We start from the raw sequence: 56,822 nt of genomic DNA on the forward strand, positions 1-56,822 counted from the left end.
GGCGCGTCGAACCGTGGAAAATGCGTTTTGGCATACTATCACAGGTGTTCCGAGTGTTCCTGAAACCGATAGAGTTGGAACCGCCCGTAGCAGAAAAGGTCGTCTTAGCAGCTGTTTACCTGCACAACTTTAGACGACGACAAACGCTATACAATTTTTCCGATGCACTTCTGCCACCCAGTACAAGTCAGCCTTCCTCATCGATGATAATAGAAGAACTGGATGATGTAGCAACACCAGCTTCAATGCTTCCGATCCCTGCTATACCCATTAGGCCAACCAGAGCATTGCAAAACATGCGAACACATGTAGCCCATCATCTTAAGTGGAATGACCCACTTTCTTATCCTCTACCACAACCCCGAAGAGCTGCACAATAATAGTAACATGATCACCAGCATTATCATCAGGTCAGGATGGGATTTGATCCCCGGTCCTGCCGTAAAAACCGTTGCTGGTATCCATGTTGGCAATCGAACCGCCCCGTATATAAATATGTGTGGCAGCGCTAGGAAGTATCGACAATCACTTATATAGATTACTTACGGAATTCAAAGTTGGCCGCGGTACCGTCGTGTCCTGCAGGAACGCCATATGCTCATAAGCATACCAACTGTGTTCTACAATGTCATCCGTCCCTGCAATCACGTTATACTTTGTTAGATACAAATAAATAAATAAAAATCCAAATTATTTACCTGCTTCCAGTCACCATACTACGCGAAATGTCCTTGCGAATCCGTCTATAGGTGTTTGAGAGGTTTTTTCCACTTTGCGTGGACAACCTCGTGCGAACGCCCCATAACGTTCGCAATTTCCTTCCATGCCTGGTGGCGGATCTCGGCATTTTTGTACATGCGATCCGTGTCCTTCCACAGGCATGTGTATGATTTTACCAACTCTATTAGTTGGAGAACTTCCTCCACCTCTTGAATTGGCTGGAATAAGAAATTAGGAAACAAATTGTTAGTTATATAGCTACAGATTAAGTCCCTTGAAGGCCCTATATACAATATAAGTGTGGTATCTGTACCACCTCGAACATTGTCCACCGGGGGAGCGTTCCCCTAAGCGGAAACTACTAAGAGGGAAACCTCTAAACAGATTGAAAACTGGGGGTCCTTGCTTCTACTGGTCGGACAGGAGGGGAGTGCATTGTGAGTTTCACCAAACCACCCCCCCCCCCCACTCCGCGGCCACTCAGTCCATTGAATCTGCTGTTCAGCCAAAAAGGGGTCGAGGGGGGATCGATCTTTTGAGGATCCTTTATAAGCTCCTTAATGATCTAAGTTGAATCCGCCGCTGCTGCTGTTACCTTTTAACCTTTTTAACTTCATAAATTTCGTGATACTTACATTTTTTACTTGCTTCTGACCCGATTTCTCCATATTTTAAGCAATGAAAATTTTTAAGTAGCAACACTGCACAGCCAAACCGACAGACTAACTTGCGTTTCTGGGAAAGCGTTAACGATCACTAAGGAAAAAGCATGGTAGGTGAAGTCAAAATGGTAAAAAAAAATTTTCCCAATTTTTATTATTCCGGAAATTGCTGTTCAACAAATCAAAAGCAATGAATTTAGCAATTAATGAATAGCAAACAATTTTACCAAAACCAATCCATTTCCGTTTATGTAAAGTATCAGCTGGTACATTTTATTTTATTTTGACCCTACCGCTAATGCTGTAGTTTCCACTGTGTGCGGCTTTAAAATCGATAAATTTAAAAAATAACAATTTTCCATTCGTTTCATAAATCATTTCTTTATTTACATCATAATATACAAAAACAATATTGAACAGTATAAGAACATTGTATTTGTGATCGGTTGTTTATCGGAAACATTTGTAAAAATGTTGATATAATTACCAATTTCGCGGGTTGGGTAAATTAGCAGGAAAATAGATAATATCACAGCTTTCCTATAAATCATTCCATAATATCAATTAAGTGAGGAGAAATTTCTTCAAATATAGTATTGACGAAAAGCGCTACAATTCTTAACCATTTAGAAACATATATATTCATTTCCGGAATCATAACGGTGAATTTTTAAATTTATGTGTTGACTGTTCGTCGCACGACAGTTCAACTCCCCAACCTACCAGTGCTAACCACCACATCCCCGATCCGTCATCCAAGTCGCCGGCGTGTTTCCCGCATACATCGGGTTTACAAGCCGGCGACTTGAGAACAATAGGTCGCTGGAGCTGTCAAAAGTCGCCTGTCAAAAGTATGTCCCGTCTACGCGAAGCTTTAGGCGATAATAAACACCTCAATGCTAAAAGGTTTATAAATTACCGACTTTATAACCCGATCTTCGTGATGACACACCTTTCTTTCGCGATTGTACAAACCGTGGCTTCACGTCCATCTTCTGTCAGTTGCCTCGTGTGTGTGTGCGTTTGTTTGTTTGTTTATTTGCTTGCTTGCTGTTTGTTACTTTCGCTATATTCTGTATTCGACTCTTGCCGTGCGGTTTTCTACTAAGCTGATACATCTAAGACTGCTAATTTGTGTGCGGGTCTAACGTAAGTTCCACTGCTCGTTTGTACCGTGGCTTGCCTAACTTGACCGTCCTTTCCAGGTATTATTGAGACAATTCGTCCTTTTGGCGTGTTATTCGTGTTATAGGGTCGGCCAGTCCGTCGTTCAGGGGCACGTAGGTAAGTGGTCTCGAATTAAGGGTGAGTTCGATCTCCGTGAACGTTGACAGCATTACTTCATCCGTAGGGCGCTTGGGGAACACGAACTGATTCAGTACCTTCTTCACGGAACGTACCAAACGCTCCCAGCAGCCGCCAAAGTGAGGCGCCAGTATGCATGACGCTGTGTTGAGGGACGCCGCTATCTCGAGATGTACAGCTCTCGACGTGAAGCAGAGAAAACGGGCCGAAGTATCGATCCCTGTGAAGGAAAAGGCACGTTAATAAAATGCGGTTCTTTGTTGTGGTAAATTACCCATTAGCGGTGGCTCCGGTCGCGCGTTGTTCACTTTGCACCACTGACAATCTCTCCTAACCGCGTCGATATTCCCCCAGCAGTTTAGGGATGTGGTACCGCATCCTTAATTCGCTCAAAACCGTGTTGTGGTTGCCGTGTTTGTACCTTTCGTGGTGCTCCCGAATAATGAGATCGGTTCCGTAGTCTCGCCGAGGAAGGATGATCGGGTTCCGTGAGAAATTGTTGATGCCTACGCATTCCGTCAAACGTCCCCCCACTCTCAGGATCCTGTGGTCGTTCAGAATAGGCGAGAGCTTATAGATGCTGCTTTTCTTCTCGACCCCCCTTTTCCACGGGTGCTTTTGCGGGGTCTGTTTGCGCAAGCTGACGATTTCGCTGTTGTAGGCCCTTCCTGCATTGAATCAACCACTTTGCGTGAATTGGACGCCCAATTCCGTATCTCGAAGCCCCCTTTCGCGTGAATATAGCGAACCGTTTTAGCTTGCTCAGCAGCTTCCTCTTCCGTTTCCACGTTGACAAGCATGTCATCGACATAATGTTCCTCTTCGATGCATTCCACCGCTCGCGGGAAATCCTGCCGGAAACGTGATGCATTTCGGTTTTTCACGAACTGTGCGCTAGTGGGCGAGCATGCTGCACCAAACGTCATAACGGTAACCACGTAAACAGCAGGTTCGCCTCGAAGGTCGTCCCAGAATATCATTTGGCTGCGTTGGTCGTCCTTCTTCATTCTTACTCGATGAAACATCTCGCGAATATCACCGACGCTACAGCGGCGCTGGTCTTCACATGGCATGGCCGGGATTCAAATCCCCATGAGCAGTCATACAGCTTTTTGATGAAACTTTCGTTTTGTTTTTTTTTTATGTGGAGTTTCTGTTTTCCAGTCGTTTTAGCATAATTTGTGGCCGACCTTTTACCCGACGTGTAATGCGTTCGCGCATTTTCGCCTCGAGGACGCGTTTATTTAGACCAACGACGACGGTTTTGAGACGATAAGTGTCATCGTTTTTTTTTTAAACTATGTCGTCGCCTATGAACATGCACATTGTAATATTATTGTACCGGCACCAGTGATGGCACCGACGTACGCGTTGTACAAACAACCAGATCACTCCCATTGGCACTCCTTTTGCCCCCGGCCCCGTCGTTTTTAGTCCCCCGTGGGGGTAGTTGTGAAAAAATCACGAATTTTCAACACTGCCGCATAGACGCACGCCCATACAAACCTGGCCGCGTTGATCGGGCCCTTCTCAGGCGGCGTGCAGTACTGGCAGCTGTGCGCGCTGTACAAGCCATCATTCCCACTGGCGCACCTTTTCCCAGCATCGCGAATCACCGGCGTCGTTGTTAGTTTCGCCTCACAGTAGTGCGCCAAACACGCGCGCACCCAGCACTGCACTATAAACGCACCGCATTCATACTGGCCCGGCAACGCGGTCGCTTCTCGCACAATGTTTGAATATCGAACGGTGCAAGGTAATGAATTGTATGGGTGTAAATAAACAAATGATGTGTGTGCGTGTGTGTGTGTGTGTGTGTGTGTGTGTGTGTGCGTCATGTGTAAGTTGTGTTCGTTGCGCAGTGCTGTCTGCCCAGCACTGTGTATTGCCCAGGTGCCCATATACTGCTACGGGTAAAACCCAGTCAAGGAACCCTCTTCTGGGTGGTGGTGGTTGATGAAGTTTGTGAAGCAATTTTATTCGATCCTTCGATACAATCTCAAAACTGTGTACAATTATCAGACCAAACCATGTGTGTTGTGTTGTTCACGGGCAAAGCTGGTCCCTGAAATGCGGAATGGGAATGCGAATGGGAAGAAAACAAAAGTAAGCTTTAGATAGAAATAAAACTACATTTCTATGTAATTGAAACAGTGGCCGTGCAGTGGCTATTTATTGTTTATTTTAAATGCGTAATGGTCTAACGTAATGGTAAAGTAATCCTCCTTGGCCACCTCGTTCTCGTTGGTCGTTGGTCGTTGGCTATTCATGTGCCGAGCGCATGCGTCGTACCGTGGTCCAAAATCTAGCCGGATCTAGCACATTGAGCGGGTGCTGCGCTCGGTGGTATACCGGCGCGCTCTTCGGTCCTAGCATTTCGTCATCGTCCAAAAGCAAATGTGGAGCCAGCACCAAAAACAGCTGTTCAGCCCACCCTGGCAGGCGACAGCTGGCAAAGGCTAACTGCCAACATGGTAGCCCGAGATGCTCGATGCTCATGTGTAAGTATGTCGTAAAGGAGTCCGCCAACAGTGTCCACTTCCACGATCCCACTTCCAACAAATAAATTTCCGGACGGGTTGTAACATTTGTCTTGTACACGAGCAAAACGAAACCCCTGTCACCTATGCGCTCGAGCTCGAAAACAGTTCCCGGTCCTTTCAGTTCGAGGTTCTGGATGTGCGTCAATTTAGGTATGTAGAGATGGCCTACACGTAATTTTGCGCGCTTCGAATAGTTGTACGTCCAGCTCGTGTGCATCCCATCGGTCGACATGTAAAAACGCTTCATGTCGTCCGGCATAAAAACGAAGTTCTTGTATTCCCAAACCCTTAAATCTGCCGCTGTGCATGGTCCGTTGTCATCTGATGTCACGTTACTCACTCGTGGCAGCTCGTTCAGTTTTTTCTTCAATTCAAACGTCAGTTTCTCCAGGTGCAACGTATCGTTGCGACGGTTTCCGATCTTACGGCTGGCCATTTTCGATAAAATATGTTGCTGATATGAGACACAGTGGAAAAAGCGTCTGTTACACACGTCAGCTTGCTAAATAATGGTTTCAACGCATGCCTGACTTTTACTTATTAATTATTCCTATGGATGGTAGCAATGTGTGCTGAGATGTGTTTTCAATTCACACTGTTATTATCTAATGTTGTCTAGTAGGCATACAGCGATTTGCCGTGTTTCTCATGTTTTCAATTTAGTGTTTCGTGTTCCTTGTGCCGGCCTCGCATTCGCCCGTTACACACAGTGTTTGAAAGTGTATACTCGACGTTAATTCGACGTCTTTGCGTTGAAAACACCACAGGCGGGCGGCCTGCCCCCCGGACAGAATTCGGAGGCTTCCTGTTACCTCCGCTCGATCCAGTTACCAAATACACGAAAGAAAGCTCGCGCGAGTGATTTGTGTTTGCTGTGCACATCCTGCCAGGCTTACCAATGCGCGTGTGCTGAGTCTCTCCAGCATCCAGGACTGCCTGAGATGCGTGCAAGTGGCCATCGCGTGATGGAGAGTGTTTCGTGCGCGTGGATGTCTGCCGGTCTGCCGGGGGGCAGTGTGTTGTAATTGTTGTTTCACACGCTCTTCTGCTAGACGATACTTCTGGATGCTGAATGCGCGGTACGTCCAGTGCATACGTTGGGTGAGTAGTTTCGCATTCCGGTAACGATGACGGTAACATCAACCACCGTGTTCCGGACACCAACGGATGTGCTTGATTATACTCACGGTGATGTTTTTTTTTTTTTTTTTGCTCCGTCGCAGGAACGCACAGGAACGGAACATCTAGCCGTCGTTTGACGATGTACGAAACAAGGATTTGGGCATCGGGTAAGAGCGCACATACCGTTCACTTTCGCAAATTCAGCCAAATACTGTCACACGTTCTTAACCACTGTCCGTTTGTTGCAGCTCCCGATTGCAGCCCCGCCACGCGTCCAGGAAGTGGTCCGAGAATCAATATAGTGCTGGAACGCTCTCCTGAAGACACCGGTGTTGAAACGCGGTTGAATTTTTTAGAAATCTTTAATGCAGAGAGAAATCAAAAAATTAGTAAAAAATTAGTTCGTCGTTTCAACCTCGTTTCCAGACTGCTCTTGCTCATTCCCGTCGGGTAGACGCGAGCTCCCTTTTTCCGATCTTTCCTCTTCTTTCTTGTGTTCCTTTGCTTTCCAACATTGTCCCCCCAAGTGCGCCACGGTTAAATATATTTGTTAGGCGATAATAAACACCTCAATGCTAAAAGGTTTATAAATTACCGACTTTATAAACCCGATCTTCGTGATGACACACCTTTCTTTCGCGATTGTACAAACCGTGGCTTCACGTCCCATCTTCTGTCAGTTGCCTCGTGTGTGTGTGCGTTTGTTTGTTTGTTTATTTGCTTGCTTGCTGTTTGTTACTTTCGCTATATTCTGTATTCGACTCTTGCCGTGCGGTTTTCTACTAAGCTGATACATCTAAGACTGCTAATTTGTGTGCGGGTCTAACGTAAGTTCCACTGCTCGTTTGTACCGTGGCTTGCCTAACTTGACCGTCCTTTCCAGGTATTATTGAGACAATTCGTCCTTTTGGCGTGTTATTCGTGTTATAGGGTCGGCCAGTCCGTCGTTCAGGGGCACGTAGGTAAGTGGTCTCGAATTAAGGGTGAGTTCGATCTCCGTGAACGTTGACAGCATTACTTCATCCGTAGGGCGCTTGGGGAACACGAACTGATTCAGTACCTTCTTCACGGAACGTACCAAACGCTCCCAGCAGCCGCCAAAGTGAGGCGCCAGTATGCATGACGCTGTGTTGAGGGACGCCGCTATCTCGAGATGTACAGCTCTCGACGTGAAGCAGAGAAAACGGGCCGAAGTAGTCGATCCCTGTGAAGGAAAAGGCACGTTAATAAAATGCGGTTCTTTGTTGTGGTAAATTACCCATTAGCGGTGGCTCCGGTCGCGCGTTGTTCACTTTGCACCACTGACAATCTCTCCTAACGCGTCGATATTCCCCCAGCAGTTTAGGGATGTGGTACCGCATCCTTAATTCGCTCAAAACCGTGTTGTGGTTGCCGTGTTTGTACCTTTCGTGGTGCTCCCGAATAATGAGATCGGTTCCGTAGTCTCGCCGAGGAAGGATGATCGGGTTCCGTGAGAAATTGTTGATGCCTACGCATTCCGTCAAACGTCCCCCCACTCTCAGGATCCTGTGGTCGTTCAGAATAGGCGAGAGCTTATAGATGCTGCTTTTCTTCTCGACCCCCCTTTTCCACGGGTGCTTTTGCGGGGTCTGTTTGCGCAAGCTGACGATTTCGCTGTTGTAGGCCCTTCCTGCATTGAATCAACCACCTTGCGTGAATTGGACGCCCAATTCCGTATCTCGAAGCCCCCTTTCGCGTGAATATAGCGAACCGTTTTAGCTTGCTCAGCAGCTTCCTCTTCCGTTTCCACGTTGACAAGCATGTCATCGACATAATGTTCCTCTTCGATGCATTCCACCGCTCGCGGGAAATCCTGCCGGAAACGTGATGCATTTCGGTTTTTCACGAACTGTGCGCTAGTGGGCGAGCATGCTGCACCAAACGTCATAACGGTAACCACGTAAACAGCAGGTTCGCCTCGAAGGTCGTCCCAGAATATCATTTGGCTGCGTTGGTCGTCCTTCTTCATTCCTACTCGATGGAACATCTCGCGAATATCACCGACGCTACAGCGGCGCTGGTCTTCACATGGCATGGCCGGGATTCAAATCCCCATGAGCAGTCATACAGCTTTTTGATGAAACTTTCGTTTTGTTTTTTTTTTTTATGTGGAGTTTCTGTTTTCCAGTCGTTTTAGCATAATTTGTGGCCGACCTTTTACCCGACGTTTAATGCGTTCGCGCATTTTCGCCTCGAGGACGCGTTTATTTAGACCAACGACGACGGTTTTGAGACGATAAGTGTCATCGTTTTTTTTTTAAACTATGTCGTCGCCTATGAACATGCACATTGTAATATTATTGTACCGGCACCAGTGATGGCACCGACGTACGCGTTGTACAAACAACCAGATCACTCCCATTGGCACTCCTTTTGCCCCCGGCCCCGTCGTTTTTAGTCCCCCGTGGGGGTAGTTGTGAAAAAATCACGAATTTTCAACACTGCCGCATAGACGCACGCCCATACAAACCTGGCCGCGTTGATCGGGCCCTTCTCAGGCGGCGTGCAGTACTGGCAGCTGTGCGCGCTGTACAAGCCATCATTCCCACTGGCGCACCTTTTCCCAGCATCGCGAATCACCGGCGTCGTTGTTAGTTTCGCCTCACAGTAGTGCGCCAAACACGCGCGCACCCAGCACTGCACTATAAACGCACCGCATTCATACTGGCCCGGCAACGCGGTCGCTTCTCGCACAATGTTTGAATATCGAACGGTGCAAGGTAATGAATTGTATGGGTGTAAATAAACAAATGATGTGTGTGCGTGTGTGTGTGTGTGTGTGTGTGTGTGTGTGTGTGCGTCATGTGTAAGTTGTGTTCGTTGCGCAGTGCTGTCTGCCCAGCACTGTGTATTGCCCAGGTGCCCATATACTGCTACGGGTAAAACCCAGTCAAGGAACCCTCTTCTGGGTGGTGGTGGTTGATGAAGTTTGTGAAGCAATTTTATTCGATCCTTCGATACAATCTCAAAACTGTGTACAATTATCAGACCAAACCATGTGTGTTGTGTTGTTCACGGGCAAAGCTGGTCCCTGAAATGCGGAATGGGAATGCGAATGGGAAGAAAACAAAAGTAAGCTTTAGATAGAAATAAAACTACATTTCTATGTAATTGAAACAGTGGCCGTGCAGTGGCTATTTATTGTTTATTTTAAATGCGTAATGGTCTAACGTAATGGTAAAGTAATCCTCCTTGGCCACCTCGTTCTCGTTGGTCGTTGGTCGTTGGCTATTCATGTGCCGAGCGCATGCGTCGTACCGTGGTCCAAAATCTAGCCGGATCTAGCACATTGAGCGGGTGCTGCGCTCGGTGGTATACCGGCGCGCTCTTCGGTCCTAGCATTTCGTCATCGTCCAAAAGCAAATGTGGAGCCAGCACCAAAAACAGCTGTTCAGCCCACCCTGGCAGGCGACAGCTGGCAAAGGCTAACTGCCAACATGGTAGCCCGAGATGCTCGATGCTCATGTGTAAGTATGTCGTAAAGGAGTCCGCCAACAGTGTCCACTTCCACGATCCCACTTCCAACAAATAAATTTCCGGACGGGTTGTAACATTTGTCTTGTACACGAGCAAAACGAAACCCCTGTCACCTATGCGCTCGAGCTCGAAAACAGTTCCCGGTCCTTTCAGTTCGAGGTTCTGGATGTGCGTCAATTTAGGTATGTAGAGATGGCCTACACGTAATTTTGCGCGCTTCGAATAGTTGTACGTCCAGCTCGTGTGCATCCCATCGGTCGACATGTAAAAACGCTTCATGTCGTCCGGCATAAAAACGAAGTTCTTGTATTCCCAAACCCTTAAATCTGCCGCTGTGCATGGTCCGTTGTCATCTGATGTCACGTTGCTCACTCGTGGCAGCTCGTTCAGTTTTTTCTTCAATTCAAACGTCAGTTTCTCCAGGTGCAACGTATCGTTGCGACGGTTTCCGATCTTACGGCTGGCCATTTTCGATAAAATATGTTGCTGATATGAGACACAGTGGAAAAAGCGTCTGTTACACACGTCAGCTTGCTAAATAATGGTTTCAACGCATGCCTGACTTTTACTTATTAATTATTCCTATGGATGGTAGCAATGTGTGCTGAGATGTGTTTTCAATTCACACTGTTATTATCTAATGTTGTCTAGTAGGCATACAGCGATTTGCCGTGTTTCTCATGTTTTCAATTTAGTGTTTCGTGTTCCTTGTGCCGGCCTCGCATTCGCCCGTTACACACAGTGTTTGAAAGTGTATACTCGACGTTAATTCGACGTCTTTGCGTTGAAAACACCACAGGCGGGCGGCCTGCCCCCCGGACAGAATTCGGAGGCTTCCTGTTACCTCCGCTCGATCCAGTTACCAAATACACGAAAGAAAGCTCGCGCGAGTGATTTGTGTTTGCTGTGCACATCCTGCCAGGCTTACCAATGCGCGTGTGCTGAGTCTCTCCAGCATCCAGGACTGCCTGAGATGCGTGCAAGTGGCCATCGCGTGATGGAGAGTGTTTCGTGCGCGTGGATGTCTGCCGGTCTGCCGGGGGGCAGTGTGTTGTAATTGTTGTTTCACACGCTCTTCTGCTAGACGATACTTCTGGATGCTGAATGCGCGGTACGTCCAGTGCATACGTTGGGTGAGTAGTTTCGCATTCCGGTAACGATGACGGTAACATCAACCACCGTGTTCCGGACACCAACGGATGTGCTTGATTATACTCACGGTGATGTTTTTTTTTTTTTTTTGCTCCGTCGCAGGAACGCACAGGAACGGAACATCTAGCCGTCGTTTGACGATGTACGAAACAAGGATTTGGGCATCGGGTAAGAGCGCACATACCGTTCACTTTCGCAAATTCAGCCAAATACTGTCACACGTTCTTAACCACTGTCCGTTTGTTGCAGCTCCCGATTGCAGCCCCGCCACGCGTCCAGGAAGTGGTCCGAGAATCAATATAGTGCTGGAACGCTCTCCTGAAGACACCGGTGTTGAAACGCGGTTGAATTTTTTAGAAATCTTTAATGCAGAGAGAAATCAAAAAATTAGTAAAAAATTAGTTCGTCGTTTCAACCTCGTTTCCAGACTGCTCTTGCTCATTCCCGTCGGGTAGACGCGAGCTCCCTTTTTCCGATCTTTCCTCTTCTTTCTTGTGTTCCTTTGCTTTCCAACATTGTCCCCCCAAGTGCGCCACGGTTAAATATATTTGTTAGGCGATAATAAACACCTCAATGCTAAAAGGTTTATAAATTACCGACTTTATAAACCCGATCTTCGTGATGACACACCTTTCTTTCGCGATTGTACAAACCGTGGCTTCACGTCCCATCTTCTGTCAGTTGCCTCGTGTGTGTGTGCGTTTGTTTGTTTGTTTATTTGCTTGCTTGCTGTTTGTTACTTTCGCTATATTCTGTATTCGACTCTTGCCGTGCGGTTTTCTACTAAGCTGATACATCTAAGACTGCTAATTTGTGTGCGGGTCTAACGTAAGTTCCACTGCTCGTTTGTACCGTGGCTTGCCTAACTTGACCGTCCTTTCCAGGTATTATTGAGACAATTCGTCCTTTTGGCGTGTTATTCGTGTTATAGGGTCGGCCAGTCCGTCGTTCAGGGGCACGTAGGTAAGTGGTCTCGAATTAAGGGTGAGTTCGATCTCCGTGAACGTTGACAGCATTACTTCATCCGTAGGGCGCTTGGGGAACACGAACTGATTCAGTACCTTCTTCACGGAACGTACCAAACGCTCCCAGCAGCCGCCAAAGTGAGGCGCCAGTATGCATGACGCTGTGTTGAGGGACGCCGCTATCTCGAGATGTACAGCTCTCGACGTGAAGCAGAGAAAACGGGCCGAAGTAGTCGATCCCTGTGAAGGAAAAGGCACGTTAATAAAATGCGGTTCTTTGTTGTGGTAAATTACCCATTAGCGGTGGCTCCGGTCGCGCGTTGTTCACTTTGCACCACTGACAATCTCTCCTAACGCGTCGATATTCCCCCAGCAGTTTAGGGATGTGGTACCGCATCCTTAATTCGCTCAAAACCGTGTTGTGGTTGCCGTGTTTGTACCTTTCGTGGTGCTCCCGAATAATGAGATCGGTTCCGTAGTCTCGCCGAGGAAGGATGATCGGGTTCCGTGAGAAATTGTTGATGCCTACGCATTCCGTCAAACGTCCCCCCACTCTCAGGATCCTGTGGTCGTTCAGAATAGGCGAGAGCTTATAGATGCTGCTTTTCTTCTCGACCCCCCTTTTCCACGGGTGCTTTTGCGGGGTCTGTTTGCGCAAGCTGACGATTTCGCTGTTGTAGGCCCTTCCTGCATTGAATCAACCACCTTGCGTGAATTGGACGCCCAATTCCGTATCTCGAAGCCCCCTTTCGCGTGAATATAGCGAACCGTTTTAGCTTGCTCAGCAGCTTCCTCTTCCGTTTCCACGTTGACAAGCATGTCATCGACATAATGTTCCTCTTCGATGCATTCCACCGCTCGCGGGAAATCCTGCCGGAAACGTGATGCATTTCGGTTTTTCACGAACTGTGCGCTAGTGGGCGAGCATGCTGCACCAAACGTCATAACGGTAACCACGTAAACAGCAGGTTCGCCTCGAAGGTCGTCCCAGAATATCATTTGGCTGCGTTGGTCGTCCTTCTTCATTCCTACTCGATGGAACATCTCGCGAATATCACCGACGCTACAGCGGCGCTGGTCTTCACATGGCATGGCCGGGATTCAAATCCCCATGAGCAGTCATGCAGCTTTTTGATGAAACTTTCGTTTTGTTTTTTTTTTTTTTATGTGGAGTTTCTGTTTTCCAGTCGTTTTAGCATAATTTGTGGCCGACCTTTTACCCGACGTTTAATGCGTTCGCGCATTTTCGCCTCGAGGACGCGTTTATTTAGACCAACGACGACGGTTTTGAGACGATAAGTGTCATCGTTTTTTTTTTAAACTATGTCGTCGCCTATGAACATGCACATTGTAATATTATTGTACCGGCACCAGTGATGGCACCGACGTACGCGTTGTACAAACAACCAGATCACTCCCATTGGCACTCCTTTTGCCCCCGGCCCCGTCGTTTTTAGTCCCCCGTGGGGGTAGTTGTGAAAAAATCACGAATTTTCAACACTGCCGCATAGACGCACGCCCATACAAACCTGGCCGCGTTGATCGGGCCCTTCTCAGGCGGCGTGCAGTACTGGCAGCTGTGCGCGCTGTACAAGCCATCATTCCCACTGGCGCACCTTTTCCCAGCATCGCGAATCACCGGCGTCGTTGTTAGTTTCGCCTCACAGTAGTGCGCCAAACACGCGCGCACCCAGCACTGCACTATAAACGCACCGCATTCATACTGGCCCGGCAACGCGGTCGCTTCTCGCACAATGTTTGAATATCGAACGGTGCAAGGTAATGAATTGTATGGGTGTAAATAAACAAATGATGTGTGTGCGTGTGTGTGTGTGTGTGTGTGTGTGTGTGTGTGCGTCATGTACAAGTTGTGTTCGTTGCGCAGTGCTGTCTGCCCAGCACTGTGTATTGCCCAGGTGCCCATATACTGCTACGGGTAAAACCCAGTCAAGGAACCCTCTTCTGGGTGGTGGTGGTTGATGAAGTTTGTGAAGCAATTTTATTCGATCCTTCGATACAATCTCAAAACTGTGTACAATTATCAGACCAAACCATGTGTGTTGTGTTGTTCACGGGCAAAGCTGGTCCCTGGAATGCGGAATGGGAATGCGAATGGGAAGAAAACAAAAGTAAGCTTTAGATAGAAATAAAACTACATTTCTGTGTAATTGAAACAGTGGCCGTGCAGTGACTATTTATTGTTTATTTTAAATGCGTAATGGTCTAACGTAATGGTAAAGTAATCCTCCTTGGCCACCTCGTTCTCGTTCTCGTTGGTCGTTGGCTATTCATGTGCCGAGTGCATGCGTCGTACCGTGGTCCAAAATCTAGCCGGATCTAGCACATTGAGCGGGTGCTGCGCTCGGTGGTATACCGGCGCGCTCTTCGGTCCTAGCATTTCGTCATTGTCCAAAAGCAAATGTGGAGCCAGCACCAAAAACAGCTGTTCAGCCCACCCTGGCAGGCGACAGCTGGCAAAGGCTAACTGCCAACATGGTAGCCCGAGATGCTCGATGCTCATGCGTAAGTATGTCGTAAAGGAGTCCGCCAACAGTGTCCACTTCCACGATCCCACTTCCAACAAATAAATTTCCGGACGGGTTGTAACATTTGTCTTGTACACGAGCAAAACGAAACCCCTGTCACCTATGCGCTCGAGCTCGAAAACAGTTCCCGGTCCTTTCAGTTCGAGGTTCTGGATGTGCGTCAATTTAGGTATGTAGAGGTGGCCTACACGTAATTTTGCGCGCTTCGAATAGTTGTACGTCCAGCTCGTGTGCATCCCATCGGTCGACATGTAAAAACGCTTCATGTCGTCCGGCATAAAAACGAAGTTCTTGTATTCCCAAACCCTTAAATCTGCCGCTGTGCATGGTCCGTTGTCATCTGATGTCACGTTGCTCACTCGTGGCAGCTCGTTCAGTTTTTTCTTCAGTTCAAACGTCAGTTTCTCCAGGTGCAACGTATCGTTGCGACGGTTTCCGATCTTACGGCTGGCCATTTTCGATAAAAAATGTTGCTGATATGAGACACAGTGGAAAAAGCGTCTGTTGCACACGTCAGCTTGCTAAATAATGGTTTCAACGCATGCCTGACTTTTACTTATTAATTATTCCTATGGATGGTTTCCAATGTGTGCTGAGATGTGTTTTCAATTCACACTGTTATTATCTAATGTTGTCTAGTAGGCATACAGAGATTTGCCGTGTTTCTCATGTTTTCAATTAGTGTTTCGTGTTCCGTGTGCCGGCCTCGCATTCGCCCGTTACACACAGTGTTTGAAAGTGTATGCTCGACGTTAATTCGACGTCTTTGCGTTGAAAACACCACAGGCGGGCGGCCTGCCCCCCGGACAGAATTCGGAGGCTTCCTGTTACCTCCGCTCGATCCAGTTACCAAATACACGAAAGAAAGCTCGCGCGAGTGATTTGTGTTTGCTGTGCACATCCTGCCAGGCTTACCAATGCGCGTGTGCTGAGTCTCTCCAGCATCCAGGACTGCCTGAGATGCGTGCAAGTGGCCATCGCGTGATGGAGAGTGTTTCGTGCGCGTGGATGTCTGCCGGTCTGCCGGGGGGCAGTGTGTTGTAATTGTTGTTTCACACGCTCTTCTGCTAGACGATACTTCTGGATGCTGAATGCGCGGTACGTCCAGTGCATACGTTGGGTGAGTAGTTTCGCATTCCGGTAACGATGACGGTAACATCAACCACCGTGTTCCGGACACCAACGGATGTGCTTGATTATACTCACGGTGATGTTTTTTTTTTTTTTTTTGCTCCGTCGCAGGAACGCACAGGAACGGAACATCTAGCCGTCGTTTGACGATGTACGAAACAAGGATTTGGGCATCGGGTAAGAGCGCACATACCGTTCACTTTCGCAAATTCAGCCAAATACTGTCACACGTTCTTAACCACTGTCCGTTTGTTGCAGCTCCCGATTGCAGCCCCGCCACGCGTCCAGGAAGTGGTCCGAGAATCAATATAGTGCTGGAACGCTCTCCTGAAGACACCGGTGTTGAAACGCGGTTGAATTTTTTAGAAATCTTTAATGCAGAGAGAAATCAAAAAATTAGTAAAAAATTAGTTCGTCGTTTCAACCTCGTTTCCAGACTGCTCTTGCTCATTCCCGTCGGGTAGACGCGAGCTCCCTTTTTCCGATCTTTCCTCTTCTTTCTTGTGTTCCTTTGCTTTCCAACATTGTCCCCCCAAGTGCGCCACGGTTAAATATATTTGTTAGGCGATAATAAACACCTCAATGCTAAAAGGTTTATAAATTACCGACTTTATAAACCCGATCTTCGTGATGACACACCTTTCTTTCGCGATTGTACAAACCGTGGCTTCACGTCCCATCTTCTGTCAGTTGCCTCGTGTGTGTGTGCGTTTGTTTGTTTGTTTATTTGCTTGCTTGCTGTTTGTTACTTTCGCTATATTCTGTATTCGACTCTTGCCGTGCGGTTTTCTACTAAGCTGATACATCTAAGACTGCTAATTTGTGTGCGGGTCTAACGTAAGTTCCACTGCTCGTTTGTACCGTGGCTTGCCTAACTTGACCGTCCTTTCCAGGTATTATTGAGACAATTCGTCCTTTTGGCGTGTTATTCGTGTTATAGGGTCGGCCAGTCCGTCGTTCAGGGGCACGTAGGTAAGTGGTCTCGAATTAAGGATGAGTTCGATCTCCGTGAACGTTGACAGCATTACTTCATCCGTAGGGCGCTTGGGGAACACGAACTGATGCAGTACCTTCTTCACGGAACGTACCAAACGCTCCCAGCAGCCGCCAAAGTGAGGCGCCAGTATGCATGACGCTGTGTTGAGGGACGCCGCTATCTCGAGATGTACAGCTCTCGACGTGAAGCAGAGAAAACGGGCCGAAGTAGTCGATCCCTGTGAAGGAAAAGGCACGTTAATAAAATGCGGTTCTTTGTTGTGGTAAATTACCCATTAGCGGTGGCTCCGGTCGCGCGTTGTTCACTTTGCACCACTGACAATCTCTCCTAACGCGTCGATATTCCCCCAGCAGTTTAGGGATGTGGTACCGCATCCTTAATTCGCTCAAAACCGTGTTGTGGTTGCCGTGTTTGTACCTTTCGTGGTGCTCCCGAATAATGAGATCGGTTCCGTAGTCTCGCCGAGGAAGGATGATCGGGTTCCGTGAGGAATTGTTGATGCCTACGCATTCCGTCAAACGTCCCCCCACTCTCAGGATCCCGTGGTCGTTCAGAATAGGCGTAGGCCCTTCCTGCATTGAATCAACCACCTTGCGTGAATTGGACGCCCAATTCCGTATCTCGAAGCCCCCTTTCGCGTGAATATAGCGAACCGTTTTAGCTTGCTCAGTAGCTTCCTCTTCCGTTTCCACGTTGACAAGCATGTCATCGACATAATGTTCCTCTTCGATGCATTCCACCGCTCGCGGGAAATCCTGCCGGAAACGTGATGCATTTCGGTTTTTCACGAACTGTGCGCTAGTGGGCGAGCATGCTGCACCAAACGTCATAACGGTAACCACGTAAACAGCAGGTTCGCCTCGAAGGTCGTCCCAGAATATCATTTGGCTGCGTTGGTCGTCCTTCTTCATTCCTACTCGATGGAACATCTCGCGAATATCACCGACGCTACAGCGGCGCTGGTCTACACATGGCATGGCCGGGATTCAAATCCCCATGAGCAGTCATGCAGCTTTTTGATGAAACTTTCGTTTTGTTTTTTTTTTTTTTATGTGGAGTTTCTGTTTTCCAGTCGTTTTAGCATAATTTGTGGCCGACCTTTTACCCGACGTTTAATGCGTTCGCGCATTTTCGCCTCGAGGACGCGTTTATTTAGACCAACGACGACGGTTTTGAGACGATAAGTGTCATCGTTTTTTTTTTAAACTATGTCGTCGCCTATGAACATGCACATTGTAATATTATTGTACCGGCACCAGTGATGGCACCGACGTACGCGTTGTACAAACAACCAGATCACTCCCATTGGCACTCCTTTTGCCCCCGGCCCCGTCGTTTTTAGTCCCCCGTGGGGGTAGTTGCGAAAAAATCACGAATTTTCAGCACTGCCGCATAGACGCACGCCCATACAAAGCTGGCCGCGTTGATCGGGCCCTTCTCAGGCGGCGAGCAGTACTGGCAGCTGTGCGCGCTGTACAAGCCATCATTTCCACTGGCGCACCTTTTCCCAGCATCGCGAATCACCGGCGTCGTTGTTAGTTTCGCCTCACAGTAGTGCGCCAAACACGCGCGCACCCAGCACTGCACTATAAACGCACGGCATTCATACTGGCCCGGCAATGCGGTCGCTTCTCGCACAATGTTTGAATATCGTACGGTGCAAGGTAATGAATTGTATGGGTGTAAATAAACAAATGATATGTGTGTGTGTGTGTGTGTGCGTGCGTGCGTGCGTGCGTGATGTACAAGTTGTGTTCGTTGCGCAGTGCTGTCTGCCCAGCACTGTGTATTGCCCAGGTGCCCATATACTGCTACGGGTAAAACCCAGTCAAGGAACCCTCTTCTGGGTGGTGGTGGTTGATGAAGTTTGTGAAGCAATTTTATTCGATCCTTCGATACAATCTCAAAACTGTGTACAATTATCAGACCAAACCATGTGTGTTGTGTTGTTCACGGGCAAAGCTGGTCCCTGGAATGCGGAATGGGAATGCGAATGGGAAGAAAACAAAAGTAAGCTTTAGATAGAAATAAAACTACATTTCTGTGTAATTGAAACAGTGGCCGTGCAGTGACTATTTATTGTTTATTTTAAATGCGTAATGGTCTAACGTAATGGTAAAGTAATCCTCCTTGGCCACCTCGTTCTCGTTCTCGTTGGTCGTTGGCTATTCATGTGCCGAGTGCATGCGTCGTACCGTGGTCCAAAATCTAGCCGGATCTAGCACATTGAGCGGGTGCTGCGCTCGGTGGTATACCGGCGCGCTCTTCGGTCCTAGCATTTCGTCATTGTCCAAAAGCAAATGTGGAGCCAGCACCAAAAACAGCTGTTCAGCCCACCCTGGCAGGCGACAGCTGGCAAAGGCTAACTGCCAACATGGTAGCCCGAGATGCTCGATGCTCATGCGTAAGTATGTCGTAAAGGAGTCCGCCAACAGTGTCCACTTCCACGATCCCACTTCCAACAAATAAATTTCCGGACGGGTTGTAACATTTGTCTTGTACACGAGCAAAACGAAACCCCTGTCACCTATGCGCTCGAGCTCGAAAACAGTTCCCGGTCCTTTCAGTTCGAGGTTCTGGATGTGCGTCAATTTAGGTATGTAGAGGTGGCCTACACGTAATTTTGCGCGCTTCGAATAGTTGTACGTCCAGCTCGTGTGCATCCCATCGGTCGACATGTAAAAACGCTTCATGTCGTCCGGCATAAAAACGAAGTTCTTGTATTCCCAAACCCTTAAATCTGCCGCTGTGCATGGTCCGTTGTCATCTGATGTCACGTTGCTCACTCGTGGCAGCTCGTTCAGTTTTTTCTTCAGTTCAAACGTGAGTTTCTCCAGGTGCAACGTATCGTTGCGACGGTTTCCGATCTTACGGCTGGCCATTTTCGATAAAAAATGTTGCTGATATGAGACACAGTGGAAAAAGCGTCTGTTGCACACGTCAGCTTGCTAAATAATGGTTTCAACGCATGCCTGACTTTTACTTATTAATTATTCCTATGGATGGTTTCCAATGTGTGCTGAGATGTGTTTTCAATTCACACTGTTATTATTTAATGTTGTCTAGTAGGCATACAGAGATTTGCCGTGTTTCTCATGTTTTCAATTAAGTGTTTCGTGTTCCGTGTGCCGGCCTCGCATTCGCCCGTTACACACAGTGTTTGAAAGTGTATGCTCGACGTTAATTCGACGTCTTTGCGTTGAAAACACCACAGGCGGGCGGCCTGCCCCCCGGACAGAATTCGGAGGCTTCCTGTTACCTCCGCTCGATCCAGTTACCAAATACACGAAAGAAAGCTCGCGCGAGTGATTTGTGTTTGCTGTGCACATCCTGCCAGGCTTACCAATGCGCGTGTGCTGAGTCTCTCCAGCATCCAGGACTGCCTGAGATGCGTGCAAGTGGCCATCGCGTGATGGAGAGTGTTTCGTGCGCGTGGATGTCTGCCGGTCTGCCGGGGGGCAGTGTGTTGTAATTGTTGTTTCACACGCTCTTCTGCTAGACGATACTTCTGGATGCTGAATGCGCGGTACGTCCAGTGCATACGTTGGGTGAGTAGTTTCGCATTCCGGTAACGATGACGGTAACATCAACCACCGTGTTCCGGACACCAACGGATGTGCTTGATTATACTCACGGTGATGTTTTTTTTTTTTTTTTTTGCTCCGTCGCAGGAACGCACAGGAACGGAACATCTAGCCGTCGTTTGACGATGTACGAAACAAGGATTTGGGCATCGGGTAAGAGCGCACATACCGTTCACTTTCGCAAATTCAGCCAAATACTGTCACACGTTCTTAACCACTGTCCGTTTGTTGCAGCTCCCGATTGCAGCCCCGCCACGCGTCCAGGAAGTGGTCCGAGAATCAATATAGTGCTGGAACGCTCTCCTGAAGACACCGGTGTTGAAACGCGGTTGAATTTTTTAGAAATCTTTAATGCAGAGAGAAATCAAAAAATTAGTAAAAAATTAGTTCGTCGTTTCAACCTCGTTTCCAGACTGCTCTTGCTCATTCCCGTCGGGTAGACGCGAGCTCCCTTTTTCCGATCTTTCCTCTTCTTTCTTGTGTTCCTTTGCTTTCCAACATTGTCCCCCCAAGTGCGCCACGGTTAAATATATTTGTTAGGCGATAATAAACACCTCAATGCTAAAAGGTTTATAAATTACCGACTTTATAAACCCGATCTTCGTGATGACACACCTTTCTTTCGCGATTGTACAAACCGTGGCTTCACGTCCCATCTTCTGTCAGTTGCCTCGTGTGTGTGTGCGTTTGTTTGTTTGTTTATTTGCTTGCTTGCTGTTTGTTACTTTCGCTATATTCTGTATTCGACTCTTGCCGTGCGGTTTTCTACTAAGCTGATACATCTAAGACTGCTAATTTGTGTGCGGGTCTAACGTAAGTTCCACTGCTCGTTTGTACCGTGGCTTGCCTAACTTGACCGTCCTTTCCAGGTATTATTGAGACAATTCGTCCTTTTGGCGTGTTATTCGTGTTATAGGGTCGGCCAGTCCGTCGTTCAGGGGCACGTAGGTAAGTGGTCTCGAATTAAGGATGAGTTCGATCTCCGTGAACGTTGACAGCATTACTTCATCCGTAGGGCGCTTGGGGAACACGAACTGATGCAGTACCTTCTTCACGGAACGTACCAAACGCTCCCAGCAGCCGCCAAAGTGAGGCGCCAGTATGCATGACGCTGTGTTGAGGGACGCCGCTATCTCGAGATGTACAGCTCTCGACGTGAAGCAGAGAAAACGGGCCGAAGTAGTCGATCCCTGTGAAGGAAAAGGCACGTTAATAAAATGCGGTTCTTTGTTGTGGTAAATTACCCATTAGCGGTGGCTCCGGTCGCGCGTTGTTCACTTTGCACCACTGACAATCTCTCCTAACGCGTCGATATTCCCCCAGCAGTTTAGGGATGTGGTACCGCATCCTTAATTCGCTCAAAACCGTGTTGTGGTTGCCGTGTTTGTACCTTTCGTGGTGCTCCCGAATAATGAGATCGGTTCCGTAGTCTCGCCGAGGAAGGATGATCGGGTTCCGTGAGGAATTGTTGATGCCTACGCATTCCGTCAAACGTCCCCCCACTCTCAGGATCCCGTGGTCGTTCAGAATAGGCGTAGGCCCTTCCTGCATTGAATCAACCACCTTGCGTGAATTGGACGCCCAATTCCGTATCTCGAAGCCCCCTTTCGCGTGAATATAGCGAACCGTTTTAGCTTGCTCAGTAGCTTCCTCTTCCGTTTCCACGTTGACAAGCATGTCATCGACATAATGTTCCTCTTCGATGCATTCCACCGCTCGCGGGAAATCCTGCCGGAAACGTGATGCATTTCGGTTTTTCACGAACTGTGCGCTAGTGGGCGAGCATGCTGCACCAAACGTCATAACGGTAACCACGTAAACAGCAGGTTCGCCTCGAAGGTCGTCCCAGAATATCATTTGGCTGCGTTGGTCGTCCTTCTTCATTCCTACTCGATGGAACATCTCGCGAATATCACCGACGCTACAGCGGCGCTGGTCTACACATGGCATGGCCGGGATTCAAATCCCCATGAGCAGTCATGCAGCTTTTTGATGAAACTTTCGTTTTGTTTTTTTTTTTTTTATGTGGAGTTTCTGTTTTCCAGTCGTTTTAGCATAATTTGTGGCCGACCTTTTACCCGACGTTTAATGCGTTCGCGCATTTTCGCCTCGAGGACGCGTTTATTTAGACCAACGACGACGGTTTTGAGACGATAAGTGTCATCGTTTTTTTTTTAAACTATGTCGTCGCCTATGAACATGCACATTGTAATATTATTGTACCGGCACCAGTGATGGCACCGACGTACGCGTTGTACAAACAACCAGATCACTCCCATTGGCACTCCTTTTGCCCCCGGCCCCGTCGTTTTTAGTCCCCCGTGGGGGTAGTTGCGAAAAAATCACGAATTTTCAGCACTGCCGCATAGACGCACGCCCATACAAAGCTGGCCGCGTTGATCGGGCCCTTCTCAGGCGGCGAGCAGTACTGGCAGCTGTGCGCGCTGTACAAGCCATCATTTCCACTGGCGCACCTTTTCCCAGCATCGCGAATCACCGGCGTCGTTGTTAGTTTCGCCTCACAGTAGTGCGCCAAACACGCGCGCACCCAGCACTGCACTATAAACGCACGGCATTCATACTGGCCCGGCAATGCGGTCGCTTCTCGCACAATGTTTGAATATCGTACGGTGCAAGGTAATGAATTGTATGGGTGTAAATAAACAAATGATATGTGTGTGTGTGTGTGTGTGCGTGCGTGCGTGCGTGCGTGATGTACAAGTTGTGTTCGTTGCGCAGTGCTGTCTGCCCAGCACTGTGTATTGCCCAGGTGCCCATATACTGCTACGGGTAAAACCCAGTCAAGGAACCCTCTTCTGGGTGGTGGTGGTTGATGAAGTTTGTGAAGCAATTTTATTCGATCCTTCGATACAATCTCAAAACTGTGTACAATTATCAGACCAAACCATGTGTGTTGTGTTGTTCACGGGCAAAGCTGGTCCCTGGAATGCGGAATGGGAATGCGAATGGGAAGAAAACAAAAGTAAGCTTTAGATAGAAATAAAACTACATTTCTGTGTAATTGAAACAGTGGCCGTGCAGTGACTATTTATTGTTTATTTTAAATGCGTAATGGTCTAACGTAATGGTAAAGTAATCCTCCTTGGCCACCTCGTTCTCGTTCTCGTTGGTCGTTGGCTATTCATGTGCCGAGTGCATGCGTCGTACCGTGGTCCAAAATCTAGCCGGATCTAGCACATTGAGCGGGTGCTGCGCTCGGTGGTATACCGGCGCGCTCTTCGGTCCTAGCATTTCGTCATTGTCCAAAAGCAAATGTGGAGCCAGCACCAAAAACAGCTGTTCAGCCCACCCTGGCAGGCGACAGCTGGCAAAGGCTAACTGCCAACATGGTAGCCCGAGATGCTCGATGCTCATGCGTAAGTATGTCGTAAAGGAGTCCGCCAACAGTGTCCACTTCCACGATCCCACTTCCAACAAATAAATTTCCGGACGGGTTGTAACATTTGTCTTGTACACGAGCAAAACGAAACCCCTGTCACCTATGCGCTCGAGCTCGAAAACAGTTCCCGGTCCTTTCAGTTCGAGGTTCTGGATGTGCGTCAATTTAGGTATGTAGAGGTGGCCTACACGTAATTTTGCGCGCTTCGAATAGTTGTACGTCCAGCTCGTGTGCATCCCATCGGTCGACATGTAAAAACGCTTCATGTCGTCCGGCATAAAAACGAAGTTCTTGTATTCCCAAACCCTTAAATCTGCCGCTGTGCATGGTCCGTTGTCATCTGATGTCACGTTGCTCACTCGTGGCAGCTCGTTCAGTTTTTTCTTCAGTTCAAACGTGAGTTTCTCCAGGTGCAACGTATCGTTGCGACGGTTTCCGATCTTACGGCTGGCCATTTTCGATAAAAAATGTTGCTGATATGAGACACAGTGGAAAAAGCGTCTGTTGCACACGTCAGCTTGCTAAATAATGGTTTCAACGCATGCCTGACTTTTACTTATTAATTATTCCTATGGATGGTTTCCAATGTGTGCTGAGATGTGTTTTCAATTCACACTGTTATTATTTAATGTTGTCTAGTAGGCATACAGAGATTTGCCGTGTTTCTCATGTTTTCAATTAAGTGTTTCGTGTTCCGTGTGCCGGCCTCGCATTCGCCCGTTACACACAGTGTTTGAAAGTGTATGCTCGACGTTAATTCGACGTCTTTGCGTTGAAAACACCACAGGCGGGCGGCCTGCCCCCCGGACAGAATTCGGAGGCTTCCTGTTACCTCCGCTCGATCCAGTTACCAAATACACGAAAGAAAGCTCGCGCGAGTGATTTGTGTTTGCTGTGCACATCCTGCCAGGCTTACCAATGCGCGTGTGCTGAGTCTCTCCAGCATCCAGGACTGCCTGAGATGCGTGCAAGTGGCCATCGCGTGATGGAGAGTGTTTCGTGCGCGTGGATGTCTGCCGGTCTGCCGGGGGGCAGTGTGTTGTAATTGTTGTTTCACACGCTCTTCTGCTAGACGATACTTCTGGATGCTGAATGCGCGGTACGTCCAGTGCATACGTTGGGTGAGTAGTTTCGCATTCCGGTAACGATGACGGTAACATCAACCACCGTGTTCCGGACACCAACGGATGTGCTTGATTATACTCACGGTGATGTTTTTTTTTTTTTTTTTTGCTCCGTCGCAGGAACGCACAGGAACGGAACATCTAGCCGTCGTTTGACGATGTACGAAACAAGGATTTGGGCATCGGGTAAGAGCGCACATACCGTTCACTTTCGCAAATTCAGCCAAATACTGTCACACGTTCTTAACCACTGTCCGTTTGTTGCAGCTCCCGATTGCAGCCCCGCCACGCGTCCAGGAAGTGGTCCGAGAATCAATATAGTGCTGGAACGCTCTCCTGAAGACACCGGTGTTGAAACGCGGTTGAATTTTTTAGAAATCTTTAATGCAGAGAGAAATCAAAAAATTAGTAAAAAATTAGTTCGTCGTTTCAACCTCGTTTCCAGACTGCTCTTGCTCATTCCCGTCGGGTAGACGCGAGCTCCCTTTTTCCGATCTTTCCTCTTCTTTCTTGTGTTCCTTTGCTTTCCAACATTGTCCCCCCAAGTGCGCCACGGTTAAATATATTTGTTAGGCGATAATAAACACCTCAATGCTAAAAGGTTTATAAATTACCGACTTTATAAACCCGATCTTCGTGATGACACACCTTTCTTTCGCGATTGTACAAACCGTGGCTTCACGTCCCATCTTCTGTCAGTTGCCTCGTGTGTGTGTGCGTTTGTTTGTTTGTTTATTTGCTTGCTTGCTGTTTGTTACTTTCGCTATATTCTGTATTCGACTCTTGCCGTGCGGTTTTCTACTAAGCTGATACATCTAAGACTGCTAATTTGTGTGCGGGTCTAACGTAAGTTCCACTGCTCGTTTGTACCGTGGCTTGCCTAACTTGACCGTCCTTTCCAGGTATTATTGAGACAATTCGTCCTTTTGGCGTGTTATTCGTGTTATAGGGTCGGCCAGTCCGTCGTTCAGGGGCACGTAGGTAAGTGGTCTCGAATTAAGGATGAGTTCGATCTCCGTGAACGTTGACAGCATTACTTCATCCGTAGGGCGCTTGGGGAACACGAACTGATGCAGTACCTTCTTCACGGAACGTACCAAACGCTCCCAGCAGCCGCCAAAGTGAGGCGCCAGTATGCATGACGCTGTGTTGAGGGACGCCGCTATCTCGAGATGTACAGCTCTCGACGTGAAGCAGAGAAAACGGGCCGAAGTAGTCGATCCCTGTGAAGGAAAAGGCACGTTAATAAAATGCGGTTCTTTGTTGTGGTAAATTACCCATTAGCGGTGGCTCCGGTCGCGCGTTGTTCACTTTGCACCACTGACAATCTCTCCTAACGCGTCGATATTCCCCCAGCAGTTTAGGGATGTGGTACCGCATCCTTAATTCGCTCAAAACCGTGTTGTGGTTGCCGTGTTTGTACCTTTCGTGGTGCTCCCGAATAATGAGATCGGTTCCGTAGTCTCGCCGAGGAAGGATGATCGGGTTCCGTGAGGAATTGTTGATGCCTACGCATTCCGTCAAACGTCCCCCCACTCTCAGGATCCCGTGGTCGTTCAGAATAGGCGTAGGCCCTTCCTGCATTGAATCAACCACCTTGCGTGAATTGGACGCCCAATTCCGTATCTCGAAGCCCCCTTTCGCGTGAATATAGCGAACCGTTTTAGCTTGCTCAGTAGCTTCCTCTTCCGTTTCCACGTTGACAAGCATGTCATCGACATAATGTTCCTCTTCGATGCATTCCACCGCTCGCGGGAAATCCTGCCGGAAACGTGATGCATTTCGGTTTTTCACGAACTGTGCGCTAGTGGGCGAGCATGCTGCACCAAACGTCATAACGGTAACCACGTAAACAGCAGGTTCGCCTCGAAGGTCGTCCCAGAATATCATTTGGCTGCGTTGGTCGTCCTTCTTCATTCCTACTCGATGGAACATCTCGCGAATATCACCGACGCTACAGCGGCGCTGGTCTTCACATGGCATGGCCGGGATTCAAATCCCCATGAGCAGTCATGCAGCTTTTTGATGAAACTTTCGTTTTGTTTTTTTTTTTTTATGTGGAGTTTCTGTTTTCCAGTCGTTTTAGCATAATTTGTGGCCGACCTTTTACCCGACGTTTAATGCGTTCGCGCATTTTCGCCTCGAGGACGCGTTTATTTAGACCAACGACGACGGTTTTGAGACGATAAGTGTCATCGTTTTTTTTTTAAACTATGTCGTCGCCTATGAACATGCACATTGTAATATTATTGTACCGGCACCAGTGATGGCACCGACGTACGCGTTGTACAAACAACCAGATCACTCCCATTGGCACTCCTTTTGCCCCCGGCCCCGTCGTTTTTAGTCCCCCGTGGGGGTAGTTGCGAAAAAATCACGAATTTTCAGCACTGCCGCATAGACGCACGCCCATACAAAGCTGGCCGCGTTGATCGGGCCCTTCTCAGGCGGCGAGCAGTACTGGCAGCTGTGCGCGCTGTACAAGCCATCATTTCCACTGGCGCACCTTTTCCCAGCATCGCGAATCACCGGCGTCGTTGTTAGTTTCGCCTCACAGTAGTGCGCCAAACACGCGCGCACCCAGCACTGCACTATAAACGCACGGCATTCATACAGGCCCGGCAATGCGGTCGCTTCTCGCACAATGTTTGAATATCGTACGGTGCAAGGTAATGAATTGTATGGGTGTAAATAAACAAATGATATGTGTGTGTGTGTGTGTGTGCGTGCGTGCGTGCGTGCGTGATGTACAAGTTGTGTTCGTTGCGCAGTGCTGTCTGCCCAGCACTGTGTATTGCCCAGGTGCCCATATACTGCTACGGGTAAAACCCAGTCAAGGAACCCTCTTCTGGGTGGTGGTGGTTGATGAAGTTTGTGAAGCAATTTTATTCGATCCTTCGATACAATCTCAAAACTGTGTACAATTATCAGACCAAACCATGTGTGTTGTGTTGTTCACGGGCAAAGCTGGTCCCTGGAATGCGGAATGGGAATGCGAATGGGAAGAAAACAAAAGTAAGCTTTAGATAGAAATAAAACTACATTTCTGTGTAATTGAAACAGTGGCCGTGCAGTGACTATTTATTGTTTATTTTAAATGCGTAATGGTCTAACGTAATGGTAAAGTAATCCTCCTTGGCCACCTCGTTCTCGTTCTCGTTGGTCGTTGGCTATTCATGTGCCGAGTGCATGCGTCGTACCGTGGTCCAAAATCTAGCCGGATCTAGCACATTGAGCGGGTGCTGCGCTCGGTGGTATACCGGCGCGCTCTTCGGTCCTAGCATTTCGTCATTGTCCAAAAGCAAATGTGGAGCCAGCACCAAAAACAGCTGTTCAGCCCACCCTGGCAGGCGACAGCTGGCAAAGGCTAACTGCCAACATGGTAGCCCGAGATGCTCGATGCTCATGCGTAAGTATGTCGTAAAGGAGTCCGCCAACAGTGTCCACTTCCACGATCCCACTTCCAACAAATAAATTTCCGGACGGGTTGTAACATTTGTCTTGTACACGAGCAAAACGAAACCCCTGTCACCTATGCGCTCGAGCTCGAAAACAGTTCCCGGTCCTTTCAGTTCGAGGTTCTGGATGTGCGTCAATTTAGGTATGTAGAGGTGGCCTACACGTAATTTTGCGCGCTTCGAATAGTTGTACGTCCAGCTCGTGTGCATCCCATCGGTCGACATGTAAAAACGCTTCATGTCGTCCGGCATAAAAACGAAGTTCTTGTATTCCCAAACCCTTAAATCTGCCGCTGTGCATGGTCCGTTGTCATCTGATGTCACGTTGCTCACTCGTGGCAGCTCGTTCAGTTTTTTCTTCAGTTCAAACGTGAGTTTCTCCAGGTGCAACGTATCGTTGCGACGGTTTCCGATCTTACGGCTGGCCATTTTCGATAAAAAATGTTGCTGATATGAGACACAGTGGAAAAAGCGTCTGTTGCACACGTCAGCTTGCTAAATAATGGTTTCAACGCATGCCTGACTTTTACTTATTAATTATTCCTATGGATGGTTTCCAATGTGTGCTGAGATGTGTTTTCAATTCACACTGTTATTATTTAATGTTGTCTAGTAGGCATACAGAGATTTGCCGTGTTTCTCATGTTTTCAATTAAGTGTTTCGTGTTCCGTGTGCCGGCCTCGCATTCGCCCGTTACACACAGTGTTTGAAAGTGTATGCTCGACGTTAATTCGACGTCTTTGCGTTGAAAACACCACAGGCGGGCGGCCTGCCCCCCGGACAGAATTCGGAGGCTTCCTGTTACCTCCGCTCGATCCAGTTACCAAATACACGAAAGAAAGCTCGCGCGAGTGATTTGTGTTTGCTGTGCACATCCTGCCAGGCTTACCAATGCGCGTGTGCTGAGTCTCTCCAGCATCCAGGACTGCCTGAGATGCGTGCAAGTGGCCATCGCGTGATGGAGAGTGTTTCGTGCGCGTGGATGTCTGCCGGTCTGCCGGGGGGCAGTGTGTTGTAATTGTTGTTTCACACGCTCTTCTGCTAGACGATACTTCTGGATGCTGAATGCGCGGTACGTCCAGTGCATACGTTGGGTGAGTAGTTTCGCATTCCGGTAACGATGACGGTAACATCAACCACCGTGTTCCGGACACCAACGGATGTGCTTGATTATACTCACGGTGATGTTTTTTTTTTTTTTTTTTGCTCCGTCGCAGGAACGCACAGGAACGGAACATCTAGCCGTCGTTTGACGATGTACGAAACAAGGATTTGGGCATCGGGTAAGAGCGCACATACCGTTCACTTTCGCAAATTCAGCCAAATACTGTCACACGTTCTTAACCACTGTCCGTTTGTTGCAGCTCCCGATTGCAGCCCCGCCACGCGTCCAGGAAGTGGTCCGAGAATCAATATAGTGCTGGAACGCTCTCCTGAAGACACCGGTGTTGAAACGCGGTTGAATTTTTTAGAAATCTTTAATGCAGAGAGAAATCAAAAAATTAGTAAAAAATTAGTTCGTCGTTTCAACCTCGTTTCCAGACTGCTCTTGCTCATTCCCGTCGGGTAGACGCGAGCTCCCTTTTTCCGATCTTTCCTCTTCTTTCTTGTGTTCCTTTGCTTTCCAACATTGTCCCCCCAAGTGCGCCACGGTTAAATATATTTGTTAGGCGATAATAAACACCTCAATGCTAAAAGGTTTATAAATTACCGACTTTATAAACCCGATCTTCGTGATGACACACCTTTCTTTCGCGATTGTACAAACCGTGGCTTCACGTCCCATCTTCTGTCAGTTGCCTCGTGTGTGTGTGCGTTTGTTTGTTTGTTTATTTGCTTGCTTGCTGTTTGTTACTTTCGCTATATTCTGTATTCGACTCTTGCCGTGCGGTTTTCTACTAAGCTGATACATCTAAGACTGCTAATTTGTGTGCGGGTCTAACGTAAGTTCCACTGCTCGTTTGTACCGTGGCTTGCCTAACTTGACCGTCCTTTCCAGGTATTATTGAGACAATTCGTCCTTTTGGCGTGTTATTCGTGTTATAGGGTCGGCCAGTCCGTCGTTCAGGGGCACGTAGGTAAGTGGTCTCGAATTAAGGATGAGTTCGATCTCCGTGAACGTTGACAGCATTACTTCATCCGTAGGGCGCTTGGGGAACACGAACTGATGCAGTACCTTCTTCACGGAACGTACCAAACGCTCCCAGCAGCCGCCAAAGTGAGGCGCCAGTATGCATGACGCTGTGTTGAGGGACGCCGCTATCTCGAGATGTACAGCTCTCGACGTGAAGCAGAGAAAACGGGCCGAAGTAGTCGATCCCTGTGAAGGAAAAGGCACGTTAATAAAATGCGGTTCTTTGTTGTGGTAAATTACCCATTAGCGGTGGCTCCGGTCGCGCGTTGTTCACTTTGCACCACTGACAATCTCTCCTAACGCGTCGATATTCCCCCAGCAGTTTAGGGATGTGGTACCGCATCCTTAATTCGCTCAAAACCGTGTTGTGGTTGCCGTGTTTGTACCTTTCGTGGTGCTCCCGAATAATGAGATCGGTTCCGTAGTCTCGCCGAGGAAGGATGATCGGGTTCCGTGAGGAATTGTTGATGCCTACGCATTCCGTCAAACGTCCCCCCACTCTCAGGATCCCGTGGTCGTTCAGAATAGGCGTAGGCCCTTCCTGCATTGAATCAACCACCTTGCGTGAATTGGACGCCCAATTCCGTATCTCGAAGCCCCCTTTCGCGTGAATATAGCGAACCGTTTTAGCTTGCTCAGTAGCTTCCTCTTCCGTTTCCACGTTGACAAGCATGTCATCGACATAATGTTCCTCTTCGATGCATTCCACCGCTCGCGGGAAATCCTGCCGGAAACGTGATGCATTTCGGTTTTTCACGAACTGTGCGCTAGTGGGCGAGCATGCTGCACCAAACGTCATAACGGTAACCACGTAAACAGCAGGTTCGCCTCGAAGGTCGTCCCAGAATATCATTTGGCTGCGTTGGTCGTCCTTCTTCATTCCTACTCGATGGAACATCTCGCGAATATCACCGACGCTACAGCGGCGCTGGTCTTCACATGGCATGGCCGGGATTCAAATCCCCATGAGCAGTCATGCAGCTTTTTGATGAAACTTTCGTTTTGTTTTTTTTTTTTTTATGTGGAGTTTCTGTTTTCCAGTCGTTTTAGCATAATTTGTGGCCGACCTTTTACCCGACGTTTAATGCGTTCGCGCATTTTCGCCTCGAGGACGCGTTTATTTAGACCAACGACGACGGTTTTGAGACGATAAGTGTCATCGTTTTTTTTTTAAACTATGTCGTCGCCTATGAACATGCACATTGTAATATTATTGTACCGGCACCAGTGATGGCACCGACGTACGCGTTGTACAAACAACCAGATCACTCCCATTGGCACTCCTTTTGCCCCCGGCCCCGTCGTTTTTAGTCCCCCGTGGGGGTAGTTGCGAAAAAATCACGAATTTTCAGCACTGCCGCATAGACGCACGCCCATACAAAGCTGGCCGCGTTGATCGGGCCCTTCTCAGGCGGCGAGCAGTACTGGCAGCTGTGCGCGCTGTACAAGCCATCATTTCCACTGGCGCACCTTTTCCCAGCATCGCGAATCACCGGCGTCGTTGTTAGTTTCGCCTCACAGTAGTGCGCCAAACACGCGCGCACCCAGCACTGCACTATAAACGCACGGCATTCATACAGGCCCGGCAATGCGGTCGCTTCTCGCACAATGTTTGAATATCGTACGGTGCAAGGTAATGAATTGTATGGGTGTAAATAAACAAATGATATGTGTGTGTGTGTGTGTGCGTGCGTGCGTGCGTGCGTGATGTACAAGTTGTGTTCGTTGCGCAGTGCTGTCTGCCCAGCACTGTGTATTGCCCAGGTGCCCATATACTGCTACGGGTAAAACCCAGTCAAGGAACCCTCTTCTGGGTGGTGGTGGTTGATGAAGTTTGTGAAGCAATTTTATTCGATCCTTCGATACAATCTCAAAACTGTGTACAATTATCAGACCAAACCATGTGTGTTGTGTTGTTCACGGGCAAAGCTGGTCCCTGGAATGCGGAATGGGAATGCGAATGGGAAGAAAACAAAAGTAAGCTTTAGATAGAAATAAAACTACATTTCTGTGTAATTGAAACAGTGGCCGTGCAGTGACTATTTATTGTTTATTTTAAATGCGTAATGGTCTAACGTAATGGTAAAGTAATCCTCCTTGGCCACCTCGTTCTCGTTCTCGTTGGTCGTTGGCTATTCATGTGCCGAGTGCATGCGTCGTACCGTGGTCCAAAATCTAGCCGGATCTAGCACATTGAGCGGGTGCTGCGCTCGGTGGTATACCGGCGCGCTCTTCGGTCCTAGCATTTCGTCATTGTCCAAAAGCAAATGTGGAGCCAGCACCAAAAACAGCTGTTCAGCCCACCCTGGCAGGCGACAGCTGGCAAAGGCTAACTGCCAACATGGTAGCCCGAGATGCTCGATGCTCATGCGTAAGTATGTCGTAAAGGAGTCCGCCAACAGTGTCCACTTCCACGATCCCACTTCCAACAAATAAATTTCCGGACGGGTTGTAACATTTGTCTTGTACACGAGCAAAACGAAACCCCTGTCACCTATGCGCTCGAGCTCGAAAACAGTTCCCGGTCCTTTCAGTTCGAGGTTCTGGATGTGCGTCAATTTAGGTATGTAGAGGTGGCCTACACGTAATTTTGCGCGCTTCGAATAGTTGTACGTCCAGCTCGTGTGCATCCCATCGGTCGACATGTAAAAACGCTTCATGTCGTCCGGCATAAAAACGAAGTTCTTGTATTCCCAAACCCTTAAATCTGCCGCTGTGCATGGTCCGTTGTCATCTGATGTCACGTTGCTCACTCGTGGCAGCTCGTTCAGTTTTTTCTTCAGTTCAAACGTGAGTTTCTCCAGGTGCAACGTATCGTTGCGACGGTTTCCGATCTTACGGCTGGCCATTTTCGATAAAAAATGTTGCTGATATGAGACACAGTGGAAAAAGCGTCTGTTGCACACGTCAGCTTGCTAAATAATGGTTTCAACGCATGCCTGACTTTTACTTATTAATTATTCCTATGGATGGTTTCCAATGTGTGCTGAGATGTGTTTTCAATTCACACTGTTATTATTTAATGTTGTCTAGTAGGCATACAGAGATTTGCCGTGTTTCTCATGTTTTCAATTAAGTGTTTCGTGTTCCGTGTGCCGGCCTCGCATTCGCCCGTTACACACAGTGTTTGAAAGTGTATGCTCGACGTTAATTCGACGTCTTTGCGTTGAAAACACCACAGGCGGGCGGCCTGCCCCCCGGACAGAATTCGGAGGCTTCCTGTTACCTCCGCTCGATCCAGTTACCAAATACACGAAAGAAAGCTCGCGCGAGTGATTTGTGTTTGCTGTGCACATCCTGCCAGGCTTACCAATGCGCGTGTGCTGAGTCTCTCCAGCATCCAGGACTGCCTGAGATGCGTGCAAGTGGCCATCGCGTGATGGAGAGTGTTTCGTGCGCGTGGATGTCTGCCGGTCTGCCGGGGGGCAGTGTGTTGTAATTGTTGTTTCACACGCTCTTCTGCTAGACGATACTTCTGGATGCTGAATGCGCGGTACGTCCAGTGCATACGTTGGGTGAGTAGTTTCGCATTCCGGTAACGATGACGGTAACATCAACCACCGTGTTCCGGACACCAACGGATGTGCTTGATTATACTCACGGTGATGTTTTTTTTTTTTTTTTTGCTCCGTCGCAGGAACGCACAGGAACGGAACATCTAGCCGTCGTTTGACGATGTACGAAACAAGGATTTGGGCATCGGGTAAGAGCGCACATACCGTTCACTTTCGCAAATTCAGCCAAATACTGTCACACGTTCTTAACCACTGTCCGTTTGTTGCAGCTCCCGATTGCAGCCCCGCCACGCGTCCAGGAAGTGGTCCGAGAATCAATATAGTGCTGGAACGCTCTCCTGAAGACACCGGTGTTGAAACGCGGTTGAATTTTTTAGAAATCTTTAATGCAGAGAGAAATCAAAAAATTAGTAAAAAATTAGTTCGTCGTTTCAACCTCGTTTCCAGACTGCTCTTGCTCATTCCCGTCGGGTAGACGCGAGCTCCCTTTTTCCGATCTTTCCTCTTCTTTCTTGTGTTCCTTTGCTTTCCAACATTGTCCCCCCAAGTGCGCCACGGTTAAATATATTTGTTAGGCGATAATAAACACCTCAATGCTAAAAGGTTTATAAATTACCGACTTTATAAACCCGATCTTCGTGATGACACACCTTTCTTTCGCGATTGTACAAACCGTGGCTTCACGTCCCATCTTCTGTCAGTTGCCTCGTGTGTGTGTGCGTTTGTTTGTTTGTTTATTTGCTTGCTTGCTGTTTGTTACTTTCGCTATATTCTGTATTCGACTCTTGCCGTGCGGTTTTCTACTAAGCTGATACATCTAAGACTGCTAATTTGTGTGCGGGTCTAACGTAAGTTCCACTGCTCGTTTGTACCGTGGCTTGCCTAACTTGACCGTCCTTTCCAGGTATTATTGAGACAATTCGTCCTTTTGGCGTGTTATTCGTGTTATAGGGTCGGCCAGTCCGTCGTTCAGGGGCACGTAGGTAAGTGGTCTCGAATTAAGGATGAGTTCGATCTCCGTGAACGTTGACAGCATTACTTCATCCGTAGGGCGCTTGGGGAACACGAACTGATGCAGTACCTTCTTCACGGAACGTACCAAACGCTCCCAGCAGCCGCCAAAGTGAGGCGCCAGTATGCATGACGCTGTGTTGAGGGACGCCGCTATCTCGAGATGTACAGCTCTCGACGTGAAGCAGAGAAAACGGGCCGAAGTAGTCGATCCCTGTGAAGGAAAAGGCACGTTAATAAAATGCGGTTCTTTGTTGTGGTAAATTACCCATTAGCGGTGGCTCCGGTCGCGCGTTGTTCACTTTGCACCACTGACAATCTCTCCTAACGCGTCGATATTCCCCCAGCAGTTTAGGGATGTGGTACCGCATCCTTAATTCGCTCAAAACCGTGTTGTGGTTGCCGTGTTTGTACCTTTCGTGGTGCTCCCGAATAATGAGATCGGTTCCGTAGTCTCGCCGAGGAAGGATGATCGGGTTCCGTGAGGAATTGTTGATGCCTACGCATTCCGTCAAACGTCCCCCCACTCTCAGGATCCCGTGGTCGTTCAGAATAGGCGTAGGCCCTTCCTGCATTGAATCAACCACCTTGCGTGAATTGGACGCCCAATTCCGTATCTCGAAGCCCCCTTTCGCGTGAATATAGCGAACCGTTTTAGCTTGCTCAGTAGCTTCCTCTTCCGTTTCCACGTTGACAAGCATGTCATCGACATAATGTTCCTCTTCGATGCATTCCACCGCTCGCGGGAAATCCTGCCGGAAACGTGATGCATTTCGGTTTTTCACGAACTGTGCGCTAGTGGGCGAGCATGCTGCACCAAACGTCATAACGGTAACCACGTAAACAGCAGGTTCGCCTCGAAGGTCGTCCCAGAATATCATTTGGCTGCGTTGGTCGTCCTTCTTCATTCCTACTCGATGGAACATCTCGCGAATATCACCGACGCTACAGCGGCGCTGGTCTTCACATGGCATGGCCGGGATTCAAATCCCCATGAGCAGTCATGCAGCTTTTTGATGAAACTTTCGTTTTGTTTTTTTTTTTTATGTGGAGTTTCTGTTTTCCAGTCGTTTTAGCATAATTTGTGGCCGACCTTTTACCCGACGTTTAATGCGTTCGCGCATTTTCGCCTCGAGGACGCGTTTATTTAGACCAACGACGACGGTTTTGAGACGATAAGTGTCATCGTTTTTTTTTTAAACTATGTCGTCGCCTATGAACATGCACATTGTAATATTATTGTACCGGCACCAGTGATGGCACCGACGTACGCGTTGTACAAACAACCAGATCACTCCCATTGGCACTCCTTTTGCCCCCGGCCCCGTCGTTTTTAGTCCCCCGTGGGGGTAGTTGCGAAAAAATCACGAATTTTCAGCACTGCCGCATAGACGCACGCCCATACAAAGCTGGCCGCGTTGATCGGGCCCTTCTCAGGCGGCGAGCAGTACTGGCAGCTGTGCGCGCTGTACAAGCCATCATTTCCACTGGCGCACCTTTTCCCAGCATCGCGAATCACCGGCGTCGTTGTTAGTTTCGCCTCACAGTAGTGCGCCAAACACGCGCGCACCCAGCACTGCACTATAAACGCACGGCATTCATACAGGCCCGGCAATGCGGTCGCTTCTCGCACAATGTTTGAATATCGTACGGTGCAAGGTAATGAATTGTATGGGTGTAAATAAACAAATGATATGTGTGTGTGTGTGTGTGTGCGTGCGTGCGTGCGTGCGTGATGTACAAGTTGTGTTCGTTGCGCAGTGCTGTCTGCCCAGCACTGTGTATTGCCCAGGTGCCCATATACTGCTACGGGTAAAACCCAGTCAAGGAACCCTCTTCTGGGTGGTGGTGGTTGATGAAGTTTGTGAAGCAATTTTATTCGATCCTTCGATACAATCTCAAAACTGTGTACAATTATCAGACCAAACCATGTGTGTTGTGTTGTTCACGGGCAAAGCTGGTCCCTGGAATGCGGAATGGGAATGCGAATGGGAAGAAAACAAAAGTAAGCTTTAGATAGAAATAAAACTACATTTCTGTGTAATTGAAACAGTGGCCGTGCAGTGACTATTTATTGTTTATTTTAAATGCGTAATGGTCTAACGTAATGGTAAAGTAATCCTCCTTGGCCACCTCGTTCTCGTTCTCGTTGGTCGTTGGCTATTCATGTGCCGAGTGCATGCGTCGTACCGTGGTCCAAAATCTAGCCGGATCTAGCACATTGAGCGGGTGCTGCGCTCGGTGGTATACCGGCGCGCTCTTCGGTCCTAGCATTTCGTCATTGTCCAAAAGCAAATGTGGAGCCAGCACCAAAAACAGCTGTTCAGCCCACCCTGGCAGGCGACAGCTGGCAAAGGCTAACTGCCAACATGGTAGCCCGAGATGCTCGATGCTCATGCGTAAGTATGTCGTAAAGGAGTCCGCCAACAGTGTCCACTTCCACGATCCCACTTCCAACAAATAAATTTCCGGACGGGTTGTAACATTTGTCTTGTACACGAGCAAAACGAAACCCCTGTCACCTATGCGCTCGAGCTCGAAAACAGTTCCCGGTCCTTTCAGTTCGAGGTTCTGGATGTGCGTCAATTTAGGTATGTAGAGGTGGCCTACACGTAATTTTGCGCGCTTCGAATAGTTGTACGTCCAGCTCGTGTGCATCCCATCGGTCGACATGTAAAAACGCTTCATGTCGTCCGGCATAAAAACGAAGTTCTTGTATTCCCAAACCCTTAAATCTGCCGCTGTGCATGGTCCGTTGTCATCTGATGTCACGTTGCTCACTCGTGGCAGCTCGTTCAGTTTTTTCTTCAGTTCAAACGTGAGTTTCTCCAGGTGCAACGTATCGTTGCGACGGTTTCCGATCTTACGGCTGGCCATTTTCGATAAAAAATGTTGCTGATATGAGACACAGTGGAAAAAGCGTCTGTTGCACACGTCAGCTTGCTAAATAATGGTTTCAACGCATGCCTGACTTTTACTTATTAATTATTCCTATGGATGGTTTCCAATGTGTGCTGAGATGTGTTTTCAATTCACACTGTTATTATTTAATGTTGTCTAGTAGGCATACAGAGATTTGCCGTGTTTCTCATGTTTTCAATTAAGTGTTTCGTGTTCCGTGTGCCGGCCTCGCATTCGCCCGTTACACACAGTGTTTGAAAGTGTATGCTCGACGTTAATTCGACGTCTTTGCGTTGAAAACACCACAGGCGGGCGGCCTGCCCCCCGGACAGAATTCGGAGGCTTCCTGTTACCTCCGCTCGATCCAGTTACCAAATACACGAAAGAAAGCTCGCGCGAGTGATTTGTGTTTGCTGTGCACATCCTGCCAGGCTTACCAATGCGCGTGTGCTGAGTCTCTCCAGCATCCAGGACTGCCTGAGATGCGTGCAAGTGGCCATCGCGTGATGGAGAGTGTTTCGTGCGCGTGGATGTCTGCCGGTCTGCCGGGGGGCAGTGTGTTGTAATTGTTGTTTCACACGCTCTTCTGCTAGACGATACTTCTGGATGCTGAATGCGCGGTACGTCCAGTGCATACGTTGGGTGAGTAGTTTCGCATTCCGGTAACGATGACGGTAACATCAACCACCGTGTTCCGGACACCAACGGATGTGCTTGATTATACTCACGGTGATGTTTTTTTTTTTTTTTTTGCTCCGTCGCAGGAACGCACAGGAACGGAACATCTAGCCGTCGTTTGACGATGTACGAAACAAGGATTTGGGCATCGGGTAAGAGCGCACATACCGTTCACTTTCGCAAATTCAGCCAAATACTGTCACACGTTCTTAACCACTGTCCGTTTGTTGCAGCTCCCGATTGCAGCCCCGCCACGCGTCCAGGAAGTGGTCCGAGAATCAATATAGTGCTGGAACGCTCTCCTGAAGACACCGGTGTTGAAACGCGGTTGAATTTTTTAGAAATCTTTAATGCAGAGAGAAATCAAAAAATTAGTAAAAAATTAGTTCGTCGTTTCAACCTCGTTTCCAGACTGCTCTTGCTCATTCCCGTCGGGTAGACGCGAGCTCCCTTTTTCCGATCTTTCCTCTTCTTTCTTGTGTTCCTTTGCTTTCCAACATTGTCCCCCCAAGTGCGCCACGGTTAAATATATTTGTTAGGCGATAATAAACACCTCAATGCTAAAAGGTTTATAAATTACCGACTTTATAAACCCGATCTTCGTGATGACACACCTTTCTTTCGCGATTGTACAAACCGTGGCTTCACGTCCCATCTTCTGTCAGTTGCCTCGTGTGTGTGTGCGTTTGTTTGTTTGTTTATTTGCTTGCTTGCTGTTTGTTACTTTCGCTATATTCTGTATTCGACTCTTGCCGTGCGGTTTTCTACTAAGCTGATACATCTAAGACTGCTAATTTGTGTGCGGGTCTAACGTAAGTTCCACTGCTCGTTTGTACCGTGGCTTGCCTAACTTGACCGTCCTTTCCAGGTATTATTGAGACAATTCGTCCTTTTGGCGTGTTATTCGTGTTATAGGGTCGGCCAGTCCGTCGTTCAGGGGCACGTAGGTAAGTGGTCTCGAATTAAGGATGAGTTCGATCTCCGTGAACGTTGACAGCATTACTTCATCCGTAGGGCGCTTGGGGAACACGAACTGATGCAGTACCTTCTTCACGGAACGTACCAAACGCTCCCAGCAGCCGCCAAAGTGAGGCGCCAGTATGCATGACGCTGTGTTGAGGGACGCCGCTATCTCGAGATGTACAGCTCTCGACGTGAAGCAGAGAAAACGGGCCGAAGTAGTCGATCCCTGTGAAGGAAAAGGCACGTTAATAAAATGCGGTTCTTTGTTGTGGTAAATTACCCATTAGCGGTGGCTCCGGTCGCGCGTTGTTCACTTTGCACCACTGACAATCTCTCCTAACGCGTCGATATTCCCCCAGCAGTTTAGGGATGTGGTACCGCATCCTTAATTCGCTCAAAACCGTGTTGTGGTTGCCGTGTTTGTACCTTTCGTGGTGCTCCCGAATAATGAGATCGGTTCCGTAGTCTCGCCGAGGAAGGATGATCGGGTTCCGTGAGGAATTGTTGATGCCTACGCATTCCGTCAAACGTCCCCCCACTCTCAGGATCCCGTGGTCGTTCAGAATAGGCGTAGGCCCTTCCTGCATTGAATCAACCACCTTGCGTGAATTGGACGCCCAATTCCGTATCTCGAAGCCCCCTTTCGCGTGAATATAGCGAACCGTTTTAGCTTGCTCAGTAGCTTCCTCTTCCGTTTCCACGTTGACAAGCATGTCATCGACATAATGTTCCTCTTCGATGCATTCCACCGCTCGCGGGAAATCCTGCCGGAAACGTGATGCATTTCGGTTTTTCACGAACTGTGCGCTAGTGGGCGAGCATGCTGCACCAAACGTCATAACGGTAACCACGTAAACAGCAGGTTCGCCTCGAAGGTCGTCCCAGAATATCATTTGGCTGCGTTGGTCGTCCTTCTTCATTCCTACTCGATGGAACATCTCGCGAATATCACCGACGCTACAGCGGCGCTGGTCTTCACATGGCATGGCCGGGATTCAAATCCCCATGAGCAGTCATGCAGCTTTTTGATGAAACTTTCGTTTTGTTTTTTTTTTTTATGTGGAGTTTCTGTTTTCCAGTCGTTTTAGCATAATTTGTGGCCGACCTTTTACCCGACGTTTAATGCGTTCGCGCATTTTCGCCTCGAGGACGCGTTTATTTAGACCAACGACGACGGTTTTGAGACGATAAGTGTCATCGTTTTTTTTTAAACTATGTCGTCGCCTATGAACATGCACATTGTAATATTATTGTACCGGCACCAGTGATGGCACCGACGTACGCGTTGTACAAACAACCAGATCACTCCCATTGGCACTCCTTTTGCCCCCGGCCCCGTCGTTTTTAGTCCCCCGTGGGGGTAGTTGCGAAAAAATCACGAATTTTCAGCACTGCCGCATAGACGCACGCCCATACAAAGCTGGCCGCGTTGATCGGGCCCTTCTCAGGCGGCGAGCAGTACTGGCAGCTGTGCGCGCTGTACAAGCCATCATTTCCACTGGCGCACCTTTTCCCAGCATCGCGAATCACCGGCGTCGTTGTTAGTTTCGCCTCACAGTAGTGCGCCAAACACGCGCGCACCCAGCACTGCACTATAAACGCACGGCATTCATACAGGCCCGGCAATGCGGTCGCTTCTCGCACAATGTTTGAATATCGTACGGTGCAAGGTAATGAATTGTATGGGTGTAAATAAACAAATGATATGTGTGTGTGTGTGTGTGTGCGTGCGTGCGTGCGTGCGTGATGTACAAGTTGTGTTCGTTGCGCAGTGCTGTCTGCCCAGCACTGTGTATTGCCCAGGTGCCCATATACTGCTACGGGTAAAACCCAGTCAAGGAACCCTCTTCTGGGTGGTGGTGGTTGATGAAGTTTGTGAAGCAATTTTATTCGATCCTTCGATACAATCTCAAAACTGTGTACAATTATCAGACCAAACCATGTGTGTTGTGTTGTTCACGGGCAAAGCTGGTCCCTGGAATGCGGAATGGGAATGCGAATGGGAAGAAAACAAAAGTAAGCTTTAGATAGAAATAAAACTACATTTCTGTGTAATTGAAACAGTGGCCGTGCAGTGACTATTTATTGTTTATTTTAAATGCGTAATGGTCTAACGTAATGGTAAAGTAATCCTCCTTGGCCACCTCGTTCTCGTTCTCGTTGGTCGTTGGCTATTCATGTGCCGAGTGCATGCGTCGTACCGTGGTCCAAAATCTAGCCGGATCTAGCACATTGAGCGGGTGCTGCGCTCGGTGGTATACCGGCGCGCTCTTCGGTCCTAGCATTTCGTCATTGTCCAAAAGCAAATGTGGAGCCAGCACCAAAAACAGCTGTTCAGCCCACCCTGGCAGGCGACAGCTGGCAAAGGCTAACTGCCAACATGGTAGCCCGAGATGCTCGATGCTCATGCGTAAGTATGTCGTAAAGGAGTCCGCCAACAGTGTCCACTTCCACGATCCCACTTCCAACAAATAAATTTCCGGACGGGTTGTAACATTTGTCTTGTACACGAGCAAAACGAAACCCCTGTCACCTATGCGCTCGAGCTCGAAAACAGTTCCCGGTCCTTTCAGTTCGAGGTTCTGGATGTGCGTCAATTTAGGTATGTAGAGGTGGCCTACACGTAATTTTGCGCGCTTCGAATAGTTGTACGTCCAGCTCGTGTGCATCCCATCGGTCGACATGTAAAAACGCTTCATGTCGTCCGGCATAAAAACGAAGTTCTTGTATTCCCAAACCCTTAAATCTGCCGCTGTGCATGGTCCGTTGTCATCTGATGTCACGTTGCTCACTCGTGGCAGCTCGTTCAGTTTTTTCTTCAGTTCAAACGTGAGTTTCTCCAGGTGCAACGTATCGTTGCGACGGTTTCCGATCTTACGGCTGGCCATTTTCGATAAAAAATGTTGCTGATATGAGACACAGTGGAAAAAGCGTCTGTTGCACACGTCAGCTTGCTAAATAATGGTTTCAACGCATGCCTGACTTTTACTTATTAATTATTCCTATGGATGGTTTCCAATGTGTGCTGAGATGTGTTTTCAATTCACACTGTTATTATTTAATGTTGTCTAGTAGGCATACAGAGATTTGCCGTGTTTCTCATGTTTTCAATTAAGTGTTTCGTGTTCCGTGTGCCGGCCTCGCATTCGCCCGTTACACACAGTGTTTGAAAGTGTATGCTCGACGTTAATTCGACGTCTTTGCGTTGAAAACACCACAGGCGGGCGGCCTGCCCCCCGGACAGAATTCGGAGGCTTCCTGTTACCTCCGCTCGATCCAGTTACCAAATACACGAAAGAAAGCTCGCGCGAGTGATTTGTGTTTGCTGTGCACATCCTGCCAGGCTTACGAATGCGCGTGTGCTGAGTCTCTCCAGCATCCAGGACTGCCTGAGATGCGTGCAAGTGGCCATCGCGTGATGGAGAGTGTTTCGTGCGCGTGGATGTCTGCCGGTCTGCCGGGGGGCAGTGTGTTGTAATTGTTGTTTCACACGCTCTTCTGCTAGACGATACTTCTGGATGCTGAATGCGCGGTACGTCCAGTGCATACGTTGGGTGAGTAGTTTCGCATTCCGGTAACGATGACGGTAACATCAACCACCGTGTTCCGGACACCAACGGATGTGCTTGATTATACTCACGGTGATGTTTTTTTTTTTTTTTTTTTGCTCCATCGCAGGAACGCACAGGAACGGAACATCTAGCCGTCGTTTCACGATGTACGAAACAAGGATTTGGGCATCGGGTAAGAGCGCACATACCGTTCACTTTCGCAAATTCAGCCAAATACTGTCACACGTTCTTAACCACTGTCCGTTTGTTGCAGCTCCCGATTGCAGCCCCGCCACGCGTCCAGGAAGTGGTCCGAGAATCAATATAGTGCTGGAACGCTCTCCTGAAGACACCGGTGTTGAAACGCGGTTGAATTTTTTAGAAATCTTTAATGCAGAGAGAAATCAAAAAATTAGTAAAAAATTAGTTCGTCGTTTCAACCTCGTTTCCAGACTGCTCTTGCTCATTCCCGTCGGGTAGACGCGAGCTCCCTTTTTCCGATCTTTCCTCTTCTTTCTTGTGTTCCTTTGCTTTCCAACATTGTCCCCCCAAGTGCGCCACGGTTAAATATATTTGTTAGGCGATAATAAACACCTCAATGCTAAAAGGTTTATAAATTACCGACTTTATAAACCCGATCTTCGTGATGACACACCTTTCTTTCGCGATTGTACAAACCGTGGCTTCACGTCCCATCTTCTGTCAGTTGCCTCGTGTGTGTGTGCGTTTGTTTGTTTGTTTATTTGCTTGCTTGCTGTTTGTTACTTTCGCTATATTCTGTATTCGACTCTTGCCGTGCGGTTTTCTACTAAGCTGATACATCTAAGACTGCTAATTTGTGTGCGGGTCTAACGTAAGTTCCACTGCTCGTTTGTACCGTGGCTTGCCTAACTTGACCGTCCTTTCCAGGTATTATTGAGACAATTCGTCCTTTTGGCGTGTTATTCGTGTTATAGGGTCGGCCAGTCCGTCGTTCAGGGGCACGTAGGTAAGTGGTCTCGAATTAAGGATGAGTTCGATCTCCGTGAACGTTGACAGCATTACTTCATCCGTAGGGCGCTTGGGGAACACGAACTGATGCAGTACCTTCTTCACGGAACGTACCAAACGCTCCCAGCAGCCGCCAAAGTGAGGCGCCAGTATGCATGACGCTGTGTTGAGGGACGCCGCTATCTCGAGATGTACAGCTCTCGACGTGAAGCAGAGAAAACGGGCCGAAGTAGTCGATCCCTGTGAAGGAAAAGGCACGTTAATAAAATGCGGTTCTTTGTTGTGGTAAATTACCCATTAGCGGTGGCTCCGGTCGCGCGTTGTTCACTTTGCACCACTGACAATCTCTCCTAACGCGTCGATATTCCCCCAGCAGTTTAGGGATGTGGTACCGCATCCTTAATTCGCTCAAAACCGTGTTGTGGTTGCCGTGTTTGTACCTTTCGTGGTGCTCCCGAATAATGAGATCGGTTCCGTAGTCTCGCCGAGGAAGGATGATCGGGTTCCGTGAGGAAATTGTTGATGCCTACGCATTCCGTCAAACGTCCCCCCACTCTCAGGATCCCGTGGTCGTTCAGAATAGGCGAGAGCTTATAGATGCTGCTTTTCTTCTCGACCCCCCTTTTCCACGGGTGCTTTTGCGGGGTCTGTTTGCGCAAGCTGACGATTTCGCTGTTGTAGGCCCTTCCTGCATTGAATCAACCACCTTGCGTGAATTGGACGCCCAATTCCGTATCTCGAAGCCCCCTTTCGCGTGAATATAGCGAACCGTTTTAGCTAGCTCAGCAGCTTCCTCTTCCGTTTCCACGTTGACAAGCATGTCATCGACATAATGTTCCTCTTCGATGCATTCCACCGCTCGCGGGAAATCCTGCCGGAAACGTGATGCATTTCGGTTTTTCACGAACTGTGCGCTAGTGGGCGAGCATGCTGCACCAAACGTCATAACGGTAACCACGTAAACAGCAGGTTCGCCTCGAAGGTCGTCCCAGAATATCATTTGGCTGCGTTGGTCGTCCTTCTTCATTCCTACTCGATGGAACATCTCGCGAATATCACCGACGCTACAGCGGCGCTGGTCTTTACATGGCATGGCCGGGATTCAAATCCCCATGAGTAGTCATGCAGCTTTTTGATGAAACTTTCGTTTTGTTTTTTTTTTTTTTATGTGGAGTTTCTGTTTTCCAGTCGTTTTAGCATAATTTGTGGCCGACCTTTTACCCGACGTTTAATGCGTTCGCGCATTTTCGCCTCGAGGACGCGTTTATTTAGACCAACGACGACGGTTTTGAGACGATAAGTGTCATCGTTTTTTTAAACTATGTCGTCGCCTATGAACATGCTCATTGTAGTATTATTGTACCGGCACCAGTGATGGCACCGACGTACGCGTTGTACAAACAACCAGATCACTCCCATTGGCACTCCTTTTGCCCCCGGCCCCGTCGTTTTTAGTCCCCCGTGGGGGTAGTTGCGAAAAAATCACGAATTTTCAGCACTGCCGCATAGACGCACGCCCATACAAAGCTGGCCGCGTTGATCGGGCCCTTCTCTGGCGGCGAGCAGTACTGGCAGCTGTGCGCGCTGTACAAGCCATCATTCCCACTGGCGCACCTTTTCCCAGCATCGCGAATCACCGGCGTCGTTGTTAGTTTCGCCTCACAGTAGTGCGCCAAACACGCGCGCACCCAGCACTGCACTATAAACGCACCGCATTCATACTGGCCCGGCAACGCGGTCGCTTCTCGCACAATGTTTGAATATCGAACGGTGCAAGGTAATGAATTGTATGGGTGTAAATAAACAAATGATGTGTGTGCGTGTGTGTGTGTGTGTGTGTGTGTGTGTGTGTGTGTGTGTGCGTCATGTGTAAGTTGTGTTCGTTGCGCAGTGCTGTCTGCCCAGCACTGTGTATTGCCCAGGTGCCCATATACTGCTACGGGTAAAACCCAGTCAAGGAACCCTCTTCTGGGTGGTGGTGGTTGATGAAGTTTGTGAAGCAATTTTATTCGATCCTTCGATACAATCTCAAAACTGTGTACAATTATCAGACCAAACCATGTGTGTTGTGTTGTTCACGGGCAAAGCTGGTCCCTGAAATGCGGAATGGGAATGCGAATGGGAAGAAAACAAAAGTATGCTTTAGATAGAAATAAAACTACATTTCTATGTAATTGAAACAGTGGCCGTGCAGTGGCTATTTATTGTTTATTTTAAATGCGTAATGGTCTAACGTAATGGTAAAGTAATCCTCCTTGGCCACCTCGTTCTCGTTCTCGTTGGTCGTTGGCTATTCATGTGCCGAGCGCATGCGTCGTACCGTGGTCCAAAATCTAGCCGGATCTAGCACATTGAGCGGGTGCTGCGCTCGGTGGTATACCGGCGCGCTCTTCGGTCCTAGCATTTTGTCATCGTCCAAAAGCAAATGTGGAGCCAGCACCAAAAACAGCTGTTCAGCCCACCCTGGCAGGCGACAGCTGGCAAAGGCTAACTGCCAACATGGTAGCCCGAGATGCTCGATGCTCATGCGTAAGTATGTCGTAAAGGAGTCCGCCAACAGTGTCCACTTCCACGATCCCACTTCCAACAAATAAATTTCCGGACGGGTTGTAACATTTGTCTTGTACACGAGCAAAACGAAACCCCTGTCACCTATGCGCTCGAGCTCGAAAACAGTTCCCGGTCCTTTCAGTTCGAGGTTCTGGATGTGCGTCAATTTAGGTATGTAGAGGTGGCCTACACGTAATTTTGCGCTCTTCGAATAGTTGTACGTCCAGCTCGTGTGCATCCCATCGGTCGACATGTAAAAACGCTTCATGTCGTCCGGCATAAAAACGAAGTTCTTGTATTCCCAAACCCTTAAATCTGCCGCTGTGCATGGTCCGTTGTCTTCTGATGTCACGTTGCTCACTCGTGGCAGCTCGTTCAGTTTTTTCTCCAGTTCAAACGTCAGTTGCTCCAGGTGCAACGTATCATTGCGACGGTTTCCGATCTTACGGCTGGCCATTTTCGATAAAAAATGTTGCTGATATGAGACACAGTGGAAAAAGCGTCTGTTGCACACGTCAGCTTGCTAAATAATGGTTTCAACGCATGCCTGACTTTTACTTATTAATTATTCCTATGGATGGTTTCCAATGTGTGCTGAGATGTGTTTTCAATTCACACTGTTATTATCTAATGTTGTCTAGTAGGCATACAGAGATTTGCCGTGTTTCTCATGTTTTCAATTTATTGTTTCGTGTTCCGTGTGCCGGCCTCGCATTCGCCCGTTACACACAGTGTTTGAAAGTGTATGCTCGACGTTAATTCGACGTCTTTGCGTTGAAAACACCACAGGCAGGCAGCCTGCCCCCCGGACAGAATTCGGAGGCTTCCTGTTACCTCCGCTCGATCCAGTTACCAAATACACGAAAGAAAGCTCGCGCGAGTGATTTGTGTTTGCTGTGCACATCCTGCCAGGCTTACCAATGCGCGTGTGCTGAGTCTCTCCAGCATCCAGGACTGCCTGAGATGCGTGCAAGTGGCCATCGCGTGATGGAGAGTGTTTCGTGCGCGTGGATGTCTGCCGGTCTGCCGGGGGGCAGTGTGTTGTAATTGTTGTTTCACACGCTCTTCTGCTAGACGATACTTCTGGATGCTGAATGCGCGGTACGTCCAGTGCATACGTTGGGTGAGTAGTTTCGCATTCCGGTAACGATGACGGTAACATCAACCACCGTGTTCCGGACACCAACGGATGTGCTTGATTATTCTCACGGTGATGTTTTTTTTTTTGCTCCGTCGCAGGAACGCACAGGAACGGAACATCTAGCCGTCGTTTGACGATGTACGAAACAAGGATTTGGGCATCGGGTAAGAGCGCACATACCGTTCACTTTCGCAAATTCAGCCAAATACTGTCACACGTTCTTAACCACTGTCCGTTTGTTGCAGCTCCCGATTGCAGCCCCGCCACGCGTCCAGGAAGTGGTCCGAGAATCAATATAGTGCTGGAACGCTCTCCTGAAGACACCGGTGTTGAAACGCGGTTGAATTTTTTAGAAATCTTTAATGCAGAGAGAAATCAAAAAATTAGTAAAAAATTAGTTCGTCGTTTCAACCTCGTTTCCAGACTGCTCTTGCTCATTCCCGTCGGGTAGACGCGAGCTCCCTTTTTCCGATCTTTCCTCTTCTTTCTTGTGTTCCTTTGCTTTCCAACATTGTCCCCCCAAGTGCGCCACGGTTAAATATATTTGTTAGGCGATAATAAACACCTCAATGCTAAAAGGTTTATAAATTAGCGACTTTATAAACCCGATCTTCGTGATGACACACCTCTCTTTCGCGATTGTACAAACCGTGGCCTCACTTCCCTGTCAGTTGCCTCGTGTGTGTGTGTGTGCGTTTGTTTGTTTGTTTATTTGCTTGCTTGCTGTTTGTTACTTTCGCTATATTCTGTATTCGACTCTTGCCGTGCGGTTTTCTACTAAGCTGATACATCTAAGACTGCTAATTTGTGTGCGGGTCTAACGTAAGTTCCACTGCTCGTTTGTACCGTGGCTTGCCTAACTTGACCGTCCATTTCTTCCAGAATAAATCTGCTGAATGCTGCGCCATTCGCCCCGACGAGCGGATTGTAGCAGGGCTTTCACAGAAAACTGCCGGTGGTTTGCTTCCATCAGAGCTCCCAAGGAGCAGGTGATTAGGTGTTATAGGGTCAGCCAGTCCGTCGTTCAGGGGCACGTAGGTAAGTGGTCTCGAATTAAGGATGAGTTCGATCTCCGTGAACGTTGACAGCATTACTTCATCCGTAGGGCGCTTGGGGAACACGAACTGATTCAGTACCTTCTTCACGGAACGTACCAAACGCTCCCAGCAGCCGCCAAAGTGATGCGCCCCAGGCGGGTTAAATGTCCACTTCATCCGCGGTCCGCAGAACTCGGTCATCAGAACATCGTGATCAACCTCTTCGGCACCGACGAAGTTGGTACCTCTGTCGCTGATCACTTCTAGGGGCGTTCCACGTCTAGCGATGAATCTGCGAAACGCCAGTATGCATGACGCTGTGGTGAGGGACGCCGCTATCTCGAGATGTACAGCTCTCGACGTGAAGCAGAGAAAACGGGCCGAAGTAGTCGATCCCTGTGAAGGAAAAGGCACGTTAATAAAATGCGGTTCTTTGTACGGTATCCTTAATTCGCACGGTACCGCATCCTTAATTCGCTCAAAACCGTGTTGTGGTTGCCGTGTTTGTACCTTTCGTGTTGCTCCCGAATAATGAGATCGGTTCCGTAGTCTCGCCGAGGAAGGATGATCGGGTTCCGTGAGGAATTGTTGATGCCTACGCATTCCGTCAAACGTCTCCCCACTCTCAGGATCCCGTGGTCGTTCAGAATAGGCGAGAGCTTATAGATGCTGCTTTTCTTCTCGACCCCCCTTTTCCACGGATGCTTTTGCGGGGTCTGTTTGCGCAAGCCGACGATTTCGCTGTTGTAGGCCCTTCCTGCATTGAATCAACCACCTTGCGTGAATTGGACGCCCAATTCCGTATCTCGAAGCCCCCTTTCGCGTGAATATAGCGAACCGTTTTAGCTTGCTCAGCAGCTTCCTCTTCCGTTTCCACGTTGACAAGCATGTCATCGACATAATGTTCCTCTTCGATGCATTCCACCGCTCGCGGGAAATCCTGCCGGAAGCGTGATGCATTTCGGTTTTTCACGAACTGTGCGCTAGTGGGCGAGCATGCTGCACCAAACGTCATAACGGTAACCACGTAAACAGCAGGTTCGCCTCGAAGGTCGTCCCAGAATATCATTTGGCTGCGTTGGTCGTCCTTCTTCATTCCTACTCGATGGAACATCTCGCGAATATCACCGACGCTACAGCGGCGCTGGTCTTTACATGGCATGGCCGGGATTCAAATCCCCATGAGCAGTCATGCAGCTTTTTGATGAAACTTTCGTTTTGTTTTTTTTTTTTTATGTGGAGTTTCTGTTTTCCAGTCGTTTTAGCATAATTTGTGGCCGACCTTTTACCCGACGTTTAATGCGTTCGCGCATTTTCGCCTCGAGGCCGCGTTTATTTAGACCAACGACGACGGTTTTGAGACGATAAGTGTCACCGTTTTTTTAAACTATGTCGTCGCCTATGAACATGCACATTGTAATATTATTGTACCGGCACCAGTGATGGCACCGACGTACGCGTTGTACAAACAACCAGATCACTCCCATTGGCACTCCTTTTGCCACCGCCGCCGTCGTTTTTAGTCCCCCGTGGGGGTAGTTGCGAAAAAATCACGAATTTTCAACACTGCCGCATAGACGCACGCCCATACAAAGCTGGCCGCGTTGATCGGGCCCTTCTCAGGCGGCGAGCAGTACTGGCAGCTGTGCGCGCTGTACAAGCCATCATTCCCACTGGCGCACCTTTTCCCAGCATCGCGAATCACCGGCGTCGTTGTTAGTTTCGCCTCACAGTAGTGCGCCAAACACGCGCGCACCCAGCACTGCACTATAAACGCACCGCATTCATACTGGCCCGGCAACGCGGTCGCTTCTCGCACAATGTTTGAATATCGAACGGTGCAAGGTAATGAATTGTATGGGTGTAAATAAACAAATGATGTGTGTGCGTGTGTGTGTGTGTGTGTGTGTGTGTGTGTGCGTCATGTGTAAGTTGTGTTCGTTGCGCAGTGCTGTCTGCCCAGCACTGTGTATTGCCCAGGTGCCCATATACTGCTACGGGTAAAACCCAGTCAAGGAACCCTCTTCTGGGTGGTGGTGGTTGATGAAGTTTGTGAAGCAATTTTATTCGATCCTTCGATACAATCTCAAAACTGTGTACAATTATCAGACCAAACCATGTGTGTTGTGTTGTTCACGGGCAAAGCTGGTCCCTGAAATGCGGAATGGGAATGCGAATGGGAAGAAAACAAAAGTATGCTTTAGATAGAAATAAAACTACATTTCTATGTAATTGAAACAGTGGCCGTGCAGTGGCTATTTATTGTTTATTTTAAATGCGTAATGGTCTAACGTAATGGTAAAGTAATCCTCCTTGGCCACCTCGTTCTCGTTCTCGTTGGTCGTTGGCTATTCATGTGCCGAGCGCATGCGTCGTACCGTGGTCCAAAATCTAGCCGGATCTAGCACATTGAGCGGGTGCTGCGCTCGGTGGTATACCGGCGCGCTCTTCGGTCCTAGCATTTTGTCATCGTCCAAAAGCAAATGTGGAGCCAGCACCAAAAACAGCTGTTCAGCCCACCCTGGCAGGCGACAGCTGGCAAAGGCTAACTGCCAACATGGTAGCCCGAGATGCTCGATGCTCATGCGTAAGTATGTCGTAAAGGAGTCCGCCAACAGTGTCCACTTCCACGATCCCACTTCCAACAAATAAATTTCCGGACGGGTTGTAACATTTGTCTTGTACACGAGCAAAACGAAACCCCTGTCACCTATGCGCTCGAGCTCGAAAACAGTTCCCGGTCCTTTCAGTTCGAGGTTCTGGATGTGCGTCAATTTAGGTATGTAGAGGTGGCCTACACGTAATTTTGCGCTCTTCGAATAGTTGTACGTCCAGCTCGTGTGCATCCCATCGGTCGACATGTAAAAACGCTTCATGTCGTCCGGCATAAAAACGAAGTTCTTGTATTCCCAAACCCTTAAATCTGCCGCTGTGCATGGTCCGTTGTCTTCTGATGTCACGTTGCTCACTCGTGGCAGCTCGTTCAGTTTTTTCTCCAGTTCAAACGTCAGTTGCTCCAGGTGCAACGTATCATTGCGACGGTTTCCGATCTTACGGCTGGCCATTTTCGATAAAAAATGTTGCTGATATGAGACACAGTGGAAAAAGCGTCTGTTGCACACGTCAGCTTGCTAAATAATGGTTTCAACGCATGCCTGACTTTTACTTATTAATTATTCCTATGGATGGTTTCCAATGTGTGCTGAGATGTGTTTTCAATTCACACTGTTATTATCTAATGTTGTCTAGTAGGCATACAGAGATTTGCCGTGTTTCTCATGTTTTCAATTTATTGTTTCGTGTTCCGTGTGCCGGCCTCGCATTCGCCCGTTACACACAGTGTTTGAAAGTGTATGCTCGACGTTAATTCGACGTCTTTGCGTTGAAAACACCACAGGCAGGCAGCCTGCCCCCCGGACAGAATTCGGAGGCTTCCTGTTACCTCCGCTCGATCCAGTTACCAAATACACGAAAGAAAGCTCGCGCGAGTGATTTGTGTTTGCTGTGCACATCCTGCCAGGCTTACCAATGCGCGTGTGCTGAGTCTCTCCAGCATCCAGGACTGCCTGAGATGCGTGCAAGTGGCCATCGCGTGATGGAGAGTGTTTCGTGCGCGTGGATGTCTGCCGGTCTGCCGGGGGGCAGTGTGTTGTAATTGTTGTTTCACACGCTCTTCTGCTAGACGATACTTCTGGATGCTGAATGCGCGGTACGTCCAGTGCATACGTTGGGTGAGTAGTTTCGCATTCCGGTAACGATGACGGTAACATCAACCACCGTGTTCCGGACACCAACGGATGTGCTTGATTATTCTCACGGTGATGTTTTTTTTTTGCTCCGTCGCAGGAACGCACAGGAACGGAACATCTAGCCGTCGTTTGACGATGTACGAAACAAGGATTTGGGCATCGGGTAAGAGCGCACATACCGTTCACTTTCGCAAATTCAGCCAAATACTGTCACACGTTCTTAACCACTGTCCGTTTGTTGCAGCTCCCGATTGCAGCCCCGCCACGCGTCCAGGAAGTGGTCCGAGAATCAATATAGTGCTGGAACGCTCTCCTGAAGACACCGGTGTTGAAACGCGGTTGAATTTTTTAGAAATCTTTAATGCAGAGAGAAATCAAAAAATTAGTAAAAAATTAGTTCGTCGTTTCAACCTCGTTTCCAGACTGCTCTTGCTCATTCCCGTCGGGTAGACGCGAGCTCCCTTTTTCCGATCTTTCCTCTTCTTTCTTGTGTTCCTTTGCTTTCCAACATTGTCCCCCCAAGTGCGCCACGGTTAAATATATTTGTTAGGCGATAATAAACACCTCAATGCTAAAAGGTTTATAAATTAGCGACTTTATAAACCCGATCTTCGTGATGACACACCTCTCTTTCGCGATTGTACAAACCGTGGCCTCACTTCCCTGTCAGTTGCCTCGTGTGTGTGTGTGTGTGCGTTTGTTTGTTTGTTTATTTGCTTGCTTGCTGTTTGTTACTTTCGCTATATTCTGTATTCGACTCTTGCCGTGCGGTTTTCTACTAAGCTGATACATCTAAGACTGCTAATTTGTGTGCGGGTCTAACGTAAGTTCCACTGCTCGTTTGTACCGTGGCTTGCCTAACTTGACCGTCCATTTCTTCCAGAATAAATCTGCTGAATGCTGCGCCATTCGCCCCGACGAGCGGATTGTAGCAGGGCTTTCACAGAAAACTGCCGGTGGTTTGCTTCCATCAGAGCTCCCAAGGAGCAGGTGATTAGGTGTTATAGGGTCAGCCAGTCCGTCGTTCAGGGGCACGTAGGTAAGTGGTCTCGAATTAAGGATGAGTTCGATCTCCGTGAACGTTGACAGCATTACTTCATCCGTAGGGCGCTTGGGGAACACGAACTGATTCAGTACCTTCTTCACGGAACGTACCAAACGCTCCCAGCAGCCGCCAAAGTGATGCGCCCCAGGCGGGTTAAATGTCCACTTCATCCGCGGTCCGCAGAACTCGGTCATCAGAACATCGTGATCAACCTCTTCGGCACCGACGAAGTTGGTACCTCTGTCGCTGATCACTTCTAGGGGCGTTCCACGTCTAGCGATGAATCTGCGAAACGCCAGTATGCATGACGCTGTGGTGAGGGACGCCGCTATCTCGAGATGTACAGCTCTCGACGTGAAGCAGAGAAAACGGGCCGAAGTAGTCGATCCCTGTGAAGGAAAAGGCACGTTAATAAAATGCGGTTCTTTGTACGGTATCCTTAATTCGCACGGTACCGCATCCTTAATTCGCTCAAAACCGTGTTGTGGTTGCCGTGTTTGTACCTTTCGTGTTGCTCCCGAATAATGAGATCGGTTCCGTAGTCTCGCCGAGGAAGGATGATCGGGTTCCGTGAGGAATTGTTGATGCCTACGCATTCCGTCAAACGTCTCCCCACTCTCAGGATCCCGTGGTCGTTCAGAATAGGCGAGAGCTTATAGATGCTGCTTTTCTTCTCGACCCCCCTTTTCCACGGATGCTTTTGCGGGGTCTGTTTGCGCAAGCCGACGATTTCGCTGTTGTAGGCCCTTCCTGCATTGAATCAACCACCTTGCGTGAATTGGACGCCCAATTCCGTATCTCGAAGCCCCCTTTCGCGTGAATATAGCGAACCGTTTTAGCTTGCTCAGCAGCTTCCTCTTCCGTTTCCACGTTGACAAGCATGTCATCGACATAATGTTCCTCTTCGATGCATTCCACCGCTCGCGGGAAATCCTGCCGGAAGCGTGATGCATTTCGGTTTTTCACGAACTGTGCGCTAGTGGGCGAGCATGCTGCACCAAACGTCATAACGGTAACCACGTAAACAGCAGGTTCGCCTCGAAGGTCGTCCCAGAATATCATTTGGCTGCGTTGGTCGTCCTTCTTCATTCCTACTCGATGGAACATCTCGCGAATATCACCGACGCTACAGCGGCGCTGGTCTTTACATGGCATGGCCGGGATTCAAATCCCCATGAGCAGTCATGCAGCTTTTTGATGAAACTTTCGTTTTGTTTTTTTTTTTTTTATGTGGAGTTTCTGTTTTCCAGTCGTTTTAGCATAATTTGTGGCCGACCTTTTACCCGACGTTTAATGCGTTCGCGCATTTTCGCCTCGAGGCCGCGTTTATTTAGACCAACGACGACGGTTTTGAGACGATAAGTGTCACCGTTTTTTTAAACTATGTCGTCGCCTATGAACATGCACATTGTAATATTATTGTACCGGCACCAGTGATGGCACCGACGTACGCGTTGTACAAACAACCAGATCACTCCCATTGGCACTCCTTTTGCCACCGCCGCCGTCGTTTTTAGTCCCCCGTGGGGGTAGTTGCGAAAAAATCACGAATTTTCAACACTGCCGCATAGACGCACGCCCATACAAAGCTGGCCGCGTTGATCGGGCCCTTCTCAGGCGGCGAGCAGTACTGGCAGCTGTGCGCGCTGTACAAGCCATCATTCCCACTGGCGCACCTTTTCCCAGCATCGCGAATCACCGGCGTCGTTGTTAGTTTCGCCTCACAGTAGTGCGCCAAACACGCGCGCACCCAGCACTGCACTATAAACGCACCGCATTCATACTGGCCCGGCAACGCGGTCGCTTCTCGCACAATGTTTGAATATCGAACGGTGCAAGGTAATGAATTGTATGGGTGTAAATAAACAAATGATGTGTGTGCGTGTGTGTGTGTGTGTGTGTGTGTGTGTGTGTGTGTGTGTGCGTCATGTGTAAGTTGTGTTCGTTGCGCAGTGCTGTCTGCCCAGCACTGTGTATTGCCCAGGTGCCCATATACTGCTACGGGTAAAACCCAGTCAAGGAACCCTCTTCTGGGTGGTGGTGGTTGATGAAGTTTGTGAAGCAATTTTATTCGATCCTTCGATACAATCTCAAAACTGTGTACAATTATCAGACCAAACCATGTGTGTTGTGTTGTTCACGGGCAAAGCTGGTCCCTGAAATGCGGAATGGGAATGCGAATGGGAAGAAAACAAAAGTATGCTTTAGATAGAAATAAAACTACATTTCTATGTAATTGAAACAGTGGCCGTGCAGTGGCTATTTATTGTTTATTTTAAATGCGTAATGGTCTAACGTAATGGTAAAGTAATCCTCCTTGGCCACCTCGTTCTCGTTCTCGTTGGTCGTTGGCTATTCATGTGCCGAGCGCATGCGTCGTACCGTGGTCCAAAATCTAGCCGGATCTAGCACATTGAGCGGGTGCTGCGCTCGGTGGTATACCGGCGCGCTCTTCGGTCCTAGCATTTTGTCATCGTCCAAAAGCAAATGTGGAGCCAGCACCAAAAACAGCTGTTCAGCCCACCCTGGCAGGCGACAGCTGGCAAAGGCTAACTGCCAACATGGTAGCCCGAGATGCTCGATGCTCATGCGTAAGTATGTCGTAAAGGAGTCCGCCAACAGTGTCCACTTCCACGATCCCACTTCCAACAAATAAATTTCCGGACGGGTTGTAACATTTGTCTTGTACACGAGCAAAACGAAACCCCTGTCACCTATGCGCTCGAGCTCGAAAACAGTTCCCGGTCCTTTCAGTTCGAGGTTCTGGATGTGCGTCAATTTAGGTATGTAGAGGTGGCCTACACGTAATTTTGCGCTCTTCGAATAGTTGTACGTCCAGCTCGTGTGCATCCCATCGGTCGACATGTAAAAACGCTTCATGTCGTCCGGCATAAAAACGAAGTTCTTGTATTCCCAAACCCTTAAATCTGCCGCTGTGCATGGTCCGTTGTCTTCTGATGTCACGTTGCTCACTCGTGGCAGCTCGTTCAGTTTTTTCTCCAGTTCAAACGTCAGTTGCTCCAGGTGCAACGTATCATTGCGACGGTTTCCGATCTTACGGCTGGCCATTTTCGATAAAAAATGTTGCTGATATGAGACACAGTGGAAAAAGCGTCTGTTGCACACGTCAGCTTGCTAAATAATGGTTTCAACGCATGCCTGACTTTTACTTATTAATTATTCCTATGGATGGTTTCCAATGTGTGCTGAGATGTGTTTTCAATTCACACTGTTATTATCTAATGTTGTCTAGTAGGCATACAGAGATTTGCCGTGTTTCTCATGTTTTCAATTTATTGTTTCGTGTTCCGTGTGCCGGCCTCGCATTCGCCCGTTACACACAGTGTTT

At 48.5% G+C, this 56,822-nt stretch overlaps 10 long non-coding RNA genes across 10 annotated transcripts; all 10 read left to right on the forward strand.

Annotated features, from left to right (window-relative positions):
- Positions 1-2,488: 2,488 nt before the first annotated feature.
- Positions 2,489-2,752, forward strand: LOC118516948. The gene is made up of 3 exons (XR_004908186.1): positions 2,489-2,531; positions 2,588-2,666; positions 2,734-2,752. It is a non-coding gene; the product is annotated as an uncharacterized LOC118516948 (long non-coding RNA).
- Positions 2,753-7,136: 4,384 nt separating this feature from the next.
- Positions 7,137-7,400, forward strand: LOC118516949. Its single transcript, XR_004908187.1, has 3 exons — positions 7,137-7,179; positions 7,236-7,314; positions 7,382-7,400. It is a non-coding gene; the product is annotated as an uncharacterized LOC118516949 (long non-coding RNA).
- Positions 7,401-11,787: 4,387 nt separating this feature from the next.
- Positions 11,788-12,051, forward strand: LOC118516950. Its single transcript, XR_004908188.1, has 3 exons — positions 11,788-11,830; positions 11,887-11,965; positions 12,033-12,051. It is a non-coding gene; the product is annotated as an uncharacterized LOC118516950 (long non-coding RNA).
- Positions 12,052-16,438: 4,387 nt separating this feature from the next.
- LOC118516938 lies at positions 16,439-16,702 on the forward strand. The gene is made up of 3 exons (XR_004908176.1): positions 16,439-16,481; positions 16,538-16,616; positions 16,684-16,702. It is a non-coding gene; the product is annotated as an uncharacterized LOC118516938 (long non-coding RNA).
- Positions 16,703-20,995: 4,293 nt separating this feature from the next.
- LOC118516940 lies at positions 20,996-21,259 on the forward strand. The gene is made up of 3 exons (XR_004908178.1): positions 20,996-21,038; positions 21,095-21,173; positions 21,241-21,259. It is a non-coding gene; the product is annotated as an uncharacterized LOC118516940 (long non-coding RNA).
- Positions 21,260-25,552: 4,293 nt separating this feature from the next.
- On the forward strand, positions 25,553-25,816 carry LOC118516942. Its single transcript, XR_004908180.1, has 3 exons — positions 25,553-25,595; positions 25,652-25,730; positions 25,798-25,816. It is a non-coding gene; the product is annotated as an uncharacterized LOC118516942 (long non-coding RNA).
- A 4,292-nt stretch (positions 25,817-30,108) lies between these two features.
- Positions 30,109-30,372, forward strand: LOC118516943. Its single transcript, XR_004908181.1, has 3 exons — positions 30,109-30,151; positions 30,208-30,286; positions 30,354-30,372. It is a non-coding gene; the product is annotated as an uncharacterized LOC118516943 (long non-coding RNA).
- Positions 30,373-34,662: 4,290 nt separating this feature from the next.
- LOC118516941 lies at positions 34,663-34,926 on the forward strand. Its single transcript, XR_004908179.1, has 3 exons — positions 34,663-34,705; positions 34,762-34,840; positions 34,908-34,926. It is a non-coding gene; the product is annotated as an uncharacterized LOC118516941 (long non-coding RNA).
- Positions 34,927-39,216: 4,290 nt separating this feature from the next.
- LOC118516935 lies at positions 39,217-39,480 on the forward strand. The gene is made up of 3 exons (XR_004908173.1): positions 39,217-39,259; positions 39,316-39,394; positions 39,462-39,480. It is a non-coding gene; the product is annotated as an uncharacterized LOC118516935 (long non-coding RNA).
- Positions 39,481-43,771: 4,291 nt separating this feature from the next.
- Positions 43,772-44,035, forward strand: LOC118516933. Its single transcript, XR_004908171.1, has 3 exons — positions 43,772-43,814; positions 43,871-43,949; positions 44,017-44,035. It is a non-coding gene; the product is annotated as an uncharacterized LOC118516933 (long non-coding RNA).
- Positions 44,036-56,822: the final 12,787 nt, after the last annotated feature.

This window comes from Anopheles stephensi, unplaced genomic scaffold, assembly GCF_013141755.1.
Source record: "Anopheles stephensi strain Indian unplaced genomic scaffold, UCI_ANSTEP_V1.0 ucontig420, whole genome shotgun sequence".
In the NCBI taxonomy this organism is placed as follows: domain Eukaryota; kingdom Metazoa; phylum Arthropoda; class Insecta; order Diptera; family Culicidae; genus Anopheles; species Anopheles stephensi.